Raw genomic sequence first — 72089 nt, 5'->3', positions numbered from 1 at the left:
AGAGGTGGTTCAATGAATTTAACACTGTATAATAAGTTATAAATCACAATTTATTCCAACAACTTTCTAAGGAAGATAGTTACGCTGGTGCGTATGTATAAGATAAGTGAGTGGCTGCTCTACGGGTGTAAGCCCGGTCAAAAGATGTTGACTGTTTGAAAGATGGAAAATCAGTGCAGTTCGGTGACGATGCTGTGGTGGAGGAAAGCTAAGGATGGGTGTGTCTAGCTCACGGGACCATCGGATTTGTTGATGACGATTTTGGCTAAGAGAGTGAGGGAAATAGGCTTCGTTGTTAATTGGTTATTTACTATGGTGGTGGATGAAGAAGGATGCTAACCGCCCTCGAGATAAATTCCTGAGATTTACGGAGGGCACTTGAGACTATTGAGGGTACGCAGTAAGGATCCGAAGACATCTGGCTGCCATCTTGCCCGAGGTGTGTGGCCTGGTTTAGAGTGTTGTCCGACGCAACATCTTCTCTCTCCTCCGTTATTTTCTCTTCCTCTCTATGCCCCGTTTTTCTGCCCTCTTTTTGCTCTGTCCCTTCTAAAATTTCCATAAAGTGATTTTTCCACTCTTCTTCGCTTATATCCTCATCTATACCATCTCTACTTCTTCTGTATTTATTTATATATTTCCACGCTTCTTGTTCTGTTTTGATCCTCTTTATTTTCTACATTTCTTCTTCTTCGTGTCTTTCCTTTTTTTGTTTACACCACTGCTTGAATGGCTTTTTTCCTCTGTGAGCGCTTCTCTGCTGCATTTTCCTTTCATAAACTTTGTCATCTTCCTTCTCATCTCTCTTTTCCTTTCTTTCCACTCCTTGTCGTACCACACTTTCTCCCCCATGCCCCATTTCCTTATCTTCACTTTCTGCTTAGGCATTGCTTCATTTATCTTCTTTTTGATTTCAGTCCACATTTCCTCTACTGTTCTTCCCTTGCAGGTCCAGCCTTTACATTCCTCCAGGTATTTTTCCACACTTTAGTTTGTTCATTCCCTTTTCTCCTTCTCTTCTTCTTTCTTTTCCTTACTTTTTGTAATTCCGGCCCCCTATTTCTATTTTTAACGGCATGTGGTCCGACCCTGTTCTTTTTCCTACTTTCATGTCGATTATTTCTTCTGTCGTCTCCTGATTTCCAATCACATAATCTATTACTGAGTTTCCTCCCTCCCCATATATGTCCACTCCTCCCCTTCTTTATCTCTTCCAGTGATTATCATCCAGCTTCTCTCTTCCAGGTACTTTAGCAGAGTTGCATGCCCAAGTACTTTTCTAGTACTGTTCTATCATTGATCCACGTAGGGCAGTGGTACAACGCATGCTCCGCATCATTTTCTTCAGCATTATAATCCCAGCATCTTGAGTGTGCCTCCTTATTAATCGTCTTACGATCTACGTTAAATATTCCATATCCACTCAAGATCTGTATGGTAAAGTCTTCAATATTTCTTCTGTACTTCTTGAAAATACAAGCGTAATTTATAAGTCTCCTTGTCCAATTATCCTCCCTATAATAACGTTTTGCGTTTCGTCCCGGGACTACCGGTGGACTCGTCAGTAAGGCGCCGGAGTAGTTTTGTATTTTTATTTTGTTTACCCGGAGTTTGTAATTAAAGCCCCGCGGGGCCGTGTTTACTTCTGTGATCACGAATCTTCGTGTAGTAAATTCAGGCCATGCCAAGTTGTAAATACGAACAAAGTAGTCGCGTACGACGGAACACATTCAGTCAATGCTCGGTCTCTTCAATACGATATTTGACAGAAATTCAAATTCGATCTCCTTGCAAACGAGGCTTCGGATGAACAAATCTTATCTCTTTCAGCGACTTGTATTGCAATTTTTTTTTTGGATACCCTGTATGATACTGAAGTTACCTGTAACATCACATATCAGCATATTTGATAGTTTTTCTGTAAGTTCCGACACAATGTGTGCAACTTTTAAAAATATTTGCTTCATAGAAACATTGATCGAAGGGAATAGTAGTCTCATTTTCTCGGCTATTTTACACAAGCTCTGTGTTATACATGTTACACGTAACATGTTAGGATAAAATAATTTTAAACTTCTTCCAGCTTCCAATATATACGAAATCGAATTAGTTACGAACAATAGTTCTCAGCAAGTGTACATTAAAAATAACACATTTTTGGGGGAATTCATAAATCGTGTAACGGTTGCATGATTTTGTTTCCTTTGCAATTCTTTATAAACAAATGAATGAGACGTTGAAGACTGCTCTTTCACATAATGTTTAACCATCACGTTTACTTATGCAACATCCGACTTTATCCAACGATTATTTCATCAATTTAAATCTAAATATATCTTCCTCTAGCGTTGACTTGCTAAGAATATTTTTATTTGCATATTGTTTCAAAAAATTTACCAATATTACGTTATTTAAGCACCTATGGACCACATGTAGTTACCATTACTTCGCATAAATCAGTATATACGTTATTTTGAAGTACTATTATATCATGTGTCGCTGTATAAATCTTCTGATTTTGCTTCAGCATTTCTGTTGTACAGCCCAAATTGGAAAATGTGGACGAATTTTGGATCTATGTTATTATCGTTTTTGGCTGAACTTTGTTTTAGGGCAAAATCAAAAATTAATCACTTTTTTGCAATCTATCAGTTTTCAAAACGGGGAAATGTAAAATTATGTAAAATTTGTGTGGTATTTTACACTTTATTTTAGCAATAAATTGGATTCTGGATCTTTCAATGAGTACAGTTTATGGAGCCACTGACTGCGCGTGGATGGTAATCATTTTGACCTATTGAGTCAAACGTGTTTGATTACATGTATTTTGTATACATGTATTTGGTTACATGTATTTGGTTTTTCATTCTGACGACTCAAGGACACTTGTATACAGCAAACCCGGATTAGTTCGATTACTTTTTTTAAAAAAAGGCTGTAATATTACTGTTTTTTCATACTCTTTTTTTGTTTTCGGCAAATTGAAGTGTTGCATAAGTAATCTATGAATTGAAATATTTATTCCTTTTTTTAATAAAAATCATTAATATTGCAAGTGCCTGGTCTTATCCGTATGTTCAGGTTAGAGAGTTCTCCCATTACTGGTGAGATCCACCTTGAAGAACGGTAAAACCTGTTGCTACTTGATGCGACCGGTACACAGGTGCTGAATCTTCTTTGGAACATGTACCCACCAATTATTTCTAATTTTCCATTCATCTTAAAAAAGTGGCAAATCCGAAAAATCGGATGTCCACCCTTAGGAACTCGCTTTTCAACATCGTTTCAATCATCGATCTGTAATAGAACTTTATTAAGTAAACTTATTTAAGCATTGTGGCGGCACTTGACAGTAAACTTCCCAACAGTTTACGTCGCGTGACGCACAACACAAAGACCCTATACCTGCGGACAAGATGATTGCCAGATGTCGATACATTCGTACCGAATATTTCCAGCTAGCCTAAGGACCGCTATAAATCTTAGGATTTATTTTAGCTAAGGTCCTCCAAAGAGACAAACAGTCTTTGTTTATCAGTCTCGAAGTCGACCACCTACCACTGGGACACACGAGAAATCTGCTATCTCTCACGTACGATGTTTCCCGCTAGCAACACCCTCTCAAGGGCAGCTAGCATCCTTTTCCAACGACCAACACGAATTAGCCAATAAACATTAACGTACATTTCCCTCACTTTCCGAACCAAAGCTTTTCTCAACGAATCCGATGCCTTCGCATTCTTAGACACATCCCAACGCAGGCTTCCTCCGCAGCAGCGTCGCGACAAAAAAGTCAGTCTATTACAGCGAGTCAACATACAACGATCGTTACACTTACACGGTTCGAGTCGAATAATTACCTAAGCTCTCGACATCTCGTGCAATCATTGCCCGCGCTCGTAGTGCATCTCGAATCATAGCTATCCGAGCTGTAACTTATAACCGCGCATTCGCGAACCAAATATAATCGCGAGTCCTGCGTCAAGTGTACTCATTGACATTACAGTGAATAAACATTTATCGTTGAATAAATCTGAGTTTTCCTTCCGACCCTATCACGACATATCACCTCAGTATTTTTCTACAAGTCTGTGCATGCATTCTCCTTTTTTCCCAGAGCTGCCTTTATGCTCTAAAGAAACTTGGTTACATTAAGTTGAATCTCGAGACAGTTCAGTAAAAGTTCGCGTGAACGGCGCATTGCAACAATATCAGTGTCAAGGCCTGTAGGTAACAGTTTTTTCCAATGCGCCCAAAGAATTCATTTGCGTTTTTTCACCACTGCGTTGTTTTTTCGCTCTCTTTTTATCGTGTTATGCACCTTTTCGCAGTTATCGAATGTTTCCTGTATTTATTTTCAGGTTGACGCTAGACGGCCAATTGTGTTAGTACGAACTAATTTTTTGCGAATATAATATACTCAATGTAACATGTATGCATACTCAGGAAATAGAATTCATTTAGAGACCAGCTAAGGATGGGGACAAAGATGAGGATTGTGCGAATTTTTATGGCGACGTCAACTCATTGAATGATATAATGGACATAAGCTCATTTGGCGCCAAAGAGAAATGTAAAATACTCTGAAGATGTTTTGCTTTGCATAGTCATATGGTATGCGTCATTGGATTCCGTAATTTCAAACTTGGATTTGTGGATTCCACACATTGAAAACTACAAAATTGCAGATAAAAAAGACAATGATTTTTAGTTCCCTACAGTAAAGTTCAACCCCATTTTTTAATATAATTGCCAGTTCTAATGTATAACTGACAGAGCAAGATCGCTACTTTGGAGTATGTTGCTATAAACAATATATTAAACTTTAATATTATATCCAAAATAAAATGTTTAACTCAGTAATGAAAAATATATAAAATAGCACGATATTGATCGAAGGGCTGCTCTGAAAAGATATAGGTTTGCTTTATCTCTAAGAGTCCAGGATTGCACGTTATTATTTTGTGATAGACACTCTTGAGTTTGCAATCCTTCAATCATCCGCCTATAATAAGTGTACAATAACGATTATTCTATTTCCTAAAATAATATCAATTACTCATTCATTTTTTATTTTTATAATACACTACGCATGCTATTTGTATAATTAATTTGTTATTACTTCACGCAACCGCTTGCGCCCACCTTGCAGCGGTCGGCGAGAACTCTAACCCACACTTAAACTTAATAAATGATGATATTCTCTTTTTATTGAGCTAGTATATAAGTTATAGTAGATAAGTTATAGCAGGCATATGTTGCACATCGTATATGTAGTTATCGTTATCGTATATGTTGTGCCATTATTTTAAGCCTTTGCTCGCCTTACTCTCGTTTATAAACAAAAGGTAACCTACAACTAATACTGACGTTCCCATTGCCAAATAGGCATAACTGTAGTCAAATATACTTTGTAGCGATACCGGCATTTTTTACGAATATCTCAATAAGGCCGATCCCCGGTTATATAGTCAGACCGGAAAATATTCGGACACTAGAACAACTTTGATTTCTCTGCCCTGTACTTGAAATAAATACGGAAAAAACAACAAAAACATTTTGCAGTATACTGAACTATATTGCATAGGTCTCGAAGTAAAAAACTTTTAATTTAAAAGAAAGCGTTTTTTAAATATAAGAAGTGTTGAAAAATGTGAATTTTGGTGTTATAAAAATATCTGAACATTTTATAAATTAATGTTAGAAAAACTAATATGGCAATACTATTTTTCATAAAAGTCCAATATTTTGTCCGATACCCCTTTTGTTCAATAATGTGTTAGTAGACGATTTTCCAGATGTTGAAGATTATTTTTTATTAATAATCGATACTGTAATTTATTTCTCTATTAAATGAACTTTCTTCAGTGTTTATTGTTATACTTTTGTATGATTGTATTTTTTACTAATTGTGCGACGTAGTTTATTCTATAGGGACGGTCGTGCTTCTGTGAAACACTCGTTATCTTAGTTTGATATCTTAAATCTGTAATGCATTGGAGCATTCTCGTAAATTTTGAATTCACTTTCCGTCGATCTCCAGAAGAATGGAACGTTTCTTCAAGTTCGCTGTTCATTTTATTTCAGGAATCGTAATTAATGGATTGTGCTTTATTTCGCGAACGATACGAATATCTTGCCGCAGTGTCATTTTGCGTTTTCTACCCGTTCTTGGCACATCTTCAGCGAAACATCTCTCTTTGACTGAATCACATGGCTTTCTTTTTTTTTTAAGCTAGAAAAATTTACCGAATGTCCAGCTGGACAAATTGTAAATTACAAATTACTTTCGGCTTTGGACGAACTTTCGGTTTTACATCCCTTATACCTATTTCGCTTCTTATATATCTACCTCCCCTCTTATCCATTCTATTATATTGCACTCCCTTAATTATTCTATCTCTAAAAACTAAAAAACTAGAAAAAACTAAAAACTAATGACTAAAAAACTATTGCAACTTTGCGCCTTTGCCTCCTTGCTGTGCTCCCTTCTTGTCGTTCCGCCCCTTCTTGTATTACCCTTCTCCTCTCTATTATTGCTTTTAGTTCTGTTAGTCCTTCTCTAGTCTCATTTAGTGTTTTTTCTATGTCCTTTGGTGCTCCCGTTATGTCACATTCTTCTGTTACATGTTTCAGGTCTTCTTTTTTCCTTTTACATAGTTTGCATCTTTTTTCTCCCTCTTCTTTCCGATATTCTTTTGCTTTGGTCTCGTTTCCGCATCTGAATTTGTCAGTATTTTTCTGTCCTTTCACTTCATCCTCCCTTCTAAGTACTTTGGTAATTTTTCTTTGGCTATGTTTCTGTAGTGTATATTATACTTGGATTTCCTTATCCTTTCCCCCCTCTCTTCTACTTATCTCTTTTTTCTTTCCTCTATAACTTGGTCTGCTGTCATCCTTCCTTGCTCTTCTCTTGCTTCCATCTGTGTCCCTCCATTTCTCACCTCTTCTAGTCCCTTTTTTTCTCTTTCCTACTCTTTTCTATTCTTGGTCATTTCCCCAGTTTCTCTCTTTTTCCTTTACGCACTCCCTTCCTAGTTCCTTTTTTGATTCTAAGGCTTTCTCTTCATACCTTGCTGCCCTTTTTAATGCTTTTTCTTTGATTTCTCTTAGCTTGCATTCTTCTATCAATATATAATTTGGTGTTGTCATATCTAAACCTAAGATCAATTTCACATATCTTCTTTGTATTCTATCCAGTCTTTCTTCCATATTCCAGCCCCATACCAAACCGAAAGCCCTCAAACTACAAATTAAATAATAAAAAAAGCATTTTTCTGACTCCCATTTTCGAGAGCTTATATTTTCCAGGCATTGCAGACAAGGAATATCCTTTTTTTCTTCGCTGAGAGATCCTCAATCTCTATAGTTCTCTTAGTTCTCTACTGCTTACCATAACCAATAAAATATTACCGTTATTATTCCAAGGTAGATTATAAATACCGATGAAAGTAGCGCAAGTGTTCTAATATATTTAAAAACAGTTTCACAATAAATATTGCAATAGTTCTTTACAAAAAACCAAGAATTATGCAATCGTTGACTTATCTTCCGATGATGGAACTCGTTCTTTCTACATTTTTGACTTGTATGAGTATGAGAATTTTTTGCCAAAACAAATGATATATATAGTATCGTTCAATTACTGATTACATTGATATAAACTATCTTATACTTTTATTTGCGATATTTTATACATAAAAATATTTCTTGCATCGTATCGTACAATTTTAAATTACTCTCAGTGTTATAAATAATTCTGTATGATAGTTATGTAATTATTTCATTCTGATCGGTTGTAATTAATTGTAGATGATTCTCATATATAAAAGCACTGACACAACAGATGATGTATAGAGGTTGTGTTGCTTCAAACAAGAGACATCCTACTTTTTTACATTGGTTACTTGTATTTTCCATTTTTTCCAGTAATATTATTATTCGTTATAGTGCAACCTGACACTACATTTGATACAGACTACATCATGACGCATGTTAAGGACTTCAAGGGGAAATGTTACATATATTTTATAAATTATATATATTATGCTAAACGCACTGGGAAGATCGCTGTCATATGTTGTAGAATATTATATGATTAATATTATATGAAATTTATGGAGGGAAACATAATAGAATCTTGTTATATCTCTTATTAATTGCTATTGACGTGTTTTGATAGCAGAGTAATAAAGTACAAGTCTACTCAATATTTTATTGTTTTATTCCTTAATGAATTTTGGAAATAAGTCTTCCTTCATTTGTTAGTAGAAATGGAAAGATAACAGTATAATTGCTTAGAAGTTCTACGAAATATAACACAAGCAAGAGCAGAGAGCAATCGCTTTCCCAAAAATTTATTTGCTAAAATAGTAGATCCTGCGATAAACCGTTCAACGTATTTTGCAACGATATAAACATTTCCAACACTGCAACGTTAGATATCGTTAGAACGTCTCAACGTAAAGAACAATGTATAGAATTCATAAAGATACGTGCACAGTATACAATGCAGAAAACATTAAAGACAAATTGTACTTAGCGATGAAAAAGCAATCCGTCTAGATATTTTTTTTTATTATTTATTTATTTACATTTTACAATTTGTCCAGTAGGACATTTGGTAAAATATTATAGCTTAGTGATATAGCAATATAGCATGTGGATGGCTACCCCCAGTGGCATACCATCTTCGAATTTGATTGATTTATTTCTTTAGTGTGGTGAGTGTTTGTATGTTGGGTTACGTCCTTTGTGAGATCTGTTGGGTGTTTTCTTTTTAATCTTCTTTCTATGTTTGATGTGCCGACCGTTTCCGCTGCCAGCCGGTTCGGGTGCGTTGTTATTCTTTCTCTATACCTTCTTGCACTTCTGTTAATCTTCTCCTTGACCGTTGGTATTCCCAGGTCTTCCCGAATGTCCCCGTTTCTAACGTACCATGGCGCGTTTGCTATTGTTCTGAGTATTTTAGATTGCATTGCCTCTATTTTGGTTATATGGCTCATTGCTGCTGTTCCCCATAGTGCTATTCCGTATGTCCAGATTGGTTTTATGACCATTTTATATTTTTTTAGTTTGTTTTCTATTCTTAGTTTGGATTTTCGACTTGTTAGCCAGTACATTTGCCTCCTTGCCATCTGTATTTTGTCTATTGTTGCTTTAATATGCTGTTTCCATGTGAGTCGTGTATCTATATGGAGTCCTAGGTATTTGACTTGCCTTGTTTGTATTATGTGTGTGCCGTTTAGTACAATGTTTGGTGGTTTCTGTTTTCGCAGTGTGAATGTAATGTGTTTGCATTTATCAAGATTTGCTTTAATTTGTTTTGCTTGAAGCCACTTTTCTATTTTTGTGATATGTTCTTGTAGTAATGTAACTGCTGTTGCAGGGTTGGTGTGCCTGACTAGTACAGCTGTGTCATTCGTGAATGTCAGTGTTTTGCTATTGTTAGTTGTTGATATGTTGGCCGTGTACAGTGTGTATAAAATTGGTCCTAGGACGCTTCCTTGCGGAACTCCTGCCTTGATTTCTTTAACTTCAGAGTACGTGTCTTTGATTTTTACTATGAAGCTTCTGCTGCTTAAGTATGATTTGATTAATTGGTATATCTGCCCCGAGAACTGTTTCCTGATTGATTGAAGTAGACTTTCGTGGTTTATTTTATCGAATGCCTTTTCGATGTCCATAAAGAGTGCCGTGCAGTATTGTTTTGTTTCCAGCGCCTGTAAGATTTCATTGACGAATCTGTGCGTTTGCTCTATTGTGGAGTGTTTGTTTCTGAATCCGAATTGATGATTCGGAATTAGTTGATTCTTCTCTATTATAGGTTTTATTCGGTCGTAAATTACTTTCTCTAGTATCTTAGAGAACACCGGAAGTAATGAGATTGGTCGGTAGGATTTGATTTCGTGTGGGTCCTTGCCTGGTTTGGGTATCATTATAATTTGTGCCCGTTTCCAAGTTTTTGGAAAGTATTATATTCTTAGTATTGCGTTAACTATTATTGTGATTTGTCTTATCGCTTTTGGCGGAAGGTTTTTCAAGATTTTGCCGTTAATTAGGTCGATTCCTGGTGCTTTATTGTTTTTTGTTTTCTCCATTATGTTTCTGATTTCTTATGCTGTTGCTTTGGGTATGGTGTAGTGATTGTCAGTTGGTGTACTAGTAGTTAGCGCATCCTCGTCCGTATGACTATTGTGGTTGCTGTTGTTGATGTTGTGTGGGGTGAATGTGTTGCATAGGTGGTTGGAAAATTCTTCAGCTTGCTCTTCGTTGCTTCTTGCCCATGCGTTGTCTGCTCTTCTGATTGCTGGTACCATTTTTGTTGTCTTCTTTATTTTTTTAGTGGCTTTCCATAGGGAGTAGTTGTAGTTCTCGTGAGCAGATGGTGACTCGATGAACTTTGTGAACTCGTTGTTGTTGTGCTCTTTTATTTTGTTTTTTTTATTTATTTTTTGAGTTTGTTTAGGTGTTTTTTGTTTTCTTTTGTTCTGTGTTTTTGCCATTTTGCTTTCGCCTTTCTTTTTTCTCTAATTTTTTCGAGGATGTCTAGTGGAACTGTTTTTGTTTGTCTGTTGGTTGTTTCAGGTATAGTGGTTGCCCTTGCTGCTTCTTGGATAGTTTCTGTGAGTGCTGTTAATGCTTGATCGATGTGTTCAGGTGTTTTCAGTGGGATGTTGCAGCTGATTTTGCTCTCTATTATTTCTTTGAATATTTGCCATTTGGTGGTTTTATTGCATAGCTTCTCTGTGCTGCTGTAAAGTATTGGTTTGTTTCTGTATGTAATTATTATTAGCGTATGGTCGGAGTTAAGCTCGAGGCTGGGTGCTATGTTTAGTTTATTTGCGTTTAGTCCCTTTGTAACTGCAAAGTCTAGCAGGTCCGGTGACTCGAACTAGGAATGGTCTTAACCGCCCTCGATAGAGGGTTGCTGGTGGGAGGCGTCGTACGTGAGAAAAACTAACTTTCCTAGCATTCCCGACGGAAAATCCCGTTGTTCTTCCATCTCCGACATATTTATACGATGAGGAATTTGAATAGTTTGAAGAACTCGTACTCAGAGTTATCAGGCCATAAAAATGAATGGTGCAGTACAAAACGATCATTAGTAAAAGAAAATGAAAAAAACATAAAAGTGAACAGATTAAAAACGATAAACTTGCGTTCTGAAGTTTGAGATGGAAACGGGAAGATGATGCGTGTGATATTATATGTGAAATCAGATGACTACGTGAACATAACACGCGAGGAAAATGGATCCAGTTATTGCTGTCAGATATACAATTCAGTGCACATCAATTTTCTAATCATGAAGAGGACATTTTCATTATTTCACAAACGAATACATTTGTATACTTGGAATCTAGAATTGTGTTTTATCTGTAAAATATATGTCTAGAATTTTAACATATTTTTCTTGATACAAGGATTGTGCAATGTAATATAGTAACAACAATATGAAATAATATCAAGTTTCAATTTGGATAAATGAACAAATGAAACATTTGCTTGTCTAATACTTACAAATAAAGCTATACGCAGTAAAATTGCAATCAATGGAAAAAGGTTGTAAGATGCAAAAGCTTCTGGAAGAAAGTTGATGGACATCTCAAAAACATTCGAATATTGGATATCTTAAACACGTCCGCACATTTATCGAGAAGTAGGTTGTTCATGACACATTTTCTATAGGCGTATTTGCATTTTGTTGCATAGAAAAATGCAATTCGCATAATTTGATCTCCAGTTGCTGAACACGAGCACAAAATTTCACCGCTATGGTTACAAACAACACATTCCGTAATTTCTCCATACAATAATCTTCCTACCGTTGAAAGCTAACTATAATAATATTATAGGTGACAATACAATCAATACGATACAATGCAGCGGATGCAGTGAATGCTTTGTGAATAGCTACGTTTCTCACCAAAACACAGGTGTCGAGTTCATTCAAACTTTATAGCAAATGTCAGTATTATTTCAGAAATGATATAAATAATAAAAATAAAAAGTAAATAGTTTGTGGCGGAGGTTGTCGCTGCCAGATGAAAAGAGAGTTTTGCGTTTCGTCCTGGGACTACCGGTGGACTCAGTAAGGCTATGCCCGGTAGTCCCTGCCTTAGACATAGAGGGTGTCACGTCGATTCGGGATAATTTCACGTTCCGCAAGCAAGGTGAGAGATTCGTACTTCAATTTTGATTGTTATTAGAAAATTTATTAAACACTGACAGAGTAACGATACAGAATGGTCAAACAGCACAGAAAGAATGTCCAGTACTGACTTGAGAGGTACCTTTTTATATCAAGGACTTGGTTCCTGTGGAGGGATTATCGCTGGATGCCGGTCACATAGGGTTTCTATTACTGTTTAGTCGCTATTTTGCTGGCCAAGGTATGTGAGATATAATCATCCTTTCGCTGCGTTCTCACGACCACCGTGACAAGGGAGTCTCGCTAGGTGCGGTATTTATATCATTCGCCCGTATATTCGACCGCTAGCGAGATTCACAGACTCGTTGTCGTCGTAGCCCTCTGGTGTTGGCGGTTGGTACCCGCGGATCGCCCGGGAAATGTTGCGCCGTGTTGATGCCTCGACCTGTTGGCATCCTATTGATACCGATCCACCACAAGTTTTCAAAGGTTGATAATTGAATAATAGAAGTATCTAATGCTTCTTTCTTCTTGGGCTTCTGGCGACAATTTTATTCATAAATCCTTCGAGATTTGCAAATATGAAATTATTGCATTCAAGACTGTCAGTAGACAACATGCAAAGAAAATCTTGAAGACGCACAATCAAAAAAAAAAAAAAAATTGACACAGTCAACACAAATAAAAAGATTATTTAAGTGAAAACGTTTTCACTCAAGGATGAAATCCTTATATAAAAACTACAACTCTGCTTATAAGTGCAATTTCAGCTTGGATTTAAGGAGCTTGTAAAATATTCTTTCTAGCATCCGAGTCTATTGAAACAATCGCCTCATAAAAGCTTCCTTATAATATATGGACCATATTATTCTGAATATTGAGAAGCTTTTTGTCAAGTGTTCTACCAATTTCTTAAACTCAACTCAGTTTGTGAAACTACTTAAGCAAATGTTGCATTGCATTACGCTAGTAAATTTAGATGCCCAAAATTTTATCTATATGAACGTTTGCTGAACTCGATGTATTTATTACCGTTATGAAACATTTGCACGCTTTAATAGGAATACTCTTGAGATGACGATGCGTAAAGAAAAATGTATCAGAATTTCTTCAATCTCTTTAATGACCGAATGGCGAATACGTATTGAAGTCGTGTACAAGTATCCGCAAAAGTGACGACACGTTCAGACAAGATTGCTCGTTAGGAATCAGTGCAAAAAATGAGTCTCTAAGTAGATAGCAAAAGAAGAGGGAACAGATAGAACACAAATATCACAGTCATCCGTGTTGCGTGACGATTAACTATACCGTCCTTGAAGAATATTGTAACAGATTCCGGTGTATTTGACAATATTATATTTCGTTGTATACTATTTCATCGATCACTTATTTCCATCAGAACAGACAGAAGAACAGATACTTATCGTGATCTTAACTTCAGAAAGGAGGAACTTCCTGTGATATAAATTCGGAGCAGGAACATATATGAACCTGTGTCATGACTTCTCCATTGTTAAATTAAACGTTGTTTAATCTAAACGAAATTTATATTCGAAAACGTGGCAAGTAAGAGATGAAACAAAACGCAATTTTCAGAAAAAAATTTAATTAATTTAAGCAGTGAATAGAATTAGTAATGATATAGTGCTATAAACAGTCATAGATATATCAGTTTAATATATGGAAGATAAGAAAAGCATGTTAGTCGCATTGAACGGAGAGATCCTTTCAACGTGATAATGTTCGATACACTTAAATTTACTGAAACTATTATCTTTTTGAAAATATTCAAACCTTGATTTGTTTCGCAAATTTAACAGATCTGAGTATTACGGAAAGTGTTCGGATAGATTTAGTCAGGAGTGTTTTCACAAAAGGAAGTCAATCATTTCAAGCAGTAAGATTAAATTCAATTATGAAGTTCTAGGAAAATAATATAATTTAGCAGAAAGATATTCGAAAACTAAGTATATAATTGAAATATAATAAATATCTTACAAGGGAACTAAAACATGAAATATTATAAATAGCGAATAATATATTCGTTCTACAACACATATTGAATAATGTTTCATATAATTTTGCTACCTCCGGCTTACATTCTATTTATATTTTCCTCTATAATTTTCACAACGTAGTTATGAATTAAATATATTCTCATAATATATGTTCTACTAGCGATTTTCTATATGTTCAATGAGGTGTGCAATATAGAAGGTGTATAGAAAATATATATGTTTTATTTATCTACAGCTACAAACTAGGATATCGAGCATGTTATCTCTTTCCTACGGATTGCAAATTGATAAATTGCAATTAATGAATTGATAAATTGATAAATTGTAAAAGCATCACGACTAATTTCACCAGTCTAGCACTTGTTCAAAATTTGTCAACCTTCGAACGAGCAAACGTAGACGAACTGGTACGGTAGCGAACACGCGATAATGGAATGCCCGAGCGAGATACACCCGAGCTTTATATTTAGTTTTATTGTGGATCCAATCTTCATCGGTCCTATTTATATAGATCTCGATTGTTCTGGATTACCTGGAACGTAGTGTAACGTCCATACAGGTTACTGTGTCTGTTATTGATAACGTCGTTCCCCAAAGGCTGGTCATGTGTTCAAGAGTACTATGTGCGAACGTGTTCTTGAGCAAACTTCTTCGGCAAACTTTTATGGCCGTTGCTCGCGAATACTGGTAGTTCACGTTTTCAGACCCCACGAATTTTATCCTACGTACCTAGATAATCTGACTAAACTCGTGTCATAATGATATAATAAGAAATGTGAGAAAACTCAGTAATTCAGTATCAGATGAATGATGTTAAAAGGTGATCATTCGGGTTTTTTATTTATTACGGAACGTCATGAAGGAATGGGAAAGAAGAGATGCATGTATGAAAATTATAACTAAACGGAAGTATTCTTCTTCAGAAGAATCAATTTTTATTACTTTAGAAATAAACGTCTTATTTTTTAATATATACACACAATGTCTTTTATATACATACCGGAGAAGAGTCAGGAACAGGGTTGTGGGCGTTTGATAGACCTCCCTTGGAGTTAGCCATCGTTGTGTTATAACGGAGATACGGCCTGATACTACGAGTATGAACACTACCGATTCGACAATCAACAGCGGTGGTTAGGCACTCGCGACACTAGTGATAGTGGTCTTAGGTTCGATAACGAATCTACGGTCAACGGGATGATAGATATACTTGCTCTAACTCAAACGTGTACTACTCCCTCATCGTAAGGCGCTACTCCCTTCGTCGATGAGATCTCAAGAAAGAATGAATTTTCGTCCCAATGATGCCACAGAGGAAAACTATGATGGGGTGTGTCCAAAGACACGCGATCATCGGATACGTCGAGTATAGCCCTCGTTCCGAAAGTAAGCGAAATTGACGTCGCTGTCAACTGGTCAATTTGGGACAAAGACTGCCTGTCCGTCTGAAAATCTTAATTACCAAAAAAGCCCAGGTTTTATAGCGGGTCCTCAGGCTAACTGAACTTGTGCTGTGCAAGTGCCTCAACATCTGCTATTCATTGTCCGAAGGAACCGTTGGAATGTTTTACTGTCACGTACCTCTATTGGTATTTCTTTTAATGAGGGTCATACTATAACTCCGCACCTTTGTTAGGCGAAGCGCCCGTCCCGTTGACCGCGGCTACGTTCGGCGACTGATGGTCGCCTTGAGCCCAAGTTTATTATCACAAATCGCAAACAAGTACAATTGGGCAGAATGACGGCAAATTGTTTAATTACGACTGTAAACTTTAATTACAACTTTACGGATTTTCTCGAAGTTCCAGAAGGAAGGCTCCGGTGTCCTTTGATCTCCGACATACATATATCCAATTTATTTGATTTAATTTATCACTTGGGAAATAATAATGTAAAAAGAATTCGGCTTCGTCAAAAGTGTACTCCGTCTGCACCATTCCATTTTTCCTATCTATTGCACAATAAATTTGACAAATTAAAGTTGAAATATCTCTTAAACCCCTTTTATATAGGGATTTTTATCCATTAGATAACACATAAAAATTATTATATTAATATATTATATGTTATATATTAATATATAATTTGTAATAATTAGTATATATCTTAATGTATACATATTTTTAGTTTTGTTATTGTTACTGAAGTTACAGTTATTGAAGTGTGCTGTTCATTAAATGTGTTCAGGGAAAGTTTGGTCACCGAGATCACGCTGTTGAACAATTTGCGAATAATCATTGGATATATGGAAGGAATTACGGTTTATGACCTGCATGGCCAAATTTTTATGTCCTCTCTTTGGAACCAACTCTATTCTATTCGCGAACAAAGATTCACGATGGAAGTATCCGTCAGAGAGGTTGTCCTTTGCAATTATACATTGTGAACAGTCCTTGAAGCTGTTTGCGAAGTAACAGCAAGCAAAAGAGTTCTATTTGAAAACCAATTGGGGGGCAATTTACGAACTTCAGTGTTCGGCCAGCGGGCACTGATCTTTAGACGAGCGCTTTACTCCAATGGTATTTCGTAAGATCGAGAGTGGATAGCGATCGTGTGGCGTGTAGAAATTTACAGGTTACTATCTTTAAAGAGATTTATCAAAGAACAGAAATATCAAATAACAATATTGTACAAGAAATGTAGTAATATTAATAGAATAGCTGAAATGACAATCAGTTTAATCATAATAATATACTGTAATGATGGAAGCTAGAACACAAAAGTTTATAATATTATGAAAGGCTTTCAAATATGTAGAATAATTGAAATCCTTAGAATCTGTTCTATCAATCAATCCGTAGATAAACCTTAAATGGCAGACCCAGCAAAACTTCAAACTGAACTCTGCTTCTCTCTAGCTCATTAAATTTTGGGTGATTCTTGAATCAACGTCTGTGTTTAACCTGAAGTAAGTCTTTAAGCCGCAGTGTTGCTAATTTGTTGCTAATTTATATATACAGTTACGTGCAAAAGTTTCTGACGTCGCAGGGTCTTTGCCAGGCTTGGGTATTAGTACCGCCCTAGCCTCTTTCCATACCGCCGGTATTTTTCCATAGGTATTTATTCCATTGAGCACTGTCAGAAGCACGCTAGGTCTTTGCTCCGCCAATAACCTGACTACAGTGCCAGGAATCCCATCCACTCCAGCCGCCTTCCTGGGATCGCATTTCCCAACGGCCACCCTCATGTCTACTTCCTCGATGCTTAACCCTCCTTCTTCGCCAGGTAGGATCGATGTCTCTTCCGGTGTAGGCGGTCGCAGTTCCCGCCTGGTAACAAAGAGGTCATCCAGGATTCCCTCCACTCTATCTCTTCCAAGGGGCTCCATTGGCGCCAACCGCATCATGTTCTTCCTCACTACACGATACGGCCTGCCCCATGGATCCTGATCTAAGGTGGCGCAGAAACCCTTTCAACTCTCCCCCTTGCTACGCCCGATCGCCCTTTTCAGTCGCCTCCTAGCATCATTGAATTCGGCCACCGGGAACTCGACGCCATCTTTGCGGGCCGCCACCGCACGCAGAGCTCTTCTTCTAGCTCTTAGAGTTTCGCTCATTAACGTAGCGAGCTCATCACTCCACCAATAGTTGGCGCTTCTCTTCGCACTCGCCGGGTATCTCCTCTTTAAGTTCACGGCACATGTATGCTCCAGACTCTTCTGCAGCCGTTCGCCGCATGCCGTCTCGTCAAATTTAAAACCATTTTCGTCATAGACTCCGTCAAATTTGTTTAAAAAAACCCTCTACATCCATCTCTTTCCTCAAGTATTTAAAGGCGCCACCCTCCACCCGCTTAATATTATCCCTAAACTTATGCTCAATATAAAAATGGTCAGAGGCTACCAATTTAGGATCCTACTCCTCCTCCAACTCAGCCTCATTCGTCTATTAACACTAAGTATATCCGGGAGACTAGTCTCTCCATTTCTCAGGAAGGAGTAGTTTCCCGTCGTCCTAATAGATATAAGCTCGTTCCTCGTTGTAACGTCCGGCAGGCATGTTCCCCAACGTTCCGTCTTAGAGCCCCCCACACCGAGGATTTAGCATTGAAATCACCGGCAACCATAATCGCCGGTGCTCTTTTCCTCCCCTCCTTTATGACCCCTTCCAGTTCCTTCAAATAATCGTTGAACTGGTCCTTACTCTTATTAGGGAAACAATACCCACTGACGCAAAACACGTCGCAAACCCTGAACCCTACAATCCCTACATTTCTTATCAGGGTCTCGCTCGCCGCATGTTTTCCATTAAACAGGATGACCCATATCGATGCATCCCCACCATCGTCATTAAACCAAAAAGGCAGCTGCCTATAGGGCTCGGAGATGACCACTATGCCCACCCTGCTTTCGCATACGCACTGCATCATCAGGTCTTGTGCAAGCCTGCATCTGTTTAGATTTATTTGTAGGACCCTAATTGGGCCCCCGTCTATTCCTAACACCTAAGCGCACCATAGGGCACGCCAACGAACCCGTTACATGCCTTGCATTTATGCCACCATGTTTCAAACACATGGCGCATCTCGGCTCTATCGCAATCTTTCATTGTATGCTCAGCGTTACAGCACTTCTTACACAACTCCCTGCCATGACATGCAACAGTACACCTTGCCGCCACATGCCCCAACATGCGGCACCTATAACAACGCCGAACATTAGCTAACTGCCTTACAGAAGCTATCGTTAGCCCAGTTCTCAGCCTCCTCTCTCTCTCGTCACTAGGCACTCCACTCGCCGGGGGGACCACCACCGCCTCTTACGTGCCCCATGGTGCCGCTTTTATAGATATGACTTCTATATCAGCATTCTCCTCGATTCCCCACTGCTTTGTAGGGTTGCCCTGTTCACCAGAGCGGCCTTCGTACTATCACTCAAGGCGGATCTCAATTTGGCCGCCGCCTCGCTAACCACCACCGTCCTGTCGAATTCAATTAGGATGTGGCCCGCTCTCGTCCTACGGACCCCCGTGGCTCCCTCCAATAAACTCCTCACCGCCATTATCCTCTTATAAACATGAAGCCATTCGCAACCTTCCTCCACCTTAATTAGAATGGCTTCCTTCCTCCTCTTGTTTCTTGGTACGCCTCTCTCGTCGGTACCAACCTGCCGGTTGTTTCCCGGACGCACCATCGGGGTAGCTTGCTCTAAGGGAGCTCTCCTCTCCCTCTTCCTTTTTTCTACCCTCATCCACCCTTCGGAGTTCTCACTGAAGTCACCCCTTATCGCTCTATTCTCCCTCCCACACTCCTCGGCGTATGTGACCTCTCCTCTTCGGGTCCTCTTATACTCCTCAACTCTCGTAATTTCAGCCAGCGATACTATCTTTCTTTTTGGGTATCCGCCCTTAACTATCGTCACTTCTCTCTTCATCTCTGCCCTGTCTGCACTTTTTTCAACCTCGACAAGCTTTCTCCTTCTCCTTCTTCCTCTTTTCTTGTGATCCCCATACTGCTCCAAGGAAGACAGGATGCCTTTCATCAGGTTGCCATGTCAGCACATGCCCTGTCACGATCAATCCTTTGAAAACTGCGTTTATGAATTTCTGAAAAACAGCTGGTGAATTGCATAATCCGAACGGCACACTAATAAATTCATACTGTAGGAACTGTAAATGCTATATATTTCCTGCTACTTTCTCCGACAGGAACACGAAAGAATCCATTCTTGAGGTCCAACGTATTGAATACTTTCGATTCCTGTAACAAATCTAATTGATCCTCGATCAAGGATAGCGGGTATCTGTCTTTCACTGCTTTTCGATTTAGTCGCTTATAATCGGCGCAAATTCTAGTTGACCCATCTTTTTTTTTTACCAACGCGATCCGGCTTGCATAGTCGGAATGTGACTGGCGTATTATTCCGTCTTTCAGCAACATTTTTATCTGACCGTTGACTTCGACCTTATCTTGCGGGAATAACCTTCGCGGTTTTTCATAACCGGGAAGATCATCTTGTAATATTAGATTCATTTCAACCCCTACTTCGAGCGTTTTCTGCGGCTTATAATTTCAAATCAGATTCTCTATCGCCTGCTTATATTGTATATTCGTGATATGGGATAAATCTACCTCATGCCTCCCCCACTCCCTACTTTAGCCTGAAGGCTAATACCTGAAGGCACTTTACGGGACTCTTCCGGGTATCCTTACTTTACCAATTTTTATTGCCGGGTCTTTAATGAACCAGGTGTCTTTTTTCGCTATTACCTGGAATATTTGACTTTTCTCTGCTGATATTTTCATGCCCCGACCTTTCCAGGTATTTCTGAAGCTCGTCCATCTGGCTTTGTGCCTCCCTCTCATCTCTACCAAGCAAGACAACATCGTCTGCGAAGGCCAGCACGGAGACTTTGTTCCCTTCATTTACATTAATGCCACCGATATTCTTTTCGATTACTTCAAGCAGCGGCTCGAGACATAAGTTAAACAGCAGCGGTGATAAAGGATCACCCTGCTTGATTCCTCTGAGAATTTCTACCTCGACCTCTATATTATTATTCGTTTTGATCGTAGTTTTACATCCTTTGTACATTTCATTTATAATTTCAATTATAGGGGTCGGAACGCCTTTTCTCACCAAACACGGTTTTATAGCTGAATGGGGTATAGTATCGAAGGCCTTAGAAATGTCCACTATTGTGAACACTCCCCCTCGATTTCTTTTACTATAATTTATGGCTGCGTTCATTAAGTCAATATTGATTTTACATCTACTTTCGGATGTAAATCCTTTGTGCCTTATATTTTGATCTATACCTCGTCTTAGCCGCCCATTGAGGATTGGTGAGAAAATGTGGCCCAGAATTGGGCCGATCGTAATTGGTCACCAGTTCTCGACCATATTTCCATCTTTATTAGTCTTTGGTATTAAGGTTGTCCTATTTTCCTTCCGTGCGGTCGGAAAATAGGAATTATACCATAATATATTAAATAACTTTGCTAATATTATGGGCAAGCCTGGTATTTGCAGATTCTCCTTTAATAGCCTGTCTGGCTCTGCCGCTGTCTTATTTCTAATTCTTTTTATTTTCCCGTCAATTTCCCCAATGGTAACTGTCATAAAATAGTTGCCTAAAGGCAGCTCTGAAATTATACTTCCCAGAATTTTTCGTAGCTCCCGTAAACTCGTTAGCGTGTCACCGATTAGAAAATGACCGGGAGTGAAGACAGGCGGATCCTTCGGATCGGATGATATGGAAGTCAATGGGCGTGAATTGAGAATGACTTCAATTTCAATAACAAGGATGTTAAGATGCTCGAAAGTCAAGAGTTCCGTGCCGACAACGCGAACAAGATGGCGTTTGAAAGATTTCACCGCGGCTTCCCATATACCGCCAAAGTGTGGTGAGTTTGGAGGATTGAAACGCCATTGTATCTGTCGGTCGGCGAGAAAACTCTGTACCCTTTCCTTGTGGTCGTCGGACTGCAATAGGTTCCGAAGTTCTTGCAACTCCCGGTTAGCCCCGACGAAATTGGTGCCATTGTCTGTAAGAATTGTTGCGCAGTATCCCCGCCGCGAGATGAATCGGCGTAGAGCGGCCAGGAATGCGTCGGTGGTTAGATCGCTGACTAACTCTATGTGGACAGCCTTGGTTGCCAGACAGACGAATATGGCAACGTAAATCTTGACTTTACGGCGGTTGCGATCCCTCCTCTCCTTGATATAAAATGGGCCGCAGTAATCGATTCCAACGTTCGTGAACGGATGCGATTCGGTAATACGCGCCTCTGGCAAATCACCCATCAGGTGTTCTACTGGTGGAGGGTTGGCTCTGCAGCAGCGGACTCACCTTTTGATAGTGTGCCACACTTGGCTACGGCCGTCGACCGGCCAATAGCGTAGTCTCACCGCGTATAGTGTAGCTTGTGTCCCTGTGTGATGGTTATTCCGGTGTTCTTGATCTGTAATGAGCTCGGTTACAGTCGATTTCGACAAAATAATCTGGTGCTTCTGACTAAAGGGTATAGCTGAGTTGGTGAGTCGTCCTCCGACTCGTAGTATCCCATCTTCGACGAGGAAGGGATTTAGTGGCTGTAGTTTTCCTCTTTTCTCCAACGTCCCTGCTTCGATTCTTCTGGAGTGTCCGAATTTCAATCGAGAAGTGAATGGATTGTATTGTCCTTATTAATTGGTTGTGTGCCGTAGGTAATTCATCTGCGGTTAGATGGGCAACTCGGTTTTGTTTATGTCTCCGTCAAAGACACCAAGCGACGACTCTTATTAATTTTGTCCAGGAAGAATTTCTGTTGAGGAGTGTATTGTCGATGGTATTCGTGATTAGACAGATCGTCTTTTTTTGTTCCGGGATTTCTCCCAGCGATGTTGGGATCCAGATCAGCCAGTTTTCCTCTTGTTGCTTGAGCCATTCGGGTCCGTTTTTCCAGATGGTCGGGCGCAGAAATTCCTTGGGATTCTGACCTCGGGAGATTAGATCCGCTGGGTTGTCGTCGGTGGGCACATGACGCCAGTCGGCGATGTTGGTTTTTGTTTGTAGCTCGGCCACGCAGTTCGCCACAAAGGTTTTTAACGTGTGTGGCGAGGACTTGATCCACTGGAGCACTATAGTGGAATCAGTCCAATACATGATCCGAGAAACATTTATAGTAAGTGATTTACTTACCACGGACATTAGCGAGGTGAGAAGCAATGCTCCGCTTAATCCGAGTCTTGGGATAGTCAGAGATTTTAGCGGCGCGACTTTTGATCGCGCAGTAAATAATTGAGTTTGTATATGTCCATCAGAGTTGATACTACGCAGGTATACACATGCTCCGTATGCCTTCTCACTGGCGTCGCAAAAACCGTGTATGCAACTCTGCTGGAAGGGATTCATCCCAGTCGATTTTTAATGCCCAGACGCGTTGAAGTAAGATTTTTTCTGTGACAATCACTGACGCGAGCAATCCTAGTGGATCATAAATTCGGGCTATCACCGAACTAATTAATCGTTTTGTGACACGAGTGGTGGTCGCTGTGGGTTCCACTGAGTAAAGGATTGGTCCTGGGAATCCCAATAAATACCTAATGTTTTTAAAGTTTGTGACTCACCCAATTGTAGTCTTCGATTTGTGTCTTTTTCTGATAGTCCTCGCAGTATGCCCTTATCGTTGGATGCCCATTCCCGGATGTTTAAACCGGCCGATCTGAGAAGGTCCGTGAGTTCGTGTCTTACCGATAATACTTCTTCCTTCGTATCAGCCCCGGTAAGGGCGTCGTCGACATAAAAGTCACGCTGTAAAACCGATGATGCTCGCAGGAATCGATGTCCTTCGTCGTCTGCTAACTGTTTTAGGTATCGTAGGGCTAAGTATGGGGTAGCCGATAGTCCGAATGTCACAATGTTGAGTTGATATGTTTTGTCTTCCCCGTTGGAATTACGCTATAGAATCAGTTGATATTTCCGATCTTCTGGGCGTACCAGGATTTATCGATACATCTTCTCAATGTCACCCGTTAGGACATATTGATGTGATCGGAATCTCAATAGAATTTTAACCAGATCTTCTTGTAGCTTAAGTCCTGCATGCAGAGTATCGTTGAGGGAGACTCCGGTGGTGCTGATTGCCGATCCGTCGAGCACAACCCGACGTTTAGTGGTATCACTCGATTCCTTGATCATGCCGTGATGCGGCAAATAATAACAGTTGTTTGAGGGGCGGTTATTCGTAATCTTCGTCATGTGACCCAAGTCTAAATACTCTTGGATCACCGTACTATACGCGGCTTCGAATTGCTTGTCGCGTTGGAATCGGCGATAAAGAGAGGCGAGCCTACTCATTGCAACGGACCTTGACGTCCCAAGCGTGGGAAGCTTCTCATTGAATGGCAGGGCGACGATGTATCGCCCTTCCTTGTTGCCTTGGACATGGTTTCGGAAATGTTCCTCACATTGTAATTCCGATTCTGATAAATGTATGGTGGGTGGTCTATGGATAGAGCGGGTAGGCTCCCCCTAATAACCCAACCGAATCTTTTGCAAACTTTTGCAAACACAATTCAGTATTGGTGGGTTGGGGTATTTTAATCTGCCCGACACATAATGACGCTAAAGTAGGTCCCGAGCTTAATAATATTTCGATCGGGCTTGGTCTGTGGAACGCTGGGTCGGTTAGTCTTAAACTCTTGGGTATCTGTATTGCGGACCGATCGATTGGTTGGTTTGGGACTAGTGATATTGTCGGAATTATCAAGAACGTTACTGTACTTTCATATGTGCCATCTATAGAAATAATGGTTGCCGTTATCTGGTTTTTTGCGATCGTAGTTAAGTTGTCAAGGGCACCGATTGGGACCGTACATCTCCTTCGTTTCATACCGAGATTTCATACCAAATTCATACTAGATCCAGTGTCTAGCAAAGCTCTGGCTCGTATTGGTAATGCCCTTTTGTTTAAAACATTGATCTGTGCTGTGACCAGCAGCTCATTATGCAGTGTGACGTTTGGAGAGGTATTTATCAACTTGGTCCCCTTTTTTGTCTTCTGTTTGGTGAGTCACTTTTTCCCCGATTGGAGTTTGGACGAGGAGTTTTGGTCGGTGCATTTGGCCCGTGATGAGCGTGATTCATACGGAGCATGAACTTTCGAATCTTTTGGCGCCGAATGTGTAGACTTCCGTGACGATTCGGTTGTACGTCTCGAATTGTGGAACGAACGCGGCTTCGATGATCCAGGTGGAGATCGTCCATTAGAGGATCGCTTGTGCGATGAACGACCACCCTACGATCGATCTCCAGACGATCGATGGCTCGACGACCGACCGCTCGATGACCGACTGCATGATGAGGTTTTTTTGAGGTAGTTTTTCTAACCACCGATATGGAGATTGTCCAATTAGCAACAACGTCAATTTCCCTTACTTTCTGAACGAAGGCTATCCTCGATGAATCCGATGATCTCGTGTCCTTAAACACACCCCATCATAGTTTTTCTCTGTGGCATCATCGGGACGGAAAGTCTTTCCTTCTTGCGATCCCATCGACGAATAAAGTAACACCTTACGATCAGTGAATATTCCGACTTGGATTTTGTGAGCACGTTCATCTATCATGCCGTCGTCCATATCGGTGGTTAGAAAAAGATGCTAGCCGCCCCCTGGAGGGAAAGTTGCTAGTGGAAGACGCCGCTCGTTGAAAAATAGGTCTCCCCTATCTTCTCGTAGTTGGAACAAAGATTGTTTGTCTGCCTGAAGGACTTCAGTCAACTAAATTTTAAGATTTATAACGGGCCCTCAGGCTAGCTGAACATGTACTGCGGAGACGCATCGACATCTGGCAATCATCTTACTCGAAGAATAGGGTCTGCGTGTGGCGAGCCACGCGACAGAAACCGTTGGAATGTTTACTGTCGTGTGCCACCACAAATATTTCTTTTAACGAGAGCTATAGAATTACTCCATACCTTTGTTAGACAAAGCGTCCATTCCGTGACTGCGGCGACTGGCTGTCGCCTCGAGCCCAAGCTCATTATCGCAAATCTTGAATAAATACAATCGGACCAAATAACGACAATTGTTTAATTACGCCTATGATAGAATCTAGATTACGGTGTTAGGGGATTGTCCCGAAGTTCCAAAGGGGAAGCTTCGATGTCCTTTCATCTCCGACAAATATATTATCGTATAATGAACGTTATTACCATATAATTAATCTCGCACTTTCTTGTCCCAATTCTGATTATGCTATATTGAAATTTTTGAAGGTCAGCCATAATAAGCACACTGTATGCTCAACACAGTGTAATTTGTTTTTTGTTTGACGAACAGCTTTTCTGACAAAAGGTTTCCATGCTTTTATTATATTCATTACGTTCTAAGCACTGATGTAAGCGTGCTTTCTAATGCAGATTCGTTTTATATGATTTTAATGATTCATTTAAGACAAACTTTTTATTTTAAAGAAATAACAATTGTTAATGAAATGAGATATCAGCTTCCTTTTCTTCATTTCTTTTTTCTTTTTTTTAATAAATGAAATCTCGTTTAAACCGCTCATAATTATTTTTAAGAAATCTGTTTTCTGTATAGCCAAGGTTGACCTTTTTCAATGACATTTTAAGTTTACATAAATTTTTGGAAAATATGCATTTCTTCCCATATTCGTTCCTAGAAAAATACGCAGTCGTTCGTATTTCTTTTGGCATTAAATTTTTCAATATTGGTTGTAGATCTTTATTTTTATGAAAATCTGACATATTCTCGAAATACAATTAAAATAAATAAAATCTAGATAGGAAATAAAGCCATATTACGAAATAATTCATATAGTAAATCTTAAAGCATTTTTCACTTACCAACAGGAGTAAAATAGAATCTGTTATTTAGAGGAATAAACAAGAAAATAAATAAATATGCTGTGTTAACTGGAATAAAATGTAGAGTAAAATATATTATAATACTAATTCTAAAGTTACTCTCATTCTCCAAATATGAGAAACAAATTGCCTCATTGTAATAGACAGACTTGTTCGTGTAGACCATCTAGGAGGTGTAACTACTATATTAGTACTGGAGGTGAATATGAACACTGTAATGAACTGTCAAGTTTGTTTTGGCATTTCCTTCGCCAATTTTAGATACATTACAGATACCAAGAGACGCAGTTGAGGTTATTGCGAGGTGGCTCATGGGTGCGTCAGTCATTAGCGGCCAACACCGGGGTGCCTGACAACCCCCCAACGGTATCAGCCTTCCCCCGGTAAGCGGCTGTTTCGGGTACGACATCCTTTCCGCAGGAATTGAAAGCACCCAGAAGCCTCAGTGGTGTTCTGCGCCGGGGATTGTATCCTGAGCACGCCGCTTACAGTGAGAAATGATAAAGCGGGAGGTATTTGACGAGGAGAGCGGTTGATATGGAAGTACGCGCGCTAGATATGGGGTTAAGTTGGGGTTGGGTTGCCTGCGGACGGGTCCTAAAGGCACTGGTGTGGCATTGCACTCTTCACGCCCACCAGTGCCAAGTGCCAACTCTTCCTCCAAGTCGGTGGGGCCTGGTAAACACTGGCTTGCCAGTGGCTAACGGAGCAATGGCTATCCCAAGCACCCTTCTCCTCTCCCGCCCACTTATCACAATCCCTTCCTGGAGCAGCGACCGGAGGTCCCGAAGGAAGATGCCGACTGTACAAGGATAGCGACGTGGGCTACAAACTCACCCTTCCCGAGGAACAGAACAGGAAGACAACGTGGCGTAAAACCCACACGCGACGGGGATCCGATAGCTGGTCGTCGCGGGCTTAACATCCCGCCAGATCTACGTCAAGTTTCTGACTCGGGAACGGACATGACTGGGTCCCGGCCTCGCGGCCGGGATGTGGTGTCTTACCGAGGAGCCCGGAGGTCACGGCTCTCCCTTCTTTCTCCCACTTCTCCTCTCCTTTCCAATACCTTCCAATCCCTCAGGGGCTGCGGACTCGCTGGCGAGTTGCAGTACGGGCATGCGACCCCGAGGAACCCTAGCCCAAATACCGTATCCCATTGGTCATGTCTCAGTGGGCCGGGGGTCTTGCCTTCATCGACCGGACCACGAGGATGACAACCTCTATAAAAAATCCCTAACCCCAGGCAGCGGTGCGCGGCGACGGGGTACCTCGCAGTCGAGGGCATTGCGAAGTGGCTGATAGGTGTATCGGTCATTAGCGGCCAACCCCGGGATACCTGGCGACCCCCCGGCGGTATCAGCCTTCCCCCGGTAAGCGGCTCTGCCGGGGGTGACTCCCTGTCCGCAAGGAATTGGAGGCACCCGGAAGCCTCGGTGACTGGGTGCCGAAAGAACCAGATGATGAATCCAGAAATCAAGAACAAGGCAAGAAGTAAAAGGAACGAAGAGGAAAAGACGGAGGAAGTCGCGAGTGTAAGCGCCGAAGCAGAGTTGGGCACTCCCAAGGAGGGGTTCTTCCGCCTCCCATCAAGCACTGGAAGCCAACTCATCGAAGAAATGTCGGATGACGAGGATACCCCCCTCATCGTCCGAGTGCGACGCGCAAGGATGAGGAAGTCTGGCGGACACTCTGGGCCTCACCAGGAAATGGCCCAGGAACTCAGAACAGCCACGACGGCGGACTTAGGGGCGGAACAGATCCGGTTAGCTGACGAGGTGGTTATGGTTGCCGAAAAATCTGGCAATCTCAAAGACAGATATGTGAAGACCCTAAAGTACGCGGCAACGTTCTTCACTCTCAACGCAACAGAGTTGACAAGAAGAGTGGACGCCGCCCCGTGCGTCGCCATAGTGGAAGCACGAATAACGGCAATGGAGGCACGATTGACGACAATGGAAGCACGATTGACGACAATGGAAGCGGGGATCGCGGCGCTCGGAGAGAAGATACCCCCGCACTTTGTAACGGAGAAGAGCGGCAAGTCGCCCCTGGCTGCTATCGAGCGCAAGATGGAGCAGATGGGCATCGCGTTGACCCGACTAGCAGAGGGACGCCTACTAGACATCGACGGGAAAAAGGAAACGGAGGCCGTCCCCAAGCAGGCCACGGAAAGGGTGGACACTGAAGCTCCAAACGCTCCAGCGACCATGGATGGACAAGCGACTACCATGGAATGGCAGATCGTGGAAAGAAGAAGGAAAAGCAAGAAGGCGTCGATCGAAGAACAACCGGCGAGGACGACCACGGTGTCAGGGTCGAAGAATCCGAGAAAAGCCCCAGAACGAAGAACGGAGACCGTGGAAAAAAGGGATGACAAGCCGCCCCTCCCGCGCACACCGCGAACATCAGCGGTCACCATCACGACGAAGGAAGGATCGGCCCAATCCTACGTGGAGGTGTTGGCCTTTGCCAGAGGCAGCATCCCTCTGGCCGAGGTCGGCGTCAAGGCGCTGAAGATGCGGAAAGCCATGACCGGAGGCATCGTACTAGAGCTCGCCGAAGACCAGAAGGGGGAAAAGGCTGCCGCGCTCGCGGCACATCTGACGCGGATCTTGGATCCCAGCAAGGTCCGAGTAGCGGTACCTTTTCGAGCCGCGGAAGCAAGGGTGGTCGGAATAGACATCTCGGTCACCAAAGAAGAGATAAGGGACACCCTGGCAAAAGAGGGTGGCTGCAAGGCAGAGGACATCCAACTGGGCAAGGTCCGATCCGACCGAAACGGTCTTGGATCCGTGTGGATGCGAGGCCCGGCCGGGGCGGTGAGGATACTGGCCCAGGCTGGCAAGGTCCCGATAGGATGGTCAACAGCGAAGATCGAGACCATCGCGCGAAGACCTCTGCAATGTTACAAGTGCCTGGAGATCGGGCACGTGAAGAGGACGTGCACCTGCAAGGAGGACAGGGGGCACCTGTGCTACAGGTGCGGTGGCCCGGGACACCGAGCCATAGGATGCACCGCCGCAAACCCGAAATGCCTGCCCTGCGAGGCGCTCAGGGCACCGTCGGCGCATAGGATGGGAGGACCGGTTTGCGCTCCTCCGAGGAAGGAAACGAGAAGAAGAGCCACCCGCGGCTGCAAGTGGTGGAAAGGAAGGCTCGCCGCTGCAGGGTACCTGAGACCCTGAACTCGACAACAAGGAGGTCGGCGCGGAGGACGCCATGGAAGCGATGAACTTAGGAGACTAAGAACATGCGCATCCTCCAAACGAACCTGGGACCGTCGAGAAGAGCGTAAGACCTGCTCTTTCAAACTATCCGGGAGAACGCGGCCGCCCTAGCTGTGGTGGCCGAACCGTGCAATATGCTGGACGCTCCGGACTGGACCGGAGACACGGACGAGATGGTCGCCGTCATTTGGACATCACTGCCGGGGGCACTCGCCCACGGGGTCTCGCTGGAGCGCGGCAATGGATACGTCGCGGTGGAGTGGGCAGGAATGGTGGTGGTGGGCGTGTACGTGTCGTCCAACTGCGGATGGACAGCGTACGAGGAGTTCCCGGACGGGGTCAGCGTCTACGTCAGGCGGTACCTTTCTCCGGCAGATGCTCGTCCTGGGGGACATTAACACTCATTCCACGGAATGGGGAAACCCCCGGACCAACACGCGCGGTCGCGCGCTCTCGGATTGGACTGTTGGTGGAACCCCGACTTCGCGGAGCTGAGGGCGAGATGAGTCCAGGCTCGGAAACGGCATCTGAGGGTTCGCCGCAGGCGGCGACGCGATGAGGAAGAGATGTCTCCGCGCTACGGAACGTATCGCGAACTTAGGCGCTCGCTGCAGAGAGAAATCAGGGCCGCCAAGGGCCGTGCCTGATCGGACCTGGTAGGAACGGTCGAGTCCGACGTGTAAACTCCGCGGCAAGGGTCGCCCGCCTACGTTGACGATGGAACCGACGTTGCTGGCCAAGGTCATCGGGACGCTGTTCCCCCCGCAAGAGGACTCCGCGCTTGAACAGCCGCGGGAATCCACCTTGAGGGAAATCACCAAGGAGAAGCTGTGGGTGGCGACCAGGAAAATGACCTCCCGCAACGTGGCGCCGGGCCCGGACGGGATCCCGGGCCGGGTCTAGGGGGAAGCAATAGGGTCGTGGCTCCCAGACTTCGGCACCTTAAAACAGACGCCTGAGAGATGGAGTCTACCCACGGGCGTGGCGAACAATGAGGCTGGTCCTGCTCCGCAAGGAGAGCCGACCGGCAGCTTCGTCGTCGGCATACCGGCCGATATGCCTACTAGACGAGGTCGGCAAGCTCCTCGAGAGAGTTGTGACATCAGTCTCATCTCAACCATGAGATATCAACCCCGAGCTTTGGACTCCTTTGGACACATCACCACCTTATCATCATAGCCTACACAGAAGCTATGACACACCTTAGTCCACATCATAGATAAGACATCGACCCCCAACCTTCGGACACTTCTACACACCATAACCTACCCTAGCCCCTCAACATCCTAAAACCAAAACGTATATAAACCGAGACTTTACCCAGCTCGAGCAGTTCTTGTTCTTCTTCTAGTTGCTGTACTCCTATAACCTCTTTCCTCCGGTTCAGTGTTATTTTGGTAAGTGTTAATATTTATAATAAAGTTTTATAAAGGAAAATTAGTAGTTGGGTTACGACTCAGCCTTCTTACTACAATCCAAGTACCAACTTTACGTGACATTTTGGCGATCCTGCCAGGATAGTGAAAATTGCTTGTTCGGAAACCAAAAGACATTCATCAACTACGGAAGATAGAATTATTTGGGACTACGGTCATCCGCGACAAGGAAGTAACTATCAAGGAAACCGGATGAAACACTCATAAAGCATAAAGCTTCTACGGACGCTAAATCCCATGATTGTGAAACATCGCTTCGCGTGGAAAACAAGGACATCCATACCTACGGGAAGGACTAACTTGGACTACGGTCATCCTCGGCGACGATTTCTTAATCCACGAAACGAGAAGGCCTTTGGAACTGGAAGCATCTACGCAAGCTAACAAAGAAAGGTAAACGCTGGATTCATGTAAAAACATATAGAGGCAGACTATCTAGCTATGAACAAGACTCAGACAAAGAGTTAAAGACATTTAAAACGATGTCGAAAGGTAAAGCATGCACTGGTAGGGACGATCAAAGTATTGAAGTATCAAACCAACTACGCGAAGAATGCAAATGCAAAGACGCATGGACCTTTCAATCCAACAAACAAATGAAGAAAACAAGCAAGGGGTTAAGGAAATCGAAATATTGGGACGCACGGTAGCTAAATTAAAGGTAGGACTTGACAACGACCGAGCCACATTAATGACAGAAGACTTTGAATCAGTCCACGATGATGCGCTTCGGCGCACCCGGCCGTCTGCACCAGAGACAGAAAGCGATGACGATGACGTGCAAATGCAGCCAAGAAACACACACGTGAACCTCTTTTGACAGCAGAAAAAGCTGTAAAATTGTTGAGAATTGTGGATCTTTGAAGCCGAAATAATGTTATAGGAACATTAAATTTATATTGACAGTCATTACTAAAATAATGATATATTTATTACATGGACGATTCTTTATATATTTATCGATACACACTTGCACGCGTCTCAGCACCTTCTACACCCGACTCTTCATCGACGACTCTTAACCGACGACTCTTAACCGACTCACTGTTTACATTCCTTTGTTTCGAGACGCTGCGCACAAACACATACTTCCACACACTGATATATACATATAAGTATTTCTACTACGCACTTAACTCAGTCCAGCACAGAAAATTACACATATCTCAACACACCTCCTTAATTTTTTGTGCTGCATATTCATTTCCTTTTATAAGTCAATCAAACTATTCTTAAAAATAATCTAAAATTCTCAAATTTGTTCCTCCCTAGAGCCTTCGTTAAAATATCAGCTACATTATTTTCTGAATCTACTTTTATAATGTCAATTTCTTTATTTTCGTAACTTTCATTCACAAAATGGAAGTGAACTTCAATGTACTTAGAATTTTTTGTTAAATTTCCAAATGTTGATATCGCAATCGTTCCAGAATTCTCTTTGTAAATTTTTATTGGTGTCTCGATCATTATTTTGAAATCTTTCAACAATTTTCTTACAAATTTAATTTCGCTCACAGTTTCCGATAAAGCTACATACTCGGCGGCTGTTGATGATTTTGTTACGCTACTTTGCTTTCTCGATTTCCAGTAAATTGCGTTTCCGAAAAATCTTATGATAAATCCCGTAGTGGATTTTCTATCTACTTTATCTCCAGCCCAATCAGCGTCAACAAAACAATCAATAACTTCAGCATTCATATTTCTTTTATAAGTTAATTTTAATTTCCTAGTTAAATATAAGTATTTCAAGATTCTCAATGCATATTTATAGTGGGTCTCGTTGTAACTGTTTTGAAATCGACTTAAATAATTTACACTATAGCTAACGTCTAATCTTGTTCCAGTACTAATATATAACAAAGCTCCTATGAGATTTCTATATCTTATATCGTCTAAAACTGATTGTGCGGGTTCTAAACTTAAGTTTTGTTCCATTGGTGTAAAATATAATTTACTGTTTTCTATATTATAATGTTTCGCTAATGACTCTATATAACTACTTTGATCCAGTTTCATCTCATACTTCTTATTATCGTATTCAATGTTTATTCCTAAGTACGTCTTTACTTCACCCAAGTCCTTCATCAAAAATTTGTTTGACAATTTTTTTTTAATTTCATCGATTTTTCTTATGTTTTTTCCACATATTAATACGTCGTCTACGAATAGAATTAAATATATAATATCATCGCTCTCATACTTCATATACAGACAATAATCACTCTTACTTTTTTCAAATCCTAATTTTTTCATATATTCGTCGAAACATTCATACCAAGCACTTGAACTTTCACGCAATCCATATAACGCTTTTGATAATTTACATACTTTCCCGCTTTTATCGTCGTAACCTATAGGTTGTTTTACAAATACTTCCGATTTTATAGTTCCGTTTAAGAAAGCTGTTTCTACATCCATTTGCATAATCGTCAAACCATATTGACAACAATAAGATAGTAATAACTTCAACGTTTGCATTTTTGCTACTGGAGAGTATAAATCTTCCAGTACTTCTTTTTGTTGGAAGCCTCGAACAACTAGTCGCGCTTTCTTACGATTATCAGATTTATTCGTATGTAGTATCGTGGACGAAAGGCCTAAGAAATATCGGGCGAACTATGAACAATGTCGCGAGAGCCGAGGCGCCGTCGGGCCCATCAATGTGTCATCGGTCTTTTCAAATGCATAGTTTCGTGGAAAAGACCTACGTGACCCTGGCCACGAGCGCTTGCAGAACACGTGTGCGGTGGGCCTAGGAAAAATACAACGGAATGCGGCAACGGCCAGAGCGTTAGTCGAAAAACAGAGTGCGAGTCGAGGAGCCGTGTGCGAGTCGAGCGGAGACAGAGGTTGCGAGTGGCGTTGCCGAGAGAGTGTGGATTGCGCTGTTTTCTGTGCGTTTGGCGTGAATAGTTCAGGTTGAACAACAATCGTCTTTTTCTGTCTGATTAACATCTCTATTGTCCACTCTTTGTAAACACATTATATCACGATATTACACGTATATATCCATTTCAAGTCTAATACTTTTTTGTCTTTTGGTTTTTCTACTAATTGCCAGGTCTTATTTTTCATTAAACTATTCATTTCTCGATCCATTGCTTCTTTCCATGAACCTCTGTCATCTCCACTTAAAGCTTCTTCATAGGTTTGAGGACTGTGTGCACTAACTATATTCACATAAATGAAATATGAGCTCGTTTGGCCATATCTTTGAGGTTTCTTTCTTTCCCGTCCTGACCTTCTCAAATTACTTTCTGTGTCCTCAAGTTTTTCTTCTGATTCGTTACTTGAATTTCTCTCCTTTTTTATTGCAACCTGCTCGACCTTTTCGTTTACATCCGAATGTTCGTCAAAAACCTTTTCTGTCTCATTGCCTGGTCCATCTTCTCCTCGAAATCCTACTAAATTATCATCTTCACCTATAAATTCTACGTGTCTTGCAATTACAATTTTATTATTAACTAGTATCCTATATCCATTGTTTTCATATCCTACAAGTATCCCAGTGTCTGTTTTTTTGTCCCATTTCGAATTTCTTTTAACTTCGAGTATTCTTACGAAAACTCTACTTCCGTACAATCTTAAATTATTTATATTCGGTTTCCTTTTTAAAAATATTTCAAATGGTGTTTTATTTTCATATGTGTTTGTAACGGTTCTATTTTTTAAGTACGCCGCGGCTCTAACTATTTCCGGCCAATATTTAATATTCAGCTTTGAATCATGTAATAAGCATCTAGCGGAATTCATGATTGTTCTATTGTAGCGCTCAGCTGTTCCATTTAACTCGTGAACATAAGGTGGGCATGGTTCTACGACAATTCCCTTTTCCCTAGTTAGATTGTACATGTTTTTGTTCATATATTCTCTTCCATTATTGCATCTTAATCTCTTTATCTTCTTACCAGTAAGATTTTCGTCTTTGTTTATGTAATCAAGGAAGCAATTGTAAACTTCACCTTTTGATTTCAAAGTATAAATCAATGCACACTTACTGTAGTTATCTATAAATGTCAAGAAATATTTGGATCCATCAAACCCGGTATTATTATGAGGTCCATTTAAATCGGTGTGTACTATTTCTAAAATCTCGCGTGCTCTTCTACGGTTATTTTGGAAGGGTAAATTATGCATTTTATTTTGGATACATGTACCACATTTTAATTGTACTTGCTCAAATTTTTCTGGCATTCCCTCAACTAATTTTTTCTTACACATTATATCTAAATAATTAAAATTTATATGTCCTAAGATTCTATGAAATCTTTCTTTATTCGTCATCTTTTCTACATTTTTAGCATGAGATTCTTGCCTTTCAATGTAACTACTTATCTTATATAAACCATGATCTTTGAATGCTATCCCTATCAACTTTCTGTATTTGTTATATATCTTTAAAGTATTTCCTGCTGAGACTATCTTATTTTCATTCGTTACTCTCGCATAGCTAATTAAGTTATTATCCATTTCTTTCACGTAAAATACATTAGACATTGTAATTTTAATCCTCCTTTTGTTTACTTCAAAGTAAGTTAAAATTTTTCCGACTTTTGTTCCTTTTAGAATTCTACCGTCTCCTAACTTTACATTTATCGGGTTTTTTAAATTTTCGTACTCAACAAAATAAGAGTCATTATTTATAATGTGATCTGAACATCCACTATTCAATCTATTTTTCGCGTATCGCTAGTACATACCGTAATTTCATTTTTATTATTTTCGCGCTCTACTCTCGTTAGGAAAGATCCAATTTCTTTGTCGTCGTAGCCCTCGTTGTGTGAATAATTTGCGTCGTGTTGACTTGCCTCGTAGTAGCGTTGTTGCCGGCCTCTGCTTTGTCCTCGTTGGCCAAATCCTCGTTGGCCGTATCCTCGTCTTCTTTGGCCAAAACTTCGTCCGCCGCGACGCCTATTCTGCTGCTGATACGCACCTTCTTGCTGTTGCGTTCTTCCATTGTTTCCGGCATTGTTTCCGCCTCTATACGTGTTTGTGCAATTTTTTGCCATGTGACCGTACTTTCCACAGCCATAGCACTTTATGTCCTTTTTTTCGGCTGTAAATACATTTGACTTTGTTCTATCACTTTCTTTCTTGCTACACGTTTCCCACATTATAATTTTATTTTTCAAAAATTCACAAGTCCGATCACTTTCTTTCACTGAGTCGATTAAGTCACCAACATAGTTCAATGATTCTGGTAGTGCTTTCAGCATGTAGTCGAGTTTTTCACGTTCGCTTACATTTGCACCAGCACTCTTTAATTCATTGATCGTTTTTTCAAATTCCGTGAAAAGTGAATTTGATTCTTCAAAGTCTTTCAACCTCATCATGTCTAGTCTACTTCTCATACAAATTTGCACTGCTGTTGAATCCTTCATATACATCTCATCAAACTTTTGCATTATTTTTAAAGCAGTGTCTTGATCACCAATAAATTCTAATTGCTCATTCGTTATACTACTATAGATGTAGTTCATCGCCCATTGATTCTTTTCATCCCACTTATCTTGCGCATCCGTGTTCATTCTCTCTCGTGTAGCCGGTTCATAACATTTTTTACTCTTTAGATACATTAATATTCTTTTCTTCCACATTCTGTAATCACGTCCATCGAATATTTGAACCTTAATTTCGTCGTCCCTTGGCATCTTGATTCGTTTTCTATATTCACACCTTTTTTTTTTTAAATAATTCTCTTTATTATCCAAAATATTTTTATTTGTTCTACCTGTTAGGGAAGTGATACATTTACACTGTACATGAGAGTGTGTGTGTAAGGGTCAGAGGGCGTCAAGGTCTTAGTGGTGACAAAAGACTGTTGCCAGATGTTAGAAGAATCTAGGATAGTCGGTTGGCGACAAGCGTGCGTGCAAGACGTTCTTCAGAGTGTAAGATAGATGTATAACTGTTCAGAGGGAAATATAGTCAATTATTTGTATTCCCAAATCCTCGAATTTCCTTAACATGGTAACAGAGCGTGGTTCCTAGTTGTGCAAGATATTTAGTGCGTGGTTACGATCTTACGAGTGAGTTTTCAGTAAAGAAAAAAAAAACTTTCAGAGGAAAAAAAAATATACTTCGAGCACGTAGGAACGCTTGAGTAAGAAAAGAAAAAAAGAAGAATCAATTAAAATGGAGAGATCGGAGATCATGATACCTACATTCGATGGTGAGGATTATGGAATGTGGAAGCAAAGAATCACGATGTTTCTCAAATATAAGGAATGCGAGGTTGTTACAACTAGAATGAAGAACGAAAGAGACGATGAAGACTGGGACAAAAAGGATTTGAAGGCGATAAATATAATTTATAGTGGAATATCGAACAGACAATTGGAGTATATTAGGGAAGGAAAAACGGCGTATGATATAATAAAAAGATTCGATGAAATGTACTTGAAAGAGTCGACGGCACTGCAGATCGTATGCAGAAGGAGATTGGAAAACATAAGACTGGAGAACTACAGTGATTCAGCATCATTCTTTAACGATTTCAAAAAATTAATGAATGAATTAAAAAGTGCGGACGCAAAAGTAAGTGAGAGGGAAAAGCTGAATTACATGCTGAATACGTTACCCGAAGAATACAGCTACATAGCGGACATAATAGACGCATTGAAAGAAGAGGATCAAACGGTAGCGTATGTAAAAAATAAAATAGAGATAGCCGAGAAGAAAAATAAATCCAATCGAGGAGAAAGGCAAACCAACGCCTTTTCTGCAAAAAAGGAAGGATGCTTCAGATGTGGAAGATTAGGACACTTTGCGAGAGGGTGTCAAAATGGCGTCCAAGCGGGAAGCAGTAACGGCTATTGGCATGGGCCAACACGTGGTCGAAACAGAGGAAGAGGGAACAAAGGCAATACGAGCAGAGGACGTGGAAACTTTCATCGTCAATCAACAACCGGCACGGGCGAGCATGGAAACTCAAGAGCAGGCATATGGATAGCAACGGCGCACGCAGCAAACAGCAGTGAGACGAATGAAATAAGTAAGAACGAAATAGTGTGGCTATTAGATAGCGGTTGTACCGATCACATAATTAATGATATAAATTATTTTGATAAATCTATCGACCTAAAAGAACCGGTAAATATATATTTAGGCGATAATAGACCGATAAAAGCGACAAAAGTTGGGAATGTTATAAGTTATTTTGAAGCATTCGGAAGACAAAATAAAATAAATATGAGGAAAGTATTTTACGCGAAAGAAATGTCCGCAAATTTGATTGGTTTAGGTAAACTAACAGACAATAAGAATACGGTTATTTCCAAAGGAAATGTTGCGAAAGTAATAGATGAGGATAATATACTTACAGCTGTAGCGTTCAAAGAGAATGGGACATATAGAATAAAAAGTATATTGAAAGGGAAGAAGCACTTAGTAAACAGCGCCGAACGTAGTGGTATGAGTAAAAAGGAAAGATGGCATAGGATGCTAGGACACGTAAATTTTAAATACTTAAAGATTTTGGGTAAAGAGCAGCTAGTGACTGGCATACCGAATGAATTTGAAAAGGAACTCTTGAAATGTAAGGTGTGTATAGAAAGCAAAATGCATAACTTACCTTTCAAAAATAATCGAACTAAGCCTAGGGAAATAATGGAAATTATTCATACGGACGTATGTGGTCCCGTTAAGACTACCGGATTCAATGGAGAAGTATATTTTATTTCATTTATCGATGATTATAGTAAAATAGCTAGGATCTATTGTATAAAATCAAAAGATGAGGTCTTTGATTCTTTCGTACAGTTCGTAAATGAAGCCGAAAATTTAACGGGCAAGAGGTTAAAAATATTAAGATGCGATAATGGTAAAGAATATTTAAATAATCGAATTTATAAATTTGCTAGTTATAAAGGTATAAGAATAAATAATTGCCCAACATACGTACATGAATTAAACGGGACAGCGGAAAGGCATAATAGAACAGTGATGGACATGGCGCGTTGCTCGTTAGCGGAAGCGAAAGTACATAAAAGGTACTGGCCGGAAATAGTTTGTACAGCGGCATACTTGAAAAATCGAATATTAGCGAATACTATAGAAAGAAAGACACCTTTTGAAATATTCTTCGGGAAAAAACCAAGTGTTAAAAATCTACATCTATATGGAAGTAAAGTTTTTGTAAGAAGGCCAGAACAAAAAAGAGTTTCCAAATGGGACAAGAAGGCAGATATGGGAATTCTATTAGGATATAGTGAAGTAGGATACAGAGTCTTATTAGGTGGGAAAATAACAATAGCTAGACATGTAGAGGTCATAGAGACAGACACTAAATGTATCGGTTTTGAGGAAAATTCATCAGAGGCAGATAGAAATGATAGCGAAGATAACTATTCATTGGTCGGTATGGATAAGGAAGAGTTAGAAGGTAGGAAAGATGAAAATAATAGTAGTATTGAAAGCTCAAACACTCCTAGGAGATCTACACGTATTAAGAAAACTCCAGTAAGGTATCCAAAAAAGGAAAATATTTGCGAGATGCATGCAAATTATTGTAAAGTAGATATCCCTCGTACATTTGAGGAGGCAATTTGTTGTGAAAATAATGAAGTTTGGAAACAGGCTATGGATAAGGAAATAGAATGTCTCTATAAGAATAAAACTTGGAAATTGGTAGAAAGGGTAAAAGGCAAAGAAGTATTAGATGTAAAATGGGTTTACACGAAAAAATCAGAGGACAGGTATAAGGCTAGATTAGTGGTAAGGGGATTTCAACAAAGAAACGTAGCCGATGACATATATTCTCCAGTGGCGAGTAATCAGACCTTTAAGATATTGCTATCATATTGTTGTCAAAATGGATTAATAATTGAGCAAATGGATGTAGAAACTGCCTTTTTAAATGGTGAAGTAACCTCGGAGGTATATGTAAATCATCCAAAGGGATATGCGGACGGAACGAATAGAGTTTGTAAATTATCGAAAGCGCTTTATGGGTTAAAAGAAAGTCCGAGGGACTGGTATGAGTGTTTTGATAAGTATGTGACGAGATTAGGTTTTAAAAAGAACAATATAGAGCTGTGCCTATATACTTATGGAGAGGGAGAAAATGTTGTTTATTTGTTAATATACGTAGACGATTTGTTGATTTGTAGTAAAAACAAAGGGAAGATACAAAGTGTAAAAAAATTATTAACTGATAAATTTGAAATGAAAGATTTAGGTGAAGTAAAAGAATATCTTGGAATAAATATAGAGTATGATTATTTAAAAAATGAAATGAGATTAAGCCAAAAGAAATACATAGAATCATTAGCAAACAAATATAAATTACATAACAGCAAATTGTACTGTACACCTATGGAGACCAACTTAAAAATTGAAAAAGCTGAGATAAATAGAGAGGACATTGGATACAAGAATTTAATTGGCGCATTGCTGTATATTAGTGTAAATACCAGACCCGATATAAGTTATAGTGTGAATTATCTGAGTAGATTTCAAGATTGTTGTAACGAGACACATTTTAAATATGCCTTGCGAATATTGAAATATTTGTACCGGACTAGAGATTTAGGGCTACATTATAAAAGAAATGAAAAGTGCGAAACGATAGATTGTTATGTGGACGCTGATTGGGCAGGAGATCATATAGATAGGAAATCGACTTCTGGGTATGTAATTAGATTGTATGGAAATGTAATTGGATGGAAGTCTAAAAAACAAAGGTGTGTGACAAAAGCCTCGACGTATGCAGAGTATGTTGCTCTATCGGAAGCGGTGAGCGAAGTAATGACTATCAGAGAACTAATGAAAATCTTCGATGTAAATGTAGACGATAACCCTGTAAAAATCTATGAGGATAACTCTGGAGTAATGAGTATAGCAAAATACGGAACTTTTACAAAAAATTCTAAACACATCGAAGTTCATTACCACTACGTTCACGAGTACGTAAAGGAAAATAAGATAAACATAATAAAAGTAAGTACAGAAGAAAACACTGCGGATATTTTTACGAAGGCACTGTGTACAGAGAAATTTGAAAGGTTTAGGTCATGGATGAATGTAAAATAAGAGAAATGTAATTAAAGCGATAAATGTTAAATATTTTGTTAATTCGACAAGTATGTAAATAAAATTAAGTGTGCAGTATAAATGTAAGGCGTGTTAGGGAAGTGATACATTTACACTGTACATGAGAGTGTGTGTGTAAGGGTCAGAGGGCGTCCAGGTCTTAGTTGAGACAAGTCAGCGCCCGCTAGCCGCGGTGGAAACGCTGACTTCCCACCGGCCACATGGGTTAAGCAACGGTCGCCGCGGCACGGACAAGGATGGGTGAACGTTTGGCGGGCGCTGATGAAGAGGAAGGAGGCCCACCAGAGCCATTTTTCTGGGATTCTCCAAGGAGTACGAGGCAGGCAGAAGCCCCGGGGCACTGGTCCACCCTGGGGAAAACCGGTGGCGCCATCCCACCACCGCAGGAGTACATGGAAACCAGGAGGAGGCGTCAGGGGACGGGGTCCCCCAGAAGGACGCACCAGGAGCGAGGCGCTAGGGGGTGTGGTCCCCCCTGGCGGTCCAAGAAGAGCAGGATGCCTCCCTTCGATGAGAAGGAGAGATAGACGCCCGGGGGTGACCGGTAGTAATTCGGAAGAGATCCCGGGTGCATCTCGACTCAGGCGTCAGGCAGGCCACCGTGGAGTTTTAGTCGGTAAGAGTCCGACACTACCCGACTAGCGGGTGTCCATGAGGATTTCTCCACGATAAAAAAAAAAAAAAAAAAAAGGTCTTAGTTGAGACAAAAGACTGCCGTTAGAAGATTCCGGATAGTCGGTTGGCGACAAGCGTGCGTGCAAGACGTTCTTCAGAGTGTAATATAGATGTATAGCTGTTGTGTGTGAAATATAGTCAATTATTTGTATTTCCAAATCCTCGAATTTCCTTAACAAAACCAATTCATCCTTTCAATTCATGACGAGTTAACGAAGTACCTAATACTAGTTCCACTAAAAACGCAACAAAGTGAATCCATTATCAACGCGCTACTAAACCACTATATTTATATATTCTCTGCACCCAAAACAATTCTTACTGACCAAGGACAGAATTTTATTAGTCAGCTCGTAATGAAATTTGACGAAGCTTTTAAGATTAAACATATCAAGACGACTAGCTTTCATCTTCAATCCAACGGATCATTAGAACGCACTCACGCAGTAGTTAAAGATTTAATTCGTACTAGCCTACGGGATAATGACGATAAGGAATGACAAGATACTCAATTTTATATGTTTGAGTATAATACAGCAGTTCACGAAGGAACCGGATTTACCCCTTTTGAATTAAAGTTCGGTAGAAAGGCTAATTTACCTTCCGCGATTGCAAAAACCACTAATTTAACATACAATGATACGTTCTCTCTATGGCAAAAGCAATTGAACAAATATTTGGAGTTAACGAGACAAACACTAATAAATAATAAGAAACGATACGCTCGAGATCAGAAAAGAAAGATCGTTCGAACTCAAACAATTTTCAAAGAAGGAGACTTTGTACTAGTGTTACGCCGGGCGACTCTCTACCTGGCCCAGGTCATACACCGCGGGCCAGACGGACACCAGACGTCCGCTCATCCTTACGACGTATCCTCAATAGCCTAAGTACCCGTCATAAAACCCGAGTAATTTGCTTGCTAAGGTTCTTCAGACCCAACAAATGTCTTTTTCTAAATTAGTTTCTAAAGACTATTGCTTACTACGGCTTGACAAGGGAAAGTTGGGTTTTTCCACGTACGATGCTTCCTAATAACAACTTTATATCGAGGGCAGCCAAGACCGTTCCTAGTCCACCAACCTTCGGTTATCCAATTAGAAGCAATGTATACTGCCCTCACTTCCTGACCTAAAATGGCATGAACAAATCCGATAGTCCCGTGCGCTAGACACACCCATCGCTAGCTTTCCTCCGACACGGCATCGTCACTTAGCTTTACTTCTTCTACACCGTTGGAAAAGTCAACTGCTGCTACGACATCGGTCAAGTCAACTAGTTCTCCTACGACATCGGTCAAGTCAACTAGTTCTCCTACGACATCGGTCAAGTCAACTACGTCTACTACGACATCGGGAGAGTCAAGTCAACTACTAAGTCTAACGCTAATGCCTAACGTGGCAGTCTAAGCATAACGCTAGAGTAGCATAATTCACGCAAACTATTTTAGTCGGTTCTCGGTATTGTCGAACATACATCTCTTCTACTAAATATATTGTAGTGCTACGTCCACTAATACACTAAATTCAATTATAAGAGCCCTGCTCTAACATACATATCTATCTTATCTTCGTGCGGTAAGTTGTTATCTATTTATCGCTACTCAACAGTGTAATCTAAGTGTTGGAAATACATAATTTATAGTTCTGTGAATCACAGTGTTATACAAACTGAATCACCCCTCTTATCTGAAAGGAAATCAGGGGATTGATCAATTCGTGGCGTCGATTGCTGTTATTGTAACGGGAATTTACGACTCCCGTTGACGTCTCTCCTCGCGAGTACGTCTACCCGCGATTGGTCGAAACTACAACTAGTTCACAGCGATCACAAGAAAGACAAAATGGATACCGAATGGTTAGGGCCATATCGAATCCATCTAGTCAAAACACCGTATTATGAGATAATAATTGATAAAATCATTAAGAAAATTCATGGTAATAGGTTAAAAACTTATTTTGCAGGACGTTCGTCGTAATTGCAACACTAACTTGCGCTAAGTTGGGACAGAAATTAACGTTTTACCATTGGATGGCAGTGGTATATTTCACGAGAAAATTAAGCAAGCGTATTTATATTTCGACGAAATTAATATGAATATAGGGACCGATATAAATGATATATTTGAAAAATTGAACCACATAAAAACAAATGTCATGTTCATCGAGAAAGTATGAAAAAACAAATGCAATTTCCACAACAAGATAATCTCTCTGAACCGACGCATAGAAAAATTAGAAACGTTAGCACACCAACTGCGCCTTTTCACTCACGATTACACCATAACTAAGAGAGGATTATTGAATATTGTTGGATCTATATCGAAGAGTTTATTCGGAACTCTTGACACCGATGACCTAGACCTAATAAATATTAACATTGATAAATTATTTCAAGAGGGAAGCGAATTAACAACTATAGTTGCGAATCAAACCGCACTCATACGCAAGGTTATAAAATCTGACGGTATTTAACTAATCGATGAAATAAGAGTAAAATTTGGGGAATATATGATCAATACCACCAGGGAAATACCATCACAGATTTGATAATTCATGCTGAAAGCACGATTTATGATCTCCACTTTCAATTCGATGAAATATTCAATGCTATAAATATGGGAAAAGCAGGAATCCTTAACCCTCAGGTCATTGATCATGTATTGTTCATCGAGAATTATAAAAAAGCATTAGGACATCATCTTTATAACACAGCACTGGAACCTAAGTAAAAAAATTACCAGTTCATTCTGGACATATCAAGATTTTTTTTTTGTACGTGGGGAAATCCTCATGGACACTCCGCTCCTGCAGGACGCGTAACAGCAGAGTAGTGTCGGACTCCTACCGACTAAAACTCCACGATGACCATCCTACGCGTGCGACGGGGGGTGCTCCAGGAACCTCAATGAATTAACTGCCGTTGCGCTCTCTTCTCGCGTCCTCTTGTTCGAGCCAGTCCTAGTATCTTCCGTCTATTGAGCTGGCGTTAGGGGGGTCCTTGCCCCTAGCGCTGCGCTCCTTCAGGCGTGGTCCGTTGGGACGGCATTGGGGCGGCTCTAGGTCGCCTGACTGCCATCCTTCTCCATCGTCTTATCCTGCAGGGGTGAGAGTTTTTCTTCCTCTCCCTTTCCGCTCGCTCCTTCGCGAGCATGACTCGCTCGCAGAAGTGGCGGACAGCCTGTATTTTCGTATTCCTGTGGCCCTCTCAACATCACCTCTATAATCGCTGGGGTCGGTGTTCCTCCTGTGGCGTGCCGCAGGAAGTGTCGGGGCAGCTCCCACGCCGGGCAGAGCTCCAGGGTGTGCTGCGCCGTGTCCCTGTCCTCCCCGCAGTGGTGGCAGATGTCTGTCGTCTCCCGAGATATATCAAGACTAACGGTATTCACTGTCAAAAGTAAAGTTTTCTTCAAAATCACCATACCTCTGTTAATACCTACCTACCCATACCTACTAAAAGAGGCCGTGCATATCTGGCACCCGTAATCGACCATCCAATATTCTTAACGCATCAATTTGCATATATGAATGTTAACAATGAATACCTCGAAAGAAATTGTAACACCAAAATAGGAATCACAATGTGCAAACAAAAACAGGTCACAAGCGATAAGAAATCCAAGTCAACGTAACGTTTGATTATAAACTTAAAACGATTCCTTTTGAAAACGATACTAGGATAAACTACCTGTTAGACATGATTGAGAGAACACCAAGAATCTTTAGTCACATTCCAGAATAGCAAACCGATTTGAACCAAATATATGATCAAATTGATCAACTGACGTATTCTCACCGAATACAATCGATTAAATCATGGGGACTTTCATGTCTGCAAATAGCAGGTTACGTTGCCTTAGGATTAACTGTAATCTATATCCTTAACAAAACAGGAATATTTGATTTATTGAAGAAATGTTTACCGACAAAATTACGTATCCATCTACTATGCTGTAAAACAAAAAGTAACATTCAGAACATCACGACAAACTCCGCGCCCTTGACTAGCCAGATAGAATTGTCAAGGACACCACAGACATCGACAAGACTCAAAAGCATAATATACCACGACGAAGAAGAACAAATACAAGTCGAGCCAACCAGAGTCCAATTCCACCGCACCATACTAAAGGAACACTAGAGGTTTGGAGGAACAAAACCAATCGAAGGGGGGTGTGTGACATCAATCTCATCTCAACCATGAGATATCGACCCCGAGCTTTGGACTCCTTTGGAAACATCATCACCTTATCATCATAGCCTACACAGAAACTATGACACACCTTAGTCCACATCATAGATAAGACATCGACCCCCGACCTTCGGACACTTCTCCACACCATAACCTACACCTAGCCCCTCAACATCCTAAAACCAAAACGTATATAAACCGAGACTTCATCCAGTTCGGGCAGTTCTTGTTTTTCTTCTAATTGCTGTACTCATACAACCCCTTTTCTCCGGTTCGGTGTTATTTTTGTAAGTGTTAACATTTATAATAAAGTCTTATAAAGGAAAATTAGTAGTTGGGTTACGACTTAGCCTTCTTACTACAATCGAAGTACCAACTTTACGTGACAGAGTCGTCGCCGCCTATCTGGAACGACACATGTCGGGGCGGGTACCGGGTTGGCACGACAGGCAGTGCAGCTTCCGGAAGGGACGCTCGACGATCGACGCCATCAGGCGCGTACAGGTACTCACAGAAGAAATGGTTTCCCGGGACGGCGTGGCGTTGACGGTGTCTCTGGACATCGTCAACGCGTTCAACACCATGCCATGATAATATGAGAATTGTATAAGACTTGTTAGGATACGATTTGTCAAATTGTAAATATGGTAATAAATTATTTAATAAATATGGTTTTAATAGGGCGGAATTATTAATTAGTATGTAAGATTAAGGTGATGATGTGTAATTTGTAATTTAATTATAAGTACAGTATTGTAAGATGTATGATGAATGGTATAGATTAGGTTCCCATTTAAATGGTAGGTATGTTATATGCTATATATTTAGTTTAGCTACTTATAATTTATAATTATAATATTGCCATGATAGGGATATTGCTCGTAAAATACATCTGGTAGGTGATCCGCCAGATATTATGTAGTTGTCCTTCCTGCAACTACTGTAAGTTTAAGAGAAAATTTGTAATTTTAGCAATTGACTATTACAGGAGCTATTGAGTCACGTATGATATAGTGTTGTTATGCTAGATATTTATTTACTTAATTATTAGTATAGTTACCTCTCATACAAGTCTCATTCCCAGCTACTTCGTTCGGTTAATCCGCGCCTACCTCGATGACGGGTGGGTGTGCTACGGCAGCAGGGATAGGGAGGAAAGGCAGACCGTCGAGCGCGGCGTTCTGCAGGGGTCGGTGTTGAAACCGATCCTGTAGATCATCGCGTACGACGGCCATGGTGTGTTACGCCGATGACACTCTGGTCATGGTCGGGGGTCGCGGGTGGCACGAGATGTTGCACATCGGCGAAGTCGCAACTGCCTGCGCGATACGTGCTGTGCGCGGACTGGCCTGAGTGTCTCCCCTGCAAAATCCGAGGCCATCTGGTTCTTCGACAAGAAGAGTTGAGGAACTCCTCCGCCCGGTCCGAGCATAAGCATAGCGGGCGAAACCGTCGGGGTGGGTTCACAAATGCGATACCTGGGTCTCGTCATCGACAGCCAGTGGACGTTCGAGCCAGATTCCGAAGGTCGCGGCGGCTGCCAACGCCTTGTGCGGCCTGCTGCCGAACATCGGCGGGGAGGGAGTCGCGGTACGTCGATTATACGAGGGCGTCGTTCGGTCCCGAGTGACGTACGGGGTCCCGATATGGGCGGACGATCTGATGGCGAGTCGCCGCAGTATCCTGCTTCTCATGAGGCTGCACAGGGTGACTGCCATCAGAACCGTCAGGGGATACCGAACGGTGTCCCACGCGTCGGCGACCGTTCTTGCCGCGTCTCCCCTGTGGGAACTTCGGGCGTTGGTGTTCAAGAAACGGTACGCCCGCACGAGAATGTGGAACCTGGGAGGAGAGGACTCGACCATGCAGGCGGCCCGAGAGGACCTAGGCACCGCCGAGGAGGACGCGCGGGACCAGTGGCGTTTCCAGCTGATCAGCGAGGAAGGCGAACACAGGGGCGTGGAGGCCGTCCTTTCACTTCAGGAGACATGGAGAAGCCGCCGCGGCCTTCCGCTCATCTACAGGATGACGATCGGAAGAAGATCGGGCGCGAGGAGACAGACATCTGTCACCACTGCGGGGAGGTCAGGGGCATGGCGCAGCACACGCTGGAATTATGTCCGGCGTGGGAGCTGCCGCGCTACACCCTGCGTCTCGCCATAGGCGAGTGCTTGGCCCCTTCAGTCGTCGTGGAAGCGATGCTGAACGGGCCACAAGTATACGAGGCTGCTCTCCTCTTTTGCGAGCAGGTTATGCTCGTAAAGGAGCGGACAGAGAGGGAAAGGGAGAAGAGCTCTCACCCTTGCAGGGTAACGCGACGAGGAGGGATGGCGGTCAGGCGGCCCAGAGCCGCTTCACCGTCTTTCCAACGGGTCGCGACTGGTAGGGGGGATGGCGCTAGGAGCAATGCCCCCCTAGCTCCAAATTTAAAAGTTAAACGAATTTTTGCGATCGACTCTAACGAGAGTACGCGAGAGGAGCTGCAAAGGAAAGACAATTCGATCGATGTCTCCGGGGCACTCCTGACACACGCGTAGGAAGGCCATCGTGGTGTTTTAGTCGGTAAGAGTTCGACACTACTCTGCCGTTGCCGATTATTTCGGCAGCAGCAAAGTGTCCATGAGAATTTCTCCACGTAAAAAAAAATGGTTGCCTGCGCGCAGTGTGGCAGGAATAGCGCGAGGGAGAATATTGACTCTCAGAATAGTGAGGTCGAGGGAGAGGAGATAATATTCACAATGAGAGAGATGAAGGGGTTCACGCTAGCCTTGTCGGGGGCGGTGCAAATGTTGAATGGACTGATTAAGAAACTGAACCTCGATAAGGAGAAGTACGAGGGGATTAATCCATTTGCATCCAAGCGCGGATTAATCCGTGCGCTGCGATTGTCCTCTATCGCCGAGCGCGGATTAATGCGCCCGCTTCGACTGTCTTCTGCTTTTTATTTTAGTCGCTAAGTATTCTTCAAATGTGAGAGATCACGTTTGACCCTATGTCAGTTTACTATTTTCTAAAGAAGTCTTACTTTTTTTTGTGAAAATCTTTTTAACTGCCACTATGAGGAAGTACTTCTTCTCAATCTTAATTAAATTTAACAAATTTAAATTTTAAAAATATTCTGATTTTATAATGTGAACTAAAATTTAGTTGCCCCAATGGATTTTGACGATCTTGATGATTCGGATCAAAGTATACAAATAGGACATACTCGAAAACGTATCCGTAGGATCTCATCAAGTGAAGACAGCGAAGTTGATCAGTGCGGCAGTTTTAGAGATGAAGATTACATCTGGAAAGCAAAAAATTATACGCCAATTATTATCTAATTATTATCGAATTATTTTCTAACGAAGAATTAGTTACAAAACTAGTTGCAGAAACAAATAAACATGGAGAAATCGACGCAAATTTTATGCCTCTTTCAGAAAATGAACGAAAAGTATCTATTGCTTTAAACATTTTAATGAATTTAGTTTCTAAGCCAAACATTCAGAGTTATTGGAGCACGGATAAAAGCATAGAAACACCATATTTTAAAAATATTATGGGCTGTAATCGATTTCTGCCTATCGCTAAAAATCTACATTTTCCCAGTAATAATAATTCTAATGACCCACTCATAAAATTCCGAAAAGTTATTCAAATAGTAAAAAAGACTTTCATTAATATGTATGTACCACATAAAAACATTTCGATTGTTGAGTCATTAATGCAATGTAGAAGCCGTTTACATTATATTCAATTTATTCGAACAAAACGAACACGATTTGGTATTAAGTATCACGTCCCGCGCTCCGCACTTGCCGTAACGAAAAAACGGAAAACCGCAATATACGAATAACGCGAGTGACAATTCGAACACCCAAAACGAACGCACGGTACAAGGAAAATGGAAACTTTTTAATAAAAGATTAATCAAATGTAGTCATATATAGAGAATTAGCATACGAGGGCAAATAACAGATAACAAAGTAAAAATAGGTACTCTAACGAAATAGTAAATATAAAGAGTACAACATAACCTATACCAACTAACAACCCGAGCGAGCTGCGAATCAATCCGGAAAAAGAGCAATTATATCCGACGACAGAAAAATATACTATAATTAATTGACGAAGATGGAATATGCAAATGCAAAACAAACTATTATATAAAACCAACTAATAAATCGAATGAGCAGGTAAAATCCAGAAATTAAAATAATTATATACCACATAATAGTAAAAGAGAATGTTACGTCGGGCGACCCTCTACCTAGACCAGGCCATACACCGCGGACACCAGATGTCCGCTCATCCTTACGGAGTACTCTCAATAGTCTTAAGGACCCGTCATAAATCTCAGTAATTTGCTAGCTAAGGTCCTTCAGACCGAACAAATATCCTTTTTTTAAATCACCTTCTAAAGACTATTGTCTACTACGGCTTGACAAGGGAAAGTTAGTTTTTCTCACGTAAGATGCTTCCTATTAGCAGCTATCTATCGAGTTAAGACCTTCCTAGTCCACCAACCTTTGTTTATCCAATCGGAAGCAATGTATACTGCCCTCACTTTCCTGACCAAAAATGTCATGAACAAATCCGATGGTCCCGTGCGTTAGACACACCCATCGCTAGATTTCCTACGACACAGCATCGTCACTGTACCTTACTTCTTCTACACCGCTAGAAGAGTCAACTACTTTTTCTACACCGCTAGAGAAGTCAACAACTAAGTACAAAATATAACGCCTAACGTCTAAGTCTAAGCATGACGCTAGAGGAGTATAACTCACATCACTATCTAAGTCGGTTCTCGGTTTTGTCGAACATTCACCTCCTCTATTAAGTATCCTATAGTGCTACTACTAACATACTAACATACTAAATTCAATTATAAGAGGTTTGCTCTAGTGTGCATATCTATCTTACCTTCGTGCGACAAGTTGTTATCCACGATTTATACCTACTCAACAGTATAACTTAAGTGTTGGAAATATATGATTTATAATTCTGTAAATCACAGTGTTATACAAACTGAATCACCCCTATTATCTTAACGGAAATTAGGGGATCGATCAACTCGTGGTGTCGATTATTATAATCGTAACGGGAATTTACGACTCTCGTTGATGTCTCTTTTCGCGATTGCGTCTCCCCGCGATTGGTCGAAAATACAGAGAATAAATAGAACAATAGGAAGACATTGTAATCAATCAACAAGAAAAAAACGGAGAAATTTATAAAATAATTGAATAAAATTAATTAACAAACCGAGTGAACTGCGAACTCGCCTGATAAATCCAAAATAAAAATAACAACATACGACATCATGGCGAAGAGGAAATAATTGGGAAAAAGGCAAGAATATATATGTAGGATTTACATTAGAATTAGGGTTACGGGCGTGAAACGAATCTTCATTTGGATTACACATTGTCGTTATGCAATAGAGAAGCCATTGACTAGTGCAAATACGATTATTACAGAATTTGACAAGTAACCGTTGTAATTAGATACTCGAGAAACTAATGACAATGATCCTAGGTTCAGTAACGAATCCCCGGTCAACGGGATGATAGATGAACGTGCTCACAAAATCTTAGCCTGACTCTTTGTTGGTAAAACGTGAAATAATCACTGATCGTAAAGACGTTACTCTTTAGTCGATGAGATCGCGAGAGAGAATGACTTTCCCGTCCCGATGATGCCACAGAGGAAAACTATGATGGGGTGTGTCTAAGGACACGAGATCATCGGATTCGTCGAGGATTGCCTTCGTTCAGAAAGTAAGGGAAATTGGCGTTGCTGCTAATTGGTCAATCTTCATATCGGTGGTTAGAGAAAGAAACTAGCCGCCCTCGAGGGAAAGTTGCTAGTGGGAGACGTCATTCGTTGAATAAATCTTCCCTATCTTTCCGTATTCGGGATAAAGACTGTTTGTCTGTTTGAAGGACTTTAGGTAACTAGATTTTAATGTTTATAACGGCCCTCGGGCTACCTGATCACGTACTGTGGAGACGCGTCGGCATCTGGAAACCATCATATCCGAAGTATAGGATCTGCGTGTGGCGAGCCACGGGAGAAAAATCGTTGGAATGTTTACTGTCGCGTGCCGCTACAAATATTTATTTTAAGGAGAGCTATAGAATTACTCCATACCTTTGTTAGGCAAAGCGTTCATCCCGTGACCGCGGCTACGTTCGGCGACTGTCTGTCGCCTCGAGCCCAAGCTCATTATCACAAATCTCGAACACATACAATCGGATCGAAAGACGACAATTGTTTAATTACGCCTATGATAGAATCTAGATTACGGTGTTAGGGGATTGTCCCGAAGCTCCAAAGGGGAGGCTCCGATGCCCTCTCATCTCCGACATATACAGGGAAAGATAAAACTGATACCAGATCTGCTAGCAGTAATGTTGTGATGAATTTGTTGGAAGGGAGTGAGTTATTGCACAAAGTATGTTATTTATTTATTGATAATTAGTACAGTTCACCGACATTGTATCGAGCATTACATGACATGAAACAAGCGTATGTGGAACTATGAGAATTAATAGAAAACAAATGCCTCGAGAACTAAAAGTACACCAATTACAAAGAGGAGAAGCTGTAGTATATTCTACAAGAGATATGGCGGCGATAACATTTTTTTTATTTAGTTGTTTACATTCACAATTTGTCCGATTTGGACATTTGGTTGAATTTTTTGGCTGTTTGTTTATCATGTGGCTAGCTACCTGCAGCGGTTTGTTGATGTTTTGGCTGTGTCCATGGAGTCATTAGTGGATTCTAATAATATGTATCTATTAAAGGTGGTTATACCGCTTGTTGTCTGTTCGTTTTGGCTAGTGATTGTGTTAGTTTTAGCTAGTTTTAGCTTGCGCCTTTTGGTGTTTTCCGTCTCGAATGTTAGGAGGGACACATTGTCCTTTTGCCTCGGAGGAGGAAGAGCGGAGTAGTTGTGGTTTTGCTCAGGAGAGCCTGGTTGAGATACTTGGGCAATCATCGATCTAGTTTATTCAATTTGAAGTAACTAGTCGAGAGTCTATGATTCGGATCAGAGATTAGAAGGGTTGGGTTTTCCACTGGTAGTTATGAAACACTTGGGTAAAGTTTGTTTCGAATTACTTTTGACGGATGGGCGTCACGTGTTTTTTTATGAACTTCACAGAGCACTAGACACACGTCTGCACGCTTCGGCACTCAACAGCGAACTGAAAAAAAATCTTTAACATCATTTCCATCGAACCAAAAAATCTTTTGTGGCGGCACTCAACAGTAAACTTTCCAACAGTTTCTATCCCGTGGCGCATGACACAAAGACCCTATTCCTGCGGACAAGATGATTGCCAAATGTCGATACATTTGTACCGAATATTTTCAGCTAGCCTAAGGACCTGCTATAAGTCTTAGGATTTATTTTAGCTAAAACCCTCCAAAGAGACAAACAGTCTTTGTTTATCAGTCTCTAAGTCTACCACCTACTACAGGAACACACGACAAATCTGCTTTCTCTCACGTACGACGCTTCCCGCTAGCAACTTCCTTTCAAGGGCAGCTAGCATCCTTTTCCAACGACCAACACGAATTAGTCAATAAACATTGACGTACATTTCCCTCACTTTCCGAACCAAAGCTTTTCTCAACGAATCCGATGCCTTCGCATCCTTAGACACATCCCAACGCAGGCTTCCTCCGCAGCAGCGTCGCGACAAAAAAGTCAGTCTATTACAGCGAGTCAACATACAACGATCGTTACACTTACACGGTTCGAGTCGAATAATTACCTAAGCTCTCGACATCTCGTGCAATCATTGCCCGCGCTCGTAGTGCATCTCGAATCATAGCTATCCGAGCTGTACCTTATAACCGCGCATTCGCGAACCGAATATAATCGCGAGTCCTGCGTCAAGTGTACTCATTGACATTACAGCGAATAAACATTTATTGTCGAATACATCTGAGTATTCCTTCCGCACCTATCACGACATCCGACCTCACTTTGAAAAATATAACCACCAGAAAACGACGTAAAGAATGCTATCGTTCCCTAAGCAAGAAAATAGGGAGAGGAAATAATATAAAGTCAACAATTTACTTTATGTAAAATATAGCAAAAACGTTAATATTTACTGTCCAGATTGTAAGAACAAAGCTACACTTTGTTTCACATACTTTGAAAAAATTCATAGTTTGTTATTTAAATAATACTTGTTACATTAAATTATTTACATTTAGTAAGCTGCATATTTTCTGTACAATTGAACTTATTTAAATAAATAGTGCCATTTTTATAAGAAAACACTACATGTCATTATTTAGTCTTCTTCGATAACATTTAAGTTTTATTTCAATTTTGGATAAATTACATTTTTATAAACTAAAATTGGAAAGGTAAATGACATGAATCACCGGTGATCTATACCGTCAGATAGAAGTAAAAATTATGACCAACCGATGGGTCACGACGGTAAAACTCAACATTTTGAACAACTTTTTCCTATACATATAGTCAGTGCGGTGGTTTGTCTTAGTTTTCGACATTTCATAAAAAATTGTCGGAACCACTGCAGCATATGAATCAGTATTATCCCTTATCTTCTGTTTATAGTAAATAGCAAACAAGATTACAAGATTTATTACTAACGAACGTATGTATCGTTAGATTTACAGAGTCGAGCCGGAGAAAAATCACGTCCTTTATAGTCAGTGAAGAGCGTAAGTGGGGTGAAAACCGAACTTGCAACTAATCGTAGGTGTGAGGATGAAATTATTCACTAACATTAACCGCATTCACACACAGTTGAACATTTTTAGTCGATCGGCAAAAATAGATGGGCTCCTATATGAGTAAGTCTGTGTTCTAAAGCCTAGACTAAGGTAATGCAAAAACTGCCGGTTCACCGCCAAGCCACAAAAAAGGCGTCTGCTCGGCAAAAACAGAATAAGCCAATGAATCACCGATCATTACAAACGACAATATAAAGAAAATTTACATCGATTTTTCCCTAACAATAAATAACGTTAATGTTTGTATATATTTATTACACAATTACATTATTTATATGTCGGAGATGAAAGGACATCGAAGCCTCCCCTTTGGAACTTCGAGATAACCCCCTAATACCGTAATCTAGATTCTATCATAGACGTAATTAAACAATTGTCGTCTTTCGATCCGATTGTATTTGTTCGAGAGTTGTGATAGTGAGCTTGGGCTCGAGGCGACAGCCAGTCGCCGAACGTAGCCGCGGTCACGGGATGAACGCTTTGTCTAACAAAGGTACGGAGTAATTCTATAGCTCTCCTTAAAAGAAATATTCGTGGCGGCACGCGACAATAAACATTCCAACGGTTTCTGTCCCGTGGCTCGCCACACGCAGACTCTATTCTTCGAGCAAGATGATTGTCAGATGTCGATGCGTCTCCGCAGTACATGTTCAGCTAACCCGAGGGCCGTTATAAAGACTAAGATCTAGTTACCTAAAGTCCTTCAAACAGACAAACAGTCGTTGTCCCAACTACGGGAAGATAGGAGAGACCTATTTTTCAACGAACGGCGTCTCCCACCAGCAACTTTCTCTCGAGGGCGGCTAGTATCTTTTTCTAACCACCGATATGGAGATTGATCGATTAGCAGCAACGCCAATTTCCCTCGCCTTCTGAACGAAGGCTATTCTCGACGAATCTGATGATTTCGTGTCCTTAGACACACCCCATGATAGTTTTCCTCCGCAGCATCATCGCGACGGAAAGTCATTCTCTGGTGAAGTCGTATTAGCGAGTTACTTTGTGTCTGTACGCTCAGTGGATATTCCACGTTTTAACAAAGAGTTCGACTTAGATATTGTGAGCATGTTCAACTATCATCCCGTTGACCGCGGATTCGTTATTGAACCTAAGATCATTATCATTAGTTTCTCGAGTATCTAATTACCACGGTTACTTGTCCGATTCTATAATAATCTCGTTTGCACTAGACAATGTCTTCCCTATTGCATAACGACAATGTGTAATCCAAACGAAAATTCGTTTCACGCCCGTAACCCTAATTCTAATGTAAACCCGACATATATGGTGTACAATTACATATATTTGAATAATGTAGGAAATATTGCTCTTTTTATTTTTACATTCCAACTGTACGAACACTTTTGTTTTTCACTATACATACATACATGTATCTTAAATGTTATACATACTTTGCATGTATCATGTTTAATGTATGGTGTGTGCATAAAGCTCTTGCTGAAACGGCTTGTTAAAATTGTACTTACATATCTATTTAATCAATCTTGAAGTACAAATATTATACATTTATATTCTTATATATTCGCGCCAGGATATGCGCAGATACAATGTGGATATATATCATTTAGTAATGAATGCTAAACAAAGAATTACAAAGTTAATCTGTTAAATTTTGATAGAAGAGATTGTAGAAATATAAAAGATGTAACACTTGATCGACCATTGATTTATTTAAGGTAAATATTTTATATATGTGTCGGAGATGAAAGGAAAGCCGAAGCGTTTCCTTGGAAATTTTGGGAACATCCTCTAGTACTTTAGCCTAGATTGTATTATAGCTGTAATTGTTTAAAATTTGTGATAGCGAGATTGGGTTCGAGGTGACAATTGGTCGCCGAACGTAACCACGGTCACGAGATAAGCGTTTTGCCTAACGGAGGTGGTTGTATGGGTTTTCCGAGAAGTGTGATTGTGGCGGCATGCGGCCTCTTGAGCGGGCCTAGCCACGTGTGAGGTTACCTCGGAGGTACCGAGACAATGGGACATACATTGTATCAACAACCAAACTCCAGGCAGAAACTGCCTAGCAACGACGTTCGGAACTTCTCGATGCTTCTAACGAGTGCGTATCGAATTGCAGACGAGACGGGCATTCGTGCGATTGCCTTGGAGAGTGACACATCGAGCATTTCTCGTCAATCGTATTTTGCGCCTAAGATTATTTTTTACGCTTAGTAAAGAGTTATCTCGTTGGCCGTGCATTCGTTTGAACCCAACAAAAACATTGTTAATAATGTACATTAAATTCATTATTCGTAAATCATATTATTCATTAACTTCATTGTTCATCAAATTTATTATTCATTAGACTTAATTATTTGTTAAGCTTAGTGAGAGTCTTGTATATACGTGTACATATAATCTCGGCTTTGTGAAACGATGGCTAGTCCACGCGAAGAGTTGTCACGCGCCCAAAGTTCCGATCTTAACCCGACATGTGTTTATACAATTGAAAATTTTGCTTAAGTTATTCCAATATGAAACAGATATGTTTTATGTAAGTCAACCTATATTATTGGGGTATAGCAAATATATCAAACCATATGTATCAGAGATAAATAGAAGAGATAAATAGAAGAGATAAATAGATAGCAGATCTAGACGTACGTATAACAGAAATAAATGTGTAATATGTATTATAAAATACGGAATTTATGTTCTTAATTCAATTACATTTTTATGAACTGTGTAGATAGGTTCATACTTTTATATCCAATATTAATACATGACTACCTAGGAATATGTACAGAACCGAAGAGAATTAAGCAATAAAATACGTGTTTATGATTATTGCTATAGACCTACGTGACGTTCGATAACGATCATCTTCGCAATTTTCATAGTTCAGTTTGCGATGCGATATACGAAATTTATTTAATTTCTATCCTTGTTGACACAAGATAATAGGTTTCAAAGGTTCATTCTTAAATGTAAAATATTTCCTTTTTTCTCCCTCTTTAATTAAAAGTTACAAATCTGTCATATTATCGTAGTACCTTTTTATCACATTTCATCATACTATATAACAACAAAATTTCTTGTTTATAACGAAATGAAAAGACATCGCAATGTAAATATTATATTAGCAGGAAATACGTTCAAACAGTGCTTAAAGTCATAAACCGGTATTGAATTTGTTCGAGATTTGTGATCAGAAGCTAGGGCTCGAGGCGACAACCAGTCGCCGAACGTATCCGCGGTCATGGGATGAACGCTTTGTCTAACAAAAGTATGGAGTTAGCTATTCTAACTCTAATAATGGAGTTAGCTAATTCTATTGCTCTCCTTAAAAGAAATATTTGTAGCCGCACGCGACAGTAAACATTCCAACGGTTTTTGTCCCGTGGCTCGCCATACGCAGAGCCTATTCTTCGGGTATGATGGTTACCAGATGCCGATGCGTCTCCGCAGTACATGTTCAGCTAGCCCGAGGGCCGTTATAAACATTAAGATTTAGTCACCTAAAGTCCTTCAAACAGACAAAGTCTTTGTCCCAAATACGAGAAGATAGGGGAAATCTATTTTTCTTTCCTTTTCTAGCCACCAATATGGAAATTGACCAATTAACAGCAACGTCAATTTCTCTCATTTTTTGAACGAAGGCTATCCTCGACGAATCAGATGATCTTGTGTCCTTAGACACACTCCATCATAACTTTCCTCATCAGCAGCATCATCGCGACGGAGAGTCATTCTCTGGTGAGGTCGTATTAGCGAGTTACTTAGTGTCTGTAAGCTAGGTGGATATTCCACGTTTTCGCAGAGTCCGACTTAGATTTTTGTGAGCACGTACATCTATCATCCGCGTTGACCACGGATTCGTTATTGAACCTAAGACCAACATCACTCGTATCGTGACTCGTATCGTTGATTGTCGAGTCGGTAGTATCCATACTCGTATGAACAGACCGTAACTTCGTTATAACACGACGATGGCCAATTCCAATGAAGATTTATCAAACGCCCACATCCTTATTCGTGACACTACTCCGACAAATATATCGATCGACTTGCTTAATTAATTCCGACTTGTCATCTCTTCCTTTGTTCCAAATCTTCCTCAGCCGGGTATAAGCATCCCTTAAAACAGAGGGCACCTCGGCTTGTCTTTCGATTTCTTCGGCGAGGCATTGCCTCCACTCGTGAACCGTTTCTTCGCTATTAACGCTTCTTTCCTGGCGCGTAGATACCATGGATGGTTCATCGAGATCTCACCCGCCCTCTGTCGCAGAGGCTTCTTTCTTAAGGTCCCCTTCAACATTACCAATCTTTAATGCTTTCCTTTTGTTCCTAATTTGTTCAGCTCTTTTCGTCGTCACAATTTTGCTGATTTCTAAGTTGGGGAACTTATAACCTTTGTAAATTATATTTAGCTGCTTCAGGGGAGCAACCTCCTCCACTTTCCAAACTCGACCATTTGCCACATTTGTCGGGAGGTCCGTTCCCTTTCTTTTAATATTTCTAATGGCAGGGTGCGCGTGTCGCTCATGGGCCGAAAGACCTCTTTGGGATCCGAAGCTCCTGGGGCAAGCGTCACACTTGAATTTACCCTCACGATGCTCCGTGGGGTCCCGACTCTTAGGAATGTGACACTGTGCACCATGGAGCTTAGGGAAGCTTTTGCTACATCTACCGCAGCCCCATTGGAAGGGGGTCTCTGCGTGATGTTCATTAAGATGCCTGTCCAGATCCTGCAATGTCATGAAAAGCAGGTGAATTTCCCTCGTTTCGCAGACCGGACAGGCAACTTTATGCCCCATCAATGGAACTAAGATCTTATACAAATTCGTGTCCAAGAACATTGCCGGTTCGTCATCAATGGTCCCCTCCAAAGCGGATAAATCCGCCACAGCGCCTCCGGGACCGAGAGACGCTGCGTCCGAGGGATTACTATTATTCAAATCTAATTTGTTTCACAATATTTGTGTGCTATCATTAAATTTCTCCATCCGTATCCAAATCGTAACCATAACAAACCTGTCGTCATTTGTCTAACCCGGGAACGAGCTCCCTTTTTTAAATAAATTTACATTCAAGATATATATCCATTTAACTGTTTAATCAACCGTTAATAGGCAAGCCGACATTCAATGGGTTGTCTTCCGCTCCTGCTTCGTCGCACTCCGTTCAGCCATGCCAGCCGCATCTGGGGGACCATTCCCTACGCTGATGCGACTTAGCATGTTACCGGCGGTACCACCGGGAGGTCTCGCCTTCTCCCGAGTAACTATGACACTCTTATTACCCACGGCACGCCGTTTGTCGGCGGCAGTGTGGGTGTGCCCCTCTGAACTAACAACGCGAATTCGTTGTTCAAACTTTTCGTTAGAAAAGTGAGGGTGACGATCTGCGGTGTCAATTGGTTATAGTCCACGTTAATAAATGAAGATAGGAGGAGAAAGCCTCCTACCAACGTGGCTCGTAGGTGACATTGTTTATGGGAAAATTTAGCATTACCGTTAGACAAATACTCGGGTTTCCCATTAGGGAACTACCTGCTTTCTCCGTAATTTGTAAGAATGTACAATAAACTTTTTTTTATTAACGTGGAGGAAATCCGCACGGACACCAGGTCGCTTCTGGGGAAAAGCGGCGTGGTAGTGCCGAACTCCAACCGACTAACACCTCCACGATGACCGTCCCGGCTGCGATCGAAAGGGGCTCGGGAACCGGTGTGAGCGATACCCTACGCGCCTAATACCACCGCTTGATGGAGAGGTGTGTGGCCATTGTCACACCACGCCTCGTCGCCGGAGCCGCCGGTTCCTCTACCGGGCTGCTTTGCGGCCCCGGGGCGCTGAACTGCCAGCGCCTAAGTTTGCACCCCACCGGGAGGCGCGGCGGACCTAGCGCGCCTCACTGAAGCGCGTCCATGGCCTCTAACTCGCCCTCGCCGGTCAGGGCGAGAGTACCGCACCCTCGCCCTCTCCGCGGTCTCTTTTCGAAGCATAACTTGCTCACAGAAGGAGGTCACGGCCCACCTCCTTCTCTTGCTTACCAACAATGCCTCGAGGATCGTCGGCGGCAAGAGGTCCCATCCGATTTTCGCGATGAGGTCGTGGCGCGGCCGCGCCCACGCCGGGCAGTATTCCAGCGTGTGCTGCGCCGAATCCACGCTCGCATCGCAGTGGCGGCAGCGCGCGGTCGCCTCCTTCCCGATTCGGTGCAGATACTCACCGGAGCAGCCGTGTCCGGTGAGCACCTGTGTTACCCTGTAGGGGCGGTCCGCCGCCGTCCAACCAAACGTCCCAGTTTGGAAGGACGGCCCCGAGGACCCTTATCCCCGATGCACCCGCTCTCGTGTCGAGGCTGGCGCGCCATCTGTCGAGCAAAGCTCGTCGAGCCCGAACGCTGACGTCGGCGCCCGCCGGGCCCACCCCGCTCGACACAATTAGTATGAGCGTATAAGGGCTCGGCTTGGGGGCCGACCGCGCCATTCCTGGGGTATAAAACTCATACTGGCTTCACTCTATAGATGTTTGGTATTTATTATCCACTTCCTGACGGCCACTGCCCGGGGAACGGCGCGCAGGTGGTCGGCGCGCGACTTGGAAAAACCCTGCCCTCTCCTTTCGGGTCATTGGACAAGTTGAACCTGCCCTTTCGGGCGGCAGCTCGCTTAGCCGGCGCGGCGCAATGCGCGCATCTTGCCGCGCCGTTACCAGCACCCCGCCCGACACACCCCGAATGTGGAGGTAAATCTCGCGACACCTCAGGGCCTGCAATTCGAACGAGGGTAACCCGGCGAGCACCGCCGCTGCCGCCGCCGAAATGGTGCGGAAGCCCCTCACTACCCTGATGGCCACCGTCCTGTGCAGCCTCCTGATCGCTAGGAGACTGCAACGGTTGGTCATCATGGTCCTCTGCCCAGGTCAGAGCTCCGTAGAGGTACTTCGATCGCACCACGCCGGCGTACAGTCGGCGCACTCCGACGTCCGGCCCGCCCAGCCGAGGCAGCAAAGCACAGTCCTAAGGCATTCGCCGTCGCCTCAACAGACGACGCCAGGCGCTCGAAGCGAGCGCTGAAGGTCCAGTGGCTGTCGAGGGTTAGGCCCAGATACTTCATGCTGGTTTCGACCCCGATCTTAGCCCCCTCCAACCTCGGGCGATAACCCGCTGGAGGCGTCCCGTGATCGGCCTTGAGGCAAAACCACATTGCCTTGGACTTCTCTGTGGACACCTTCAATCCCAATCCCTTGATCTTGGTGACTACGCAGGCCACCGCCAACTCCGCCAGGCGGACGGTTCTACCCCATGCCGTGCCCCAGGCCAGCATCAACGTGTCGTCGGCGTAGCACCTTAGTGTCGAGTTCGGAGGCATCGGCGTTCGAAGCTCTGCGTCGTACGCGATGTTCCACACCAACGGACCCAACACCGAACCCTGCGGGACTTCGCTGTGTACGGCTCTCCAAGTCATCCCTCCGCCCCGGGCGGTGTAGACGATACTCCGGTCCCTGAGGAACGCCCCGGATCACACCCCGCCGGTACGACGGCACCCGATGAAATTCGAGGGCCCGGCATATCCTGTCCCAGGGGATGCTGTTAAAGGCGTTGACCACGTCCAGCGACACGGCCAGGCACACTCTGGCACAGATGCGACTCCAGGCGGGCAGCCACCACTCTCTCCAGCAGCTCGCCCGCCTCCTCCAAAAGGCAAACCGGCCGAAAAGCGGAAGGCGAGTCCGGAGAGAGCCCCGGCTTCGGCAGCAGGACCATTCGCCCCTCCTTCCACGACGCGGGGAATTCACCTCGAGACAGGCCTCCGAACAGACGGATTAGTCTCGGGGCCAAGACGCCGGCGACGTCCTTCCACAGGCGGGCCGGGACTCCATCGGGACCCGGTGCTTTCCGCGCTCCGATCCTCCCGACGGCCCCGGCCAGTTCTTCCTCGGTGGCCCTCAATTCCGGGCTCCACCTTCCCGCGGAGACACGTGGTTCTTCTTCTGGCGGTTGAGGCTCCTGCTCCTCCTCTTCGGTAGGGCTGCCATCTCCCTCGTTCGCTGCTCCCGGGAACAAGGTGCCGACGACCTCGTCCAGGAATCGAGGGTCCATGCTCTCCGCTAAGGGAGGCGCCCATGGACGGAGTTTGTTCAATACCATTTTGTAAGGGCGCCCCCAGGGGTCAGAATCGAGGCTGGCCAGAAGCTCGTCCCAGGCCCGCCTCTTCGCCTCCTTGATGGCTCGTTGCAGGAGCCTTCGCGCTTTGCTGTAGGCCTCGTACAGACGAGCCACCGTGTCTTCGTCCACCGCCGCCTACGGCGGGATCTGGTGTACCGGCGCCGGGCGCGGATGCATGTCTCGCGGAGACGAGCTATCTCCTCGGCCCACCAGTACACATTGCCGACGCGTGGGGGTCGGGGAAGGCCCCCGCTGTCCGCTTCTTGCTGTGCGCGTCCCGCCCACTAGCGTTGCGTCTTTTGCCTGCCCCGATGGCTCTGAGTCAATCGCCGCTACCCACTCCTCGAATGGGTTCCCTTCCCGTACGAGGGTGCACCGGGGGCTGAGCGGCCACCTCCGCGAAAGTCTTGGGTCTCGTTCCGCCGCTTCCGATCGCCGTCGCGGGCGCCAAGGCCCTTGTTCGTAGTGTCGGCAACGGAAGAGACAACGATATCCGTTCCTTGGTTCTAACGTCCCCGGTCGGCGCGTTGGCCGTTGTAAGAGGTTGCAAGGGCTTTCTGTTCTTTAGCCTCTCTCTTCCTCTTCTTCCTCCTTGGAAGGTAATGAACCCTGCCTCGTCGGCCGACGACACCACGGTCGACCTCGAAGTATTTCTCGCCGGCCGCAACCGCACTTGTGCGGTTCTTGCGGCAGCGCCATCCTCCGTAGCCGGGGGAATCGCTCCCCCTGGCATTATTTCTCGACGCCACTCTTCCAACTTGCGGAGGAACAGGTTCTTGAGATCCTCTAGTGGATCTCGAGGTCGTGGATCACCGAATCTGTCCGTTCCCTTGGTTTGTGTGTTGCTCCCCGACCCGTTGGGGCAACGGGGACGGCGCGCCGCTGACCAGGGATGTGGAGGAGTTGGGGGAGGGGGACCTATAACCGTTCCCGTTAGAGCCCGGAGAGCGTTCTCTTTCGTTCCCCTCTTAGAGCTGATCCCCACCTCTTATCCTTCGCCGTCGTTATTATCAACTTTGGCTGCCTTCTCCGTGCGTTCCTTGGTCAGCCGTTCCACCGTCTCTTGGAGACGGCTGACCTCTCTCTCTGGAAAGCGCACCCTCCTTCGCAGGTATGCGACACCCTCCCCTTCCTGATCGTGGGTCGGATCCGCGTCCTTCGCTGACGCTTGCTTGTCGACTGGTCTGATCTTTACTTCATCCCTCCGCATGTCATCGCTGCCGTCGGCACCGTCGCGGATTGTAGAGGCGGCGGCGGCCACAGTGGCGTCGGTATCGATGTCAGTATCCGTCCCGCGCCTCGCACCCCTCTTCTTCCTTTTACAGGGAGCCGGCAGCAGCGCAGAGTCCGGATCCTCCGCGGGTGCGAATACGAAGAGCATGACGACATTTCGTCGTCGGATCTCACCCTCCCCCTCCACGGCCGCGGCGTCGCCGCATCCCATACCGGGAGGGTCCCGGGCCGACGGTCGGGTTCCTTCAACCCTCTCCGAGACCCCTCAGTTCGTGGGTCCCCTTCGCCAGACGCATGAGCGTATCCGGGGGCCTAGCGGCCCACCCCCGGACGGCCACGGTTGCTCGATGACGACGCAGCGGGGCCCGCTTTACAACTCGCGGCTGCGCCGGTACTGGGGTATCCCTCCCCTGCACCGTAAACGATTTTGTGGTTCGTTTCTCTGTCCATTGCGATTCTGAAGTCGCCGAGGTCGTCAACAAGGGTTTCCATCCTGGTACCACTCACTCTTTCGCACCCTGCTGCGGCCAAGGCCGGCGCAGGGTGACGGGGAACCCCACAAGAACGTGAAGTGAGTGGTCTTGGCAGATACGGGCCCACCAACTTCTCCGAGGTTCTCCGCACCGGATCGGCAAACTGGCGCGGGCCGCAGACGCCGACCAGTCGCCATCAGGCTATATGAGAACATCAGTGAAAACTGGTGTCTCCGTAAGTGCGACAAGAGTGAAAGAAGGGACGAGCAACAGTACTAATCGAGGATGGAAAATACTCAAAAGACACCAACAATAAGAATACTAAACAAAGGAGAAACATACGCTATAAAAAGGGCAGTAGACCAACAGAGCCCAATTAAAACAACAAGTGAAGTACAGGACTGCTCAAATACAAAAGAAATAGAAATAGAAATAATACAAGAAGACGACGTAAAGAGCAATACCAATAAGGATCTACCACAACATAAAGAAAGCTGGAAGACTGTAACTCCCAGCAAAAAAAGAAAAATAAATACAGACGCAAATGATAGGAGGACCACAGAAACAGAAAGACAACAATGGCTACAAGAAATTCCTACACAAATACTCCGTCAGCTCACTGACAGAAGAGATGGACATAGACCCTACAGAAAAACCAAGAACACACACTCCCAAGCCACCACCAATCTATATAGACGCAAAAATAATAGACCCCCTCATTGATCTACTAAACAGCACGGCAGGAAAAGAAAATTACACTATCAAACAGCTCAAACTGGACCAGGTAAAAGTACAAACTAATACCCCAGAAACCTACAGGAAAGTAACTAAAGCGCTAAAAGAAAAAAACGCTGGGTATCACACTTACCAACCCAAATTCGACAAGAGCTACAAAGCAATAATCAGAGGTCTACACCCTAAAACAAATACAAACAAAATATGCGAGGAATTGGCCAAGATCGAACACCAGGTAAGAACGATCAACAATATAACCAGATTTGACACTAAGCAACCACTACCGCTATTCCTAATAGAGCTAGAACCGAAAAGCAACATCAAAGAAATATTTGAAATTAAAAAAATCTCAAACACAATAATCACAGTCGAGCCACCCAGACATAAAAAAGACATACCACAATGCATGCTGTGTCAACAATACTGGCACACTAAAAATTACTGCAACAGGAACCCGGTGTGTGTCAAATGCGCAGAAAAGCACCTAACAGCGAACTGCCCACACACGGGAAAAATAAACGACGTAAAATGTCACAATTGCGGTGGAAATCACCCAGCGAGTTACAAAGGCTGCGTAGTCAGAAAACAACTACAAAGCAAAATTTTCCGCCGCTTCGAAACAGGGCACACAACAATTTCCACACGCAAGAAGACAACACAGAATCTACGTCAACACCAAATACACAGCATGTAATGAACAATAACCACACTAACACCAACACCGTTAGAAACCGAAGCTACGCGCAAGTAGTCAACCGGTCGTCACCCTTAGACAATCTAGAATAGAACAACCACAGCAACGACACTACAGAAATCAAAGAGTTAATAAAACATTCCATAAAAAACACCGAAATACTCACAAAAATGATAAGCGAACAAAACGCAATCCTTAAACAGCAAACGCAACAAATCACACTCATGCTACAGCTACTCACAAACACGCTAAGCAAAAAATAAAAACGGACACGCTGAAAATACCAGCTTGGAACTCAAACGGACTACAACAACGGGCCCTAGAAACTTAAACATTCCTGTACAACGACAATATAAACATGTTACTTGTTTCAGAAACACACTTCACTCCAAAAAGCTACATGAAAATACCATACTACATCATATATGATACGTCTGAATCTGAAGTGGATTTTTTTCTGGTAGCTGCATGAGTTTTGTTTTGAGTGGCGCCTGTGACTGAAATTATTCAAACTAAAGGTCTTTGGTCGGTGTTGAAGGTCAAGCTTTTGAGAGATAAAGTTGGTAATAGCGCAGATATTATTGCTCAGTTCCTGAATAGTTGCGTTTTCAGTTATTAGTAGTTAGAAGTAGTTAATGATAGTAGTTAATGGTATATGAATAAATAAATAACAATAATAATTTAACATTTAAAATAAATGATAAAAATAAGTAAATAAATAATAATATTTTGCTTATCCATCTAAAAATACGTTGCACATCTCTGTAGAGCTTCTTAAAACATTCATAACAATCGTGTTCATTTCACTTTTCGTGACGCCATGTTCCCTTAAAATTTCGATGGTTTTTGGCGTTATGGCCAAGACCACGGGTGAAATCTCTCCATCGTCCACACTGTATTTTGCCATTAAGTGGTTCAGGCATGGAAAGTATGTATCGGCCTTCTCCTTCTCCTCTTTAAGGAAGAAATCTCAACGAGAATCCGTTCCTCGTTTTCGAAGTGTGGCTTATACAGATTACCTCCTACTTTTATCGTAGGCTCGACAAATACTTCATTGTTCGTACTTAATTTATTCGCGAGGTGAGACTTCACTACATCGTGTCTTCTTATTCTTAGACTTTTGGTGTATTGGCACAACCCTAAGATGTATCCTAGGGTTTCTGGTTGGGCGCGACAGCTCCTGCAAGCTACGTATATCATTTTGTCGGCCCGTGCCAATGCAGTCCTTGTACCAAAGGTGTTCGTTCTTAGTCTCAGTGCCTCTATAAACCTTGATAGCTTGAACAAATTATACTTTTTCAACCACACGTTGCCGATCTTTTCTCTTGAAAAGTCTTTGACTCCTCGGCCCTGACTCCTCAATTCGGTCCACTGCGTTACCTGTTCTCTCTTTAGCCCCTTTCTCGCTTTCTCAATGTCCAGAAGTGGCCGGGTAATTAATCCTTAGGAAGTTCTCTATTTTCTTTAATTTTTACCTTCCTCGTCGCTTATCAAGCTAGACGCCTCTGGATCCAGTGAGTTCTTTTGCGCTCTTTAGGGTACCGAGTTACACAATGTGTTCCAATCTCGGTAACCCTAAGCCTTCGCACGCTGTCGGAGCATAGAAGAAACCAGTGGCTGTCGAAGACACCAGATGTAGTATGGCCTTAATTTCTTGCCTGACTCTGCTATCCAATATTCTCAAGACACCGTCGCTTGGTGGATTATTCAATAGATTATAAATGTAGCGAGTGAAGATGTAATTCACAATTAATTCTATTTTCTGGCATGGCTTAAGAGAGAGCTTTCTGACTCTTCTCACCACGCTCAGAATTTCCGGCACTATTATGCCACAGTCGATACCCTTCCAAGGCTCCGTTTTGGCATCTAAATATCTGAAGGCTTGCTCCGGGTCAATAGTTGATACCTGAGCTTTTTCTAATTTTATTTTAGGGTCTTTGACGAACCAGGTGCCCTTTTTAGCGACTACCTGGAACGCTTGACTTTTTTCTCTCGAGATAGACATTCCCAGGCTCTTCAGGTATTTGTGGAGCGTATCCACCTGACATTGTGCACCCCCCTCATCTTCACCCATCAAAACGATGTCGTCAGCGAAAGCCAGGATTGGGACTTTGTTTTTATCATTTATATTTATGCCACTGGTTTTCTCCTCTATTTCATCCAACAGCGGTTCCAGACCCTCGTTGCACTGCGTAGGGTCGCTACATTTCGGTATATGGCATCTCGCTCCATGGAGCTTTGGGAACTTATGCATCTCCATTGAATGTGGGTATCCACATGACGCAAAGTAAGGTGCTTATCCAGCACAAGGTAGCGTTAATTGACGTTTAATGCAACTGGTAATAAGCTTCACTTTCGGCTAACCTGCTATGTGCGGGAATACTGGCACGGGAGAGGATTAAAGTTGTTCGAAAGTAAATTTACAATGTGTAATGATTTATTCAAATCTTACACGATTTCGATATTGACAATTAACTGGCAGACTGACAAGATGGTGATCCTTCGGTTGACAAGATGATGATTCTTCGGTTGACAAAATGATAACTAACTCTTCGAATGGTAATTATTCGGTTGATGAACGGTAATTAATTAATATTATTCGATAGACGAACGATAATAATTATTATTATTCGATAGACGAACGGTAAATATTCTACTCGATAAACGAACGGTAGATATTCTCACTGACATCTCTGAGTCGCTACATTTATATCCATCGGAGATGAAAAAACGTCGGGGTCTATCTTCTGAAAATGTTTGGGAAGATTCCCAAAGTTTGTTCAACTGCCGATTTTGTTTACGATTTAAATTGTCGTAATATCGCTGTAGAAACATAATTAGGTAAATATAAAGACATAGTTAGATAAGTTTTCGCAAGATTTAGCTTTTAGCGGCCTTAACTGCCTTTCACTTCAAATACTGTAATCACGGTTTCAAATAAACGTTTTAAATTAGCTTGATTTGAAAGAAATTATCAATTTTATTTTCGCGCTACGGATCGTGCGGGGTGTGACACCCGTCCCCCTCTTAGGGTTAAAATTTCCAGTAGAAATTTGGTTAATCGTCTCTCTCCGTTCTCTTAGGGCAGATTTTTCGACGTTTGGTTGTTGGTCCACCTATTCACTGATAGGCTATTGTCTGTTTCGATTGTGCGATGGTTTTAGCTTGTTCAAATGTACGGTTCGCGGGGCACCACGCACTTATATTGTAACGTTTTAATTAAAAATATCTAATACTTTATACGGTCCTGTATAACGGCCGTTAAATTTTCCGATATTTGGTTCATTCAAGAGGTACACCAGATCTCCTGTTTTAAAATTTTATGGATTGATTCGTTTGTCGTAGTACTCCTTGGATTTTAGTTTGGACTTTATTAGATTTTCCTACGCCTTTTGCTGTACCGGATTAATTTTGTCGAGTAGATCTTTCAGGTATTCTGCGTTAGTAGGTTCCATGTTCTCTTCGATAATCGCCTCACTCGTGGGCTCTCTGGCCAAGTGTCCGAAGACTAGCTCGTGCGGAGAGAACCTTGTTGCCTTATGTACAGAGATGTTGTATGTAAACATGGCCAGTTCCACCCATTCCTCCCAGTTTTTGGTGTTTTCTAGGTATAGTTTCAAATATTCGGCCAATACGTGGTGAGATCTTTCGATCCAACCATTGCTTTGTGGATGGTATGCCGACGTGATGTCTTGCTTGATGCGAAATCTCTTCGCCACTTTCTTCATCAACGAAGATGTAAAGTTCGCTTCCTGGTCGGTAAGAATGGCTCTCGGTGACCCGTATCGGCAAATAAATCGTTTCACGAAGACGTCCGCTATCTCAGCCGAAGAGATCCCTTCCATCGGAATCCCAATCGAATACTTGGTCAATAAGTCTTGAATTAATAGTATGTATTTATTTCCTTTTTGTGTCTTTGGCAATAAACCGACGATATATCCATGCTGATCTTGTTTTACCTGGTGTGTCTGTGAGCACCATCGCTTGCTACGTCCTTATTCTTGTTAGTTTCTTTAACTGGCATTCTCTACAGATTCCTACATATTCTTGAATTTCCTTTTTCCCTGTAATAATGCTGCCCTTTTCTCCGATAAGTTTTCGTTACTCCTTTGTGTTCTGCTACGGACGACTCATGTTTTTCTCGTATTATATTATTTCGCATTTCAACTGGTGGTGTGATTACTTCCCCTTCGTTATAATGCTTTTTAGCGAGTTATTTCGAGAGGAACTTTCGGCCTCTTCGTAGCGGTGCGTAAAAATTCTAAATTCCAACGTCCCGGTCATGTTGGTCCGGCGGACGAAATTTTTCAAAAAAATAAAAAGAAATCGTTACGTTCGACTAGAATACGTCGATACATAACGATTTCACTTAAAATATTGGTAACGCTTTTTCACGAGTTATTTCGAAGAGAATCTTCGAACCGATGCGAATATTTCAAAGTCCCTGCGGTGCAACGTCGGTACGCGATATACTCTTACGCGTTGCTTACACTTTACAGTAACGTCGACTACGAGAAGCCGTTCCTCGTTTTTCACCACGATGTCCGGTTTATATAGATTCTCTCCAATTTTGATAGAAGGCTCGACAAACACTTCGTTCTTGTCCCGAAGCTTTTCGACGAGGCGAGCTTTTACCTCGGCATGCCTTTTTATTCTTAACCTTAAGGCGTCGATAAAGCGAGACGGCTTCAACAGGTGGTACTCTTGGTTGCCAAGTTTCTCTCTTGCGAAGTCTGCCACCCCGTGGCCTTGATTCCGCAAGTCGGCCCATTGTTTTATATACTCATTTTTCAATCTCTTTTCGGCCTTTTCAATGTTCGCAGGAGTGGCGGGCCAATTAATCCTCGGGGAGTTGGCGATCCTTTTAAGCTTTAACTCCATGCTTTCATTGATTAAGCTAGATGCTGCTGGATCTAATAAATCTTTAATTTTAATTCCGTTCTTAAGGTTACCGAGTTTCACTAGGTGTTCAAATCTTGGTAACCCTAATCCACCATTATTTTTGGACGTGTAGAAGAACCCAACCGCCGTCGAAGGTATTAAATGAAGAATAGCTTTGGCCTCTTGCCTGATTTCACTGTCCAAAAGTCATAAAACTTCCTCGCTAGGTGGATTGATCAATACGTTAAATATATAGCGAGAGAATATATATTTTTGCAGAAGCACTATTTTCTGGCCTGGTTTCAGCGATAGCTTTCTAACTCTTTTTATTGTACTTATTATTTCAGGTACAATGATCCCACATTGCAGGCCTTTCCGCGGTCCAACCCTTGCACCAAGATACTTGAAGGTCTCCTCGGGTGCGATGTTCGGTATCTTTTTGTTATTGATTTCTATCTCTGGGTCCCTCACATACCAGGTGTCCTTCTTTGAGACCACCTGAAATGTTTGACTTTTATCTCCAGAGATTGTCATCCCGAGACCTTCCTAGTATTTTTAGATCATCGATATTTGTTTTTGGGCTTCTTTACCACTTTTGCCTAATAGGACAATGTCATCAGCAAGGGCCAAAATAGAGATCTTATAATTATCGTTTATTTTAATCCCTTCGGTGGATTCCTCTACCGCTTCCAGCAGCGGTTCTATACACATATTGAAAAGTAGTGGAGATAGGGCATCGCCTTGTTTAACGCCCCTGAGGATTTTTAAATCGATCATCTTGCCCTCTTTACATTGAATGATTGTATCGATATCTTGGTACATTTTTTGGATTAGGCTGATAATAGGCATTGCAATTCCTTTCTTGCCAGACATGGTTTGATCGCTGAGTGGGGCACTGTGTCAAAGGCTTTGGAGATGTCAATAATGGAAAAGACACCACCATTATTCCTTTTACAATTTTCAAGGGCTGCATTGAAAAGTTTTACATTAATTTTACATCCGTTTTCGGATGTAAAGCCCTTTTGCCTTAGGTTGTAATTCTCCGGCCAAGAATGGAGAAAAAAATTCTTGCTAAAATAGGACCGAT

At 42.2% G+C, this 72089-nt stretch overlaps 2 protein-coding genes across 2 annotated transcripts; both read right to left on the bottom strand.

Annotated features, from left to right (window-relative positions):
* Positions 1-20995: 20995 nt before the first annotated feature.
* LOC117238813 lies at positions 20996-21916 on the bottom strand. The gene has a single exon (XM_033504026.1). The coding sequence runs from the start codon at positions 21914-21916 to the stop codon at positions 20996-20998; it is 921 nt and encodes a 306-aa protein (XP_033359917.1).
* A 451-nt stretch (positions 21917-22367) lies between these two features.
* On the bottom strand, positions 22368-23006 carry LOC117238812. The gene has a single exon (XM_033504025.1). The coding sequence runs from the start codon at positions 23004-23006 to the stop codon at positions 22368-22370; it is 639 nt and encodes a 212-aa protein (XP_033359916.1).
* Positions 23007-72089: the final 49083 nt, after the last annotated feature.

Source organism: Bombus vosnesenskii, unplaced genomic scaffold (genome assembly GCF_011952255.1).
Source record: "Bombus vosnesenskii isolate JDL3184/JDL3185 unplaced genomic scaffold, Bvos_JDL3184-5_v1.1 scf7180000013616, whole genome shotgun sequence".
In the NCBI taxonomy this organism is placed as follows: Eukaryota; Metazoa; Arthropoda; class Insecta; order Hymenoptera; family Apidae; genus Bombus; species Bombus vosnesenskii.
Note: the sequence above shows the minus strand (reverse complement) of the source record. Positions and strands in the feature narration are given on the sequence as shown.

Coding starts and splice junctions, on each gene's coding strand:
- LOC117238813 (XM_033504026.1), bottom strand. CDS start 21,916: ATGGGTGATTTGCCAGAGGCGCGTATTACCGAATCGCATCCGTTCACG.
- LOC117238812 (XM_033504025.1), bottom strand. CDS start 23,006: ATGAATCCCTTCCAGCAGAGTTGCATACACGGTTTTTGCGACGCCAGT.